We start from the raw sequence: 72,089 nt of genomic DNA, 5'->3' as shown, positions 1-72,089 counted from the left end.
GGGTTATACATTTCAAAAAATAACAGCCCTGAATTATGTCACACAGGGATACAGGACTGGCTAAACCTTTGGAGTTAGCAGTATGGCAGATTAGCTTTCTAGCTTTTCACCTCTACAGAAGTAACTTCAGATTCTGGTGCCAGTTTAGCTCAGAAATTAACTGAGTTTGCAATTTTCCTGCTAATACCTAGTGGATAGCCTCAAAGAACTGGTGCCTGGTTCTGGATGATTACCAGAGCTAGTTTAATAGAAACTTATCACTAGCATAGCAGGGGTAGTGCAGTATTAGTGAGGTGCATTACATGGCAAAATAAATTCATAGTATCTATGGCTAAAGTCAGTACTTCTAGTCACTGAGTCTTGAAAATAGTGTGCTAACGACTCACCTTAGCATGTCCATTTTTCAAGAAGTCATGCCCAGTAAAGAATTAGCATGCAGATGGCATTTCCTTCTCCTCCAGCAGATCAAATTTGAATCACGCTTTGGGAAAAGCATAAGAAAATTTACTGTCTTGGTGTACTTCTTCTGTAGATAAACAGTAGCAGTTTTAGAACAGAAAATGTATAAAATTATCATTTGAAGAAATAATTTAAAGTCTGTGAGTGACATTTCTTTCTATGTAGATACAGACAGACACACATACCTTATTTTCTAGATTTAGTCCAGACATAATAGATGATAGATGTTAATCTCCATGTAAGCACGGAAGCCCTTCCTGAATAAAAACTAACTAAACCATATGTTCATGGAACACTTTTGTGTGTATGAAGGTCGTGGGCTTAGGTTAGTAAATATGAATTCACAAAGTATTCATTTTATCAACTACAGATACATATTCTAAGTTCAGATACCTGTATGATAAAATAAAAAAAAAAACAAACAGCTTCTCTTTTCTATTTATAGAGCAAAATGGAGCTTTTATATAACAACTGTATGAAAGGCATCAAAAGTTTTCATTTGTTAAATTTGTTATGTTTTACATCCCCTTGGAAATGTCTTCTAAGTGACAAAGGTTGATTCTTTTCTTGAATGTTATTTAAAATATTAGCATTTTTATAAAAGCTCATTTGAATCTGCAGTATTTCTTTATGAAATGTAATATAATCAAATTGCTTATCCAGATCCACACTGCATTACTCTTTTTATAATGGTGTGATAGCTGCATTCATTAGAGTTATACTGGTATAAAAGCTAGATGAAAACAGTGAGGAATCAGGACCCTATTCTCTTTATTAACAGATCAGTTCATGCTGGAAACAAAGCCTGAATGTTTTCTACTTTGCATATTTTAAATTATCTGTACCAAAAAAGGGAATAATGTCTATTGCCAAGACCTATACACACTATTCATTATGTCTGGAAAGAGAGGACAGGCTTAGTTCATTAAAAAGTTGTTAAATTTTTTATTAGACTCTGGCTAGTTAATCCATAAAAATGAACAAACCACTTTTTCCTCAAAGTTTAATAGCTTGCTTTCATCACGCTGTGAAATACGTAAGAATGTACACAAGAGAGAGCTCAAGTTTTGAAAAGTTTTATCTTTTCATACAGTTGCTTGACATATGAAACATGTAAATATATAGTAGTCTTGTTTAAGACATGGGGGTGTTTTTAATTAATATCTTGCATTATGTTTAGTGTCTTTTATACGTTATTTTGATCTATGATTTGTTCTGAGTGCCCTCTACTGAAAAGTAAGATGAAGTGATTAATTATTTAGTACCCAAAGATAAAATGCCTAAAAAACACATTAGACAGTTGTACATTATTAAAAGATATATGTATTGGTATATGAAAGGTTTTAGAGCAAATTTACTATTTCAAAGATAAGTGCATTATGCGTATATGTACATATATATATCAAAAAAATGGTCTGTTTGTTCCTTCTGCTTCCAATTTTCTCAAAAAAATTTGTTAATGATCTAGAATTATATAACAGCAGAAATCTAGTGCATTTGTTGAGTAACAGACATCTCTTGAGAGCTTGCTCCAAAACCCCTGGAAGTCAATAAGAATCTTCTCATTAGTTCAAGTGGCTTTGGATTGGTCCTAAGTAGGTTTTGTATAATATTAATCAGTTACACAGACAACTTCAGGACTGTTCTGCTACTGTAGGACAATAACAAATTAGAGAAAGCACAAGCAGCAGGTTGTTGAAATTTGGACACTGAGAAAACAGTTATAGATGCATATATGTATGTTATATGTATATATATATAAATATGCATATAGCTCTCTCTACAACAGTTAAAATGAGATGTTCATCTTGAATGCTAATTGAATTCTTACTGTTCAACAAGCTTCCCATCAACTATGAACTATCGTGGTTCTACTCAATTGAGATTAAACAAGTTTCACACTTTAAAGTGCTGTATTATTGTATTTTTAAAGTGTTGAATGCATCATTGTGTACAGTATTTTAATCAGTATTTTAAAAAAATTGCTCAAAACCTGTAGGCATACACACTGTTTTATTGGTATAGTATAGATGTGCATTCCCAGTTCTGTGTTTCAAAGGAACCAAGTCATCTCTGATATGGTCTAACATTGCTCCCAGCCAAAGGACATACAGATTTTTGGTTGAGATGATTGATAAAACCAGTGAATTATGATGCTTCCTCAGCATACTGTTTACTAACTGTGGGTAAGAGTGAAAGCTATCTGATACTGCCAACCAAAATGAATGAGCTAGAGATCCCCTGCCAATAGAATGTAACCCCAAACTCTCTCCATCATACTGTAATAAATATGACATCACCAGCTCTTGAAACAAAACTAAGTGCCTCTGCACTTCATTGGCCAACTTCGCTAATTCTCTCTCTACTCAATACACTGTTCACTAATATATTGGTGTCAATCTCAGCCTCCTATTCTAGCCTGCTTTTCTACTTTAGTTCCTGTCTTATAATTACCTTTTAAGTAAAGTTTGCTGCTTATTTTGGTGTTTTGGTTTTTTAACTAGTCAGAGCAGGCATAACTTTATGCATCCATTTATCTTTTATTTTCCCAGTTTACCTATCTTTTCTTTGATTCTATCTTTTCAAATGTTTTTCCTTAGTTCCCCTGAAAAACCTCTTCTGGTTAGTAATTATCACCACTCAGGTAGCTGACTGACTACAACTCATATTCATGTCAGTCTTTCTTCTATTTTACACCTTATTTTCATTAGATATATTCACCAAATGTCATATGAATATTGTGTACTGAAAGTTTTTCTAATTGTTTTATAATAGATTCCTTAGATGTCATTCTCCATTACATCTGCATGCTGATTTTTCCATGAAAACCACTTTCAGTTCATGAGTTTCACCATCACTTCCATGAAAAATACCAATATAAAATGATTATTTCACTAACTCCTGGTCTTACTGTCCTCTCCAATGAGCTCAGATTACCTTACTATTTAGAAATTATATAATGTTATCTTATTTATGATGTGGAAAGATTGCTACAAAGATAATTACTATTTAGGTTTGTTCCTCATACGTAACGTGTATAACATATATACAAGTGCATTTGCAAGTGTGCAGACACACACATTTATTTTATTCTTTTATTAAGGCTGTTCCAGTCCAGCCTATTCCAGTTCATTCTCTGAACAGATTTACCACTTCTTAGAGGGTACATCTATACTCATTATAAGTAATTCCACATAACCGCAGAGCAATACCGGCTGGATCCATGGATATGCTTTGTGGGTCAGATTCTCATCTTCAGTCCAAACTCTGCTGTCATTCAGGCAGCTCCGCAGACTAAGGAATTTCTGGTTCTTCCTAATTGTTCTAACACACTGCCATGCAACACCTAGAATATGTGGGTTCAGGGAAAAGACAACTCCCAAAGCAGGTAATTCCCTTTAGTGAGCAAGGGCTGTAATAGCAAAGCCATTATATAAACTGTGGGCTCTCTATGCATCTCGGAGCTGCCAATTTTAACATGCGCTGCCCACATAGGCCTATGCATATGCAGGAAATCTATTACTTTTTGACTGTTAGGCTCATGAGACCTGCATGAATCAACTGTTTGCACAGACAGCTACTCATTGCCAGGGAGCTTTGGAAAGTATGTGGTCTCAACCATGTTTTGTAAGAGACCAAACCCTGCTCCTGTACAATAGCTCTATTAGAGCATGCTTTCTCTTACATTAGATCATTCAAGCAACTTAGAGAGTGTCTGTTTCCTGGTAAGGATGAGCAGTATGCAAATACCATATCAGTACTTAATCTAGTTGCTATAACAATCTTATGACCCACAATGGAGCCTCTGCATATTCATTTGAGTCCCAGTCACACCCTCCAGAACTGAGGCATGGTTGCTCCAGAGGAAGGGAAGTTAGGCAGGGAAAACATAAATTGTTTTATGTTCAGTGGAAGTGTTCTGGCTTCCCAGAAGACGAGTAGCTGAAGGAGGAGGTTGTGCAAGGGAACTTCAGGACTATCTTGGCCTGTGGCTTCCATCATGGATGATGTTCATCAGGGAACAAATCCAAGCACACCCATGAGATCGGACTGTGTGAGAGAGGAACTGGAAGGCTAGTGAAAGGGGAATTGCTTTCCCCAGAACCTCTTGGTTCTATAGTTTCACGGCATACTGCAACATCTTGATGCTCTCTATGGGTGCCATTATCTTAGAAGACTGAAATTCTAAATCACAGCATTGGACTTACTGTCCTGCACCGGGATTCACATGACTGTCTGAGCTGGTCATCCCTTCACAGTCAATGGAGAAGAATAGGTATGCTAAGGGACAAATTTACCTCATCTTAAGGTAAACATGTAAGAGGGCTCAGACAAATCACAATACAGTACCTCCTTCTGTCCATAAGCTATATATGGATGACAGCTGAGATACATGCATCTACACTGTAGATATCTAAATGTAGGTAAGATGAATCCTACCCATAAATTCTTCTACAGTCTTCTTTTATAGGCCTAGGTCTTAAACACTCATGAGCTGTGATTTCTAGCTGATCTTTAGCTGGTGGACTGGCACAATGGAGTCACAATCTGTTAATGTATTTTAAAAAAGCTTTCAGGCTGCTCTGAAATAGAGCAAAACCTCATGAAAACCTGTGTATAGGAACAGCCTCACAACCAGACCTACAAGTAGATTCTTTGCAGGCTTCTTTCCATTAAATCAGATTATGACTAGATATGGAGAAGAGTTTGGCCATATTTTTATCTTTACTGGGGGAATAAATAAATGTCTGCAGTGCCAGACTCAGAATTCATGTAAAAGCTTTTAAGTTTATGAAAAAGCTTGCTTTTATTTCTTTTCTCCTTTGCTTTAAAACCTACATTTTTAAAGTTCATCTTCTCAGAGTTTTTTCCCTAAGGGCATCATTCACTGTTAAGAAAATAACGCTAAACACTCAATGTTCACAGTTATTTGGCAGTGATTCTACCCTAAAACTGTGGCTTGATTTCTGAATTTTAGAGTGAATGGGAGGATGTTGTAATTAGAGTACTCCAGAGGTTTGTTCTCCGTCAGTTAATATATGACTGATTCAAATCATCATTATAATATTTTATCATGATTTTTACTGCCTTTGAGTGTGTGCATTGTAAACCATTTAGCAAAAGCTCATGTTTTTAAGAGAAAAAGTACTTGTGACAACTAATTATGAAAAAATGTAGGAGTGACATTTTGCAGGTATAGATTTTCATAAGGGACTTTGAAATTGTAAAGCATCCTCTACAACTCTGTCATGTTCTTTCTCAGACAGTTATTTTGTGAATGAAATACATATTATGACACCTTCCTGTAAGGACACAGAGACCAGATATCAAGAGAAGCTGCCTGTGAAAGGTAGTGAACCACATGTTTTAGAGACTCACGTGTACTAGCAAGAATGTTTGGCTCTGCTCCCACCCCTTTAACTTTGTGCCTCACCAGAATTTATTTATTTAAATGCTGTTCATATATATACACAGTGATTCAATGACAAGTTAGAAATCCTGATATGAAATCTTGCTAAGAATATTCAGGATACAGCCACATTTGAAACATGTTGGTTTACAAGCTTGAGTTGTTACTATGGGCATACTGTCCTATATCCTGATCCATTCTGACATCTGTGTATACATCACAGGACTCCTATCCATGTGGTGGGCCAATGTGACAGCATATTCAAACAAGCTGAAAAAAATCTATTTTTCCATAAGCATAAAAAAAAAAGAATTCTAGTACACTTAAAATAAAATAGCCCTGATATAGCCTTCACAATTATTAATAGCTGTGACTTCTAGGCGGGTTCTGCTGCTATCAGTTTCCTCAGTGTTCACACACTAGATCAAGAAATTTGTAAATATTTTACTTTGTGATATGATAATTAATTCAAGATGGGTAACCAGAGTTTGGGGTGGGGTGGAGGGAATCAACATTCCTGGCATTTATTTATGCCATTTGCAAAACCACAACTATTGTATAAGGAGGAGTCCACCAGCAAATCTGACTTTCCTCAGGCCAAGTGAAAGGGAAAAGACAAGCCTTCAAAGAGGTGCAGCATGCTTCTTCCAATGTACCAGACTTGCCCATTTTGTCAGTCAGTGCTGGAGGAAAAACTGATGCCATGGCCCTATGTGCTCCCTTCCCATCCCTTCTGGGAAACCATGCACACTGCCAGCCCCCATCCCTAACAATTTTTTCGGTCAGTAGCAACTGCACCCTGCTTGCTAATGAAAGACCCCATAAACAGGTCTCTGCACTGTGCTAACACATTGTCTTAGAGCATTGTTTCTGGCTTACTCCCCTGACTGTAAACTAAAGTGAGAGCAGTGACTAAGGGCTAGGAAGAAATCACTGAAATGACTGATTACACAAAATTGAAGTTGTTTCAATTAGAATTACTAGAGATTAGTTCCTTTCTCTCCCTGAAAAAAATTAAATTACAAATTATTAGAGAATAGAAAACATCCTTCTAAGCCTAACAGTATTTATTTACCATGACCTAGGTGGGAAACAGGCTGTCTCAGAATCAGCACATGATACATCACTTTATGATTGGGCACTTTACTATGGTCCCATGGTCTAGCCAAAGTTGGTCTAGCATCAGTTGTTAAAGTACAAAAGACTTGAGCACAGCAGGGAGAACCTGATTAATTTTCAATTACCTAAGGGGACCACTTTGGTTCAGGATGGCCAAGGAGTACTGCATTCCTGCTGCCACCATCAGACCTTCAAAGAACATATCTCACTGCGCAAATAGCAAATGTGGCTTGTAGGACATGTCAGACACCCTGTTAGGGCAGCTCTCTTTTTTCCCCAGCAGAACAAGGGCAGGTGGCAAGGAGAGGGGGAAGATAGCAGGGTGAGACTGATCCACAGATGTGTATTGAATGGCATCTTCTCATTGTAAAAATTAGTTTTCTGAGTTCATTTTCCAGCATCTGCTGTGAACAAGAAGAGTGAATCATGAGCCACTGGTTAAGAGCTGAGAATTAAGCTCAGTCCTGACACAAATGGACATAATTTCTGTTGTGAGTAAATGGCATTGTACCCACTTAAGTCAAAGCTGGATTTGGCCAGTAATATATACCAAGCTCCAAACTAGTTTTGACGGAGATAATTAAGAAATAATGACAGTGGAATAGTACAATGTCACAGGATAAAGGTCTCCTCCACTCAACAAATGCTGAAATGAGGCTCATTTATCATGAATGAATGTCAAGGCAGAGCTGGTGTCTTTTAAAAGCATGAAGCTTTACTCTTTTGACAATGCTGAGTAGTAATTATTTGTTTCTATTATGTGGAACTAAATGATTGATATAGATGTAATAATTTTGTTCAGTGGCTATTGATAGCTTAGATGAACAGGTGTTCATGTCATAAATAGTTGACCTATTTTATTCTAATTAGCTTAGACAGGAGATGTCTTAATGTATTGCAGCAAAAGAGTGTAGTCCTTCAAAACAAATGTTTTTGCTATATTTGCACTACCACAAATTATTTCAGTGAGTTTTGTACTGCTCCATTAGGACCTTATAATACATTCACCAAAGAGTGTTGCTGTGAGAGGGGGATACAACATAATGGGCCACAAAATCCTTAATTTATCAGTTTTTTTAATGAAATAAATCAGAAACAAAATTTGGAGCTGTTATAGGAGGCACTGTACCATGAAATGATCAAGTACAGAGGAACAAAACCAGAAAAAAAATTATAATCACCAAACTACTTGTGTCTGGGTTCAGGTTGATAATAACTTTTGGAAATCAATAAGGAGCATGCATGCTCATAGCCATCTCACTAGAAGGCACACAGAGACATAAATTCATTAGATGCAGATGAATAGCCCAAATTAATCAGCAAAATCTGGCTGCATTGAACTATTCTAGTAGCAAAACATACCTTATTTCACCAAGGTTTATGGTTGGCTTGTATTACCAGAGACAGAGTATTATGAGGAAGCTGACTTCGAGGAAAAACATTGAAAAGTCTGCTGACAAAGAAAAAATCATTATTCTATTATTCTGGGCTCTTCAAACCCACCTACTTCACAAATCTGGAGATTATTTGAGCATGACTTCTTATCCACAGCTGAAGAAACCTCTCAAATGCCAGTCACAACCTCATTCCTCAATAAGTGAAACTAAGAGAAAGAAGGGAACGTAATAGGAAGAAAAAAGGCAACAGAGATCGTTAACATGCTACCATTCAATAGAATATCTCTTTTTAAGGCACCATGTCACACACACATGCTCGAACACATTTCCTCTCTGTGGCCTTGCCTTTCTTCTGTTTCAAAAAGTAGGTGAAAAACGATAAAAATGAGAGGCTGTGTGATGCAGGTGGTACAGCCAGCTGTCACAGAGCAGAGACAAGGAAGCCCTTCAACTGAGAAATGGCAGATAAAAAAGGCTTATTAGCCTCAAAAATACTTTATCTGGTAAAAAAAAAAATATCAGAGGAGGAAACTGTCTCCGGACCGCTCTTCTCACCTCTTCCAACATGTAATTAGCCATCACACAACAGCAGTCACTGCCACCTTGCTCCACTGTCTGTCACCAGTCTGGAGCCACCTCCTCACAGGGCACTATGTCTTCAACCACCGCCTCACCCCATTTAGGACTGAAGATTAGCCAGATGAGGTTTTCTAAGCACCGTTTACTTCCATCTCATAATAATTATGACCTTTTATGTATCAACTGTCAGGGCCCTGAGGGCACTGCTAGGCCAGACCACCCCTGCCCGTGCTCTGGAGCTCCCCCTCATCCCACCTACAGCCCAGGACTCCATTTCAGCCCCTGGGGCCATCAGTCCCTGTCCCAGCGACACCACAGCAGGGCCAGTCTCCAGCTCCCCACAGCTCTGCCCTGCCCAGCCATGGGCCCCACCAAGCTGGCCCCACGTCCTGGCCCAGCCTCAGCCCATCCCTGTCCCCAGGGAGGTGCCATATGCCCAGGGCTGGGGCTGCCCCCAGTGCCGCCTGGCTGCCCTGCTCCTGGCTAGGAGGTAGGACAGGCCCTGGCTGCCAGGCTCCCGGCTCCGTGGCCCTCAGCAAGCTGCCGGCCCTTCCCACACCCTGGCAGCAAGATACTTGTTCATTATGTGGTCATTAATCAATGAATGTTCACAGCTCCTTTGCACATAACTGGTTAGGTATGCCTAAGGTTAAGGCAGGCCTTAAAATCTTCATAGGGGCAAATGGCGTGCCAGGCCACACAGCCATTCCCCCAGATGGCCAGGATGAGCTCTTGGGACCTGCTGGCTTCCCCATCGATTGCTTCGCTATTCCTTCTGCTTGAATAGCCACACAAAAGACTATACTTTGCAGAAAAAAAAAAAAAAAAAAAGTATTTTATTTAATTACCAGCTAGTAGCTGAAAAGCAAACAACAATTCACAGTGGATTCAGGACTCTGAGACACCAAAAACTTCCCCATCCCGTGTATCACTTACAAAGCATGATTTGAAATGAAATAGGATAGTAATCACTTTGCCCTCTGTCCCTAACCAATTATTCTCAAAGAATTATAACATACTAAATCTCCATAAATTATTCCATGCCATACATCTTTCAAGAAACATTTCCACAAAAGTGCAAACATTATTTTCTGCTGACTCTCAAAAGTTGCTGCAGCTGTCTGTTCAGGTCCTGTAGGACTCTCTTTGCTCAGACTTATAGACTTAAGTATCAACTACACCAAATTAAGAGGAAAAAAATAAAGTAATCATTGCTCAGCATTTCTGAAAATTGAGGAAGCATCTGTTTGGACCAAATGGGGGGGGGGGGGTCTCTTTGTGGTTATGGTTTTTATTCATAGTGAATTAGAAGTTGGAAAAAGCAACCCAGATGAGGGCTAAATTGTACCAGGCACTATGAAAGTATTGAAGTGAGAAGAGGAAATTGAGAAGAATGGTAGAAAAAAAGGAAATTTAAACTCTTTTGCATTACTTCTAAAACTAAGATAGGGTTCCTGTTCATAAGTGTTCAAACCTTACATAGACAAGACAAATAAAGGATACCAAAAAGAGTTACTGACCTCATGTTATAGTTTGTAACTCAGAGAAATTAAGAGTCTCCCTCAAAGTCCCAGGGACAGCCTGAAGACTGTTGGAAAATGAGAACTCACACTGTGGCCCTTCGCTGCTGTAGCCATGAGGCCTCAGTCCTCTTCCAAAGAGGCTGTTCTGAATATTCAAAAAGCTGGAAGCTTTCTCCCAACCTATTCAATGTTTGTTCTGATGACAAAATGATGCCAGGCAGTTACCTTTTCATGTCACAAGAAGGAAGGGCGTGATTTCATGTGTTGGATTCCTGTGCTAGCCTTTTACCTCATGAGTGGAGGCCCAATTCTGACCAAAATGACCTCATCTTCATTCAATTAGGATGCAAAGAATAGCAGCATTCCCATATCCAGTTGATACAATGTTTCAGTCTGTTATTATGAGCACCTTTACATAGCTCATGGCACCCTTCCTCTCTAATTTGCAGTTTAGGAACATTCCATGTTGACTGTCTCCTGGATTGCTGTATAACTGTAAGAATGCCTGTCAGACAGCTCTCTCTCTCTCTTTTTTTTTTTAACATTGGGAGTGAAAGGCACTTACTCAAAATTAGAGGGTTAAAAATATGCAGCTAGGGTAAAGCAATATTTAATGTTTCAGGCTTTATTTTGCTGTTTAAAAGGGATTTAAAAGTTAAGGAGATGCTATCAGGAAAAAAATTGAATTTGTAATTTTGTTACAAAAACTGTATTTGTAACCTGTGTTTTCACTTTCTTCTTCTACTTATAGCTTCTTAAAAGCTGAATGCTGAAATGTTTCTTTTCCCCCAGCTCTGTTGCTTTTTTGGTACCTTCATTTAATTCTAAATCAAGAGACCAAGGCCAGACTCTCAGCTGAGGTGAAAAGATACAGAAATACTTGAAGGTTCCAGCTAAGACCTGGGTGCCATCTTGTTAAAAATACAGAGCAAGTCCTTATGCAAAAAAGCGAGCAGGCATGATGTACAAGAAGCACAGGGGGGAGCTGTTGAAGACTGCATGTCAAGAGCAAATCATGGCTCTCCCTGAGTGTATCTACAAAGCCTTCCTTTGACCCTGCCCAGCAGTACCCTCAGAGCCAGCCTCTGCTTGCAAGCATGGCTACAAATGCAGTCAGAGACTACTTTCTGTTGCAGATGTCTTTGGCATTGTACACTGCCACTCTAGCTGAATTTCAGACAGAAATTCACTTCGGAAAGTGGTCAAAAGCTATGAAGTGTGGAGTATACCATTACTATGGTTATTCTTACACCTGCTTATCATCACCTGCAGCAGAGAGAGTACTTTTGACTTGATACTAGACCAGCCCATTCTTCCTTTGCAAATTACTAGGCCTTCACTCATTTACACCAGATAATTTCTGGCCTTACACTTAGTAGTGCAGCTTAAGTCTGACAGACATCTGAACCTTATCTGCCTTTAGGCTACCCATTTTGACTAAACTTCAAAAATCCTAACACAGTGTTTGTTAAAGATTCATCTTACAAAACTGTGTATTTAGCCCATGTTTTTCCTGTCCAAAGTGTAGTACCCTAACCACTGGTTGAATATTGCATAGACAATATGAGGATGTGAATACATGCAATTAATGTGAAAAAAGGAAATTTTCTCCCTTAGTCAATGTCAATCAATGGAAATCAGTCAAGCCAGTATGAACTCGCTAATGACAAATAGCCAGCATACCAAGAGTGGATAAGGTCTGGTGTGATCCCAGCAGCTGGAACCTATGAGGCATGAGTCCACTGTGTCCTAACAAATCACATGTGGTGAGACAGCCTAAGAGCACTTCCAAAGGGGAAATGGTCTTTGTGGATACAAGGGCACACAATGCAATTGCATATTCATTTAAAAACTCCCAGGCTATTGAAAAACCAAGCAGTGGGAGCTGAAGCTAGCAAACAAGCTTTTATATCCTTTCATATGCAGAAAAAGTAGTTTTCCACTGAAAGAACACATTGGTGAAAAATGCCATGAATCCTAATCTGAATTCACATTTTGGACTAAACTCCTCAATACAAAAGTGAAGAACTTCCATCATCAGTAACTTGACCCCAACAACAAAAGATGTCTGGATCTGGTTTAGGACAAGATTGTCAGCATATCTCACCAGCAGAAACATCCACCTCCTAGTGAAACTAGTTTATGTTCATGCTACTTACTGAAGAAGTGGATTTAGATGGTGATGCATTTGATAAAGATACAGTGATACTACTTACTGTGGCTGGTATTTTCTGTATACCCAAAAGCATTTTTTAAAGTACTTAGGACAGCTAAGAGAGATGTCTCCAGACATCTACCTGAAAATCTCAGTCCTCAGATGTTTTTTTGAAACTACTAATGTAGAATATACCCATTTGTGCTTTTCTGTAACTATGTACTTATGAATACTATCAACAGTAATAGTAATAAGGTGGTATGATGTTCACTGAAATGAAGTTCTTGTGTGCAAAGGCGAACAATATAAGAATGTACCAAAGTCTCACTACATAAGTGTCGTGGTTTAACCCCACCAGCAACTAAGCACCATGCAGCCACTTGCTCACTCCCCCCCACCCAGTGGGAGGGGGGAGACAATCGTGAAAAAGAAAAAAGTAAAACTCGTGGGTTGAGATAAAGACAGTTTAATAGGACAGAAAGGAAGAAAATAATAATGATAATAATAACAATAATAAAATTACAATAGTAATAATAAAAGGATTGGAATACACAAAAAAAGTGATGCACAATGCCATTGCTCACCACTCACCGGCCAGTTCCCAAGCAGCGATCCGCCCCCGTGGCCAACTGCCCCCAGTTTGTATACTGGGCATGATGTCACATGGTAGGGAATACCCTGTTGGCCAGTTTGGGTCAGCTGCCCTGGCTGTGTCCCCTCCCAACTTCTTATGCCCCTCCAGCCTTCTTGCTGGCAGGGCATGAGAAGCTGAAAAATCCTTGATTTAGTATAAACACTACTTAGCAACAACTGAAAACATCAGTGTGTTATCAACATTCTTCTCATACTAAATCCAAAACATAACACTATACCAGCTATTAGAAAGAAAATTAACTCTATCCCAGCTGAAATCAGGACAATAAGTAAACAAGCAGGGTGGCAAATTGATCTATGTGTGAAAGTTTGACTCTATTATAATCAATGGCAAAACTGCCAGCAACTTCAGAGACAGAAAATTTCACTCATGGACTGTGTGATACAGCCATGGGCACAAGGACAGTCTGTAGAAAGGTTCAGAAATAGAAGAGCTTAGGTTTCAGCCTTTAAATGCAGTCCTTTGCCTCATTAAAACCAACTTCTGCTTAAGACCCTTCCTTCACCAGTCTGTATATGTATCTCCTGTTAGCTTCTGCTAGAGTTCTGAATATGTCTCAAAGATAAACAGACTGCTTAATTATTAGTTGGTGGTGCATGATGGAATTTTGGGAACAGGAGTGTAAATGTCACATGAACAGTAAATAAGTTCATAATTTGAAGTCTGGAAGTAGGCATCAGTTGCCTTCGCTGTAATGAAAATATGTACATACCTTTTTATTGCTAGCAGGCCTATTTTCATGAGATAATTATACAGATTTAGGTCCCTATGAGGGTTAAATGAGTCTTCAAATAGTACTACACAGTCCTGTGCCCTGACTAGTTACAGTCTAAACATTCTAGGATTTGTCAGAACACTTTGCAGAAATAACACAGAGTTTTGACAATGCTTATCTCAGGAAACGCACTGAACGGGGAATGATTTCTTTAGTAGCATCTGGTATTTCTGAAAAACCTGCTATATCTGTGAAAAAGCATTAAGGATCAGAATTTCTCTTGATGTTACAGTTTGTATACAACAGAGGCTATTACTTCCCTATGATTTTGAAAAATACATGTGTATGAATTCATATGTATAAATGCGTGAACCTTCAAAATGCCAAGTGGCTGATTTTTAGAAGTATCATCTTGTGCTTTTTACAAGTATCCATACTATGTAAAGTACAGGATTTCAGAATTAAAACTGGAATACACATTTCTGTAATATTTCATAATTTACAGTTATTGATTGGTGGTTATAAAGTTTTCCAATGTTAAACTTTGCAGTTTGTTAGAGAGAGTTATTAATTTTCAGGTACAGATAAAAAAATTGAAACCTGGAGGAAAAAAAGCACAGCAGCCTACAAGTTAACTCCTCATGCTTATGAAACAGAGACACCCTAGCAGCAGACTACAGGCAGTGCTGTTACGCAAACTGCTAGCAGACTTCCTTTCAACTGTGCCTAAGCAGAATTAAGTATGGAAAGACATACATATGCCATCGAAGAAGAAGCATTTTTCTTCACAAATATAAAAATGTATCAGAATTGCAGTAAGTATATTAACAAATTAACAGCTTAAGTCTTGTCCGGCTATGCAGCCACTAACTGAAATAACCACCAGCAGTATAAGCTGTACTGATTTTTAGAAGTATGTTCAAGCACATGCAGTACCTGGAACTTTTTTACCTATAAAAAAACCCAACTTTACAGAACTTGTTGAGGAAACAGTGCGGACAATCGTAAGGTTACTCTAACTGCTTTACAAGTTAAACAAATAGCCGAAGTCAACTATTCCGTAACTCTGCTGCTGAAAAGTGTAGTGGAGATGGTGACTCGGTTAATGAAGTTATCTGACGTTGCTCGGTAGACCGTACTGAAGATGACACTGCCCAGGTCACCTAAGAAATAGCGTTCCGGGGAAAACGACCGGAGCGGTGGGGAACAAACTCCGCTTCGTCCTTCCGGCGCGATGAGCGACCGAGGAGCTCCGCACGAAGCGCACCGCTGCCGGCGCTGCTCCGCGGGGCTCGGGGCTCCTGCCCTGGGGAGAGGGGCAGGACTCCGCCCGCCGGCACCACCGCAACCCCCGCTCCGCTCCGCTCCTCGTCCCCGCGCAGCCCCGGACCGAGGCCGCCGCTCGCCCCGCCGCGCCGCGCTCCCACCGGGGCCGTCACCCCGGGAGTCGTCCCGGGCGCCGCCGCCCCTCGCCCGGCCGTGGGGCGGGGGGAGCAAAAGTTTCCCCGGGGGACGCGAGCAGCCCCCCCCGCCACCTGCGCCCCCCCGCGCTGGGCTGCCATTGGCCGAGCCGCCTACCGAAGCCCGCTAGGCACAAAAGGCGTTGCTAAGTGGATGCTTATTTTTTTTCCCCCCTCTTTTTTATTTTTTTCCCTCCCCCCCCTTTTTTTTTGTCTCTCCCTCTCCCCCCCCGCCCCCCCTTCACTACTTCTTCGGTTCACTCGCGCCGCGCCCGCCGCTCCGCTCCCGCCGCCGCCGCCGCTCCGCTCCCCGCGGGAGGCTGCGCGGGTCGGGCGCGGAGCCGTCCCGCGCCGGCCATGGCCTAGCGGGCGGCCGGGGGCAGAAGATGAGTTTCCCCGCGGAGGACGGCGTGGGCAGCCTCTGCCACAAGGCGCTGCAGATCATCTCGGAGCTCTGCCTGGGCGGGCAGGTGGAGCGGGAGAAGTGCGCCGGCATCTTCCCCCTGGAGACCGCCCGCCAGGGCATCGGCGGCACAGGTACCGATACCGGCCCCGCCGTCCCCCGGTCCCCGGCCCCGGCCGCCGTCCCGCCGCCCGCCGGGCCCGTCCTGCCGCCGCCGCCGCGGGGCGGGCAGCGCCGGCGTGGGCGGCCGGAGAGCGCAACTTTTTCCTTTGCCTTCCCTGCGTGCGGAGGGGGCGGGGGGGGGGGGGGGGGGGCAGCCACACAGCCCGCTTTAAAATCGTCTCCCTCTCGCAGCCCGCGGAGCGCTCCCGGGAAGCAGCGAGGCAAGAGCCGGGACCGCCGAGCCGCCGCCTGGGGTGGGGGCCAGCGCCCCGAGGGCGACGGGGGGAGCCTGGGGCAGCGGGCGGGGAAGCAGGCGCGGGGACGGGGGAGCACCGAAAGGCGCCGAAGGGAGACAAATCGCCGCCCGACGTGCGAGCCCCGCCGCGTCGGATGTCCTTGTCACGGGTGGGCAGCATTCCCCCGCGACGGGCTGGCCAGGCGCGGTTTGCGCCCGCCCGCCCTCTCTCCTCTCCCCAGCCGTCCTGCCGTCTCTGGCGCCGAGCAGACGGCTGGCGGCGGCAACAGGTTGCGCGGAGGTGCGGCGGGGGGGGGGCGCGGCGAGGCGGCCGGGCGGCTCCGCGCGGGGCGGTGGGGCCGGCGGAGGGGAGGGGGGGCAGCCGCCCCGGCTCCGGGCGCAAGCCGGGCTGGGGGCACAGCCCGGGCTGGGGGCAGAGCTCAGAGCCAAGGCGCCGCTCGGAGTAAACCTGCGGTGAAACTTGACAGAGCGCCCGGCGCTTTCTGAGCGGGGTTTGAGATGTTTTACATCCCCGCCGTTAATCGCGGGGGGCGGCAGGAGAGCTTTCTGACAGCCGGTGCGAACGTGTAGAGTCAGGGCAGCCCTCCGGTCCGGTCCGGGACTCGTGCAGGAAAATTAGGGGGGTGGGTGGGGTGGAATTCGGGTTAATTCAGATATTCCGAAACCAGAAAAATTGTCGGGGTCGAAACCAAGATTTTGACTCCTAACGGTGGTATCTTTGGTGACTGATTTCTGGATTGTCAGGATCTTTCGGAACCGGCTCTGCACTTCTGCGTTATTCTGTACAGTACCCTCCGGACCCCTTGCTTTCCATGATACTTGTTTTTAGGACGGGGCTTGAAAATTAGTCCCAAGTTCCGTGCTTCATTTCTGCCAGAAGGGATTGATAACCTATTCTGTCTGTCCATAAATGCAAATGGACAGCTTGCATTATGGCCAACAAATACCAAGCGTACAGTGCAAATTAAATAAATTAACACCAAGTCATGAAAAGCAGCAGGTCCTCAGCATGTGCCCCAGCTGCGCTGGTGCTACCGCCGCAGCTGTTACTTTTTTTTTTTTTTCTTTTCTTTTCTTCTAATGCCCACAGATTTTACTGCGAATTCCGGGTTATTTGTAGCATCTCAGAACAAAAGACTGTTGTCTGAAAGAGGAGCGGTTCTTCTTTCAGACCGCGGTAACCTGCACGGTTCACCCACGGCTTTGCGAGTTTCCAGCCGGTGAAAGCGGGCGGGGGGGGTGGGCGACCCGGCCCGGCCCGGCCAGGTGGGGCAGCAGGGCATGGGGGGCGCGGGGGTTGTAACGTGCTTCCACCGGCACGGATTGTGGGATTGTTGTGCTTTGTAAATGCCAGCTGCCGAGTATGTTCGGATCGCGCATAGTGTTAATTGTTGTGGTCCGAATGGTAGAAGGTTGCATGAAAATAAAATGACCCTAAGGAGCCTGGAAAACTGGGCTCTGAAAAGCTTAGTTTCTCTATATGATTTTCAGAAAGTACTGCACGGGGAGTCAGTATTAGGTGTCATATAAAAACAAAGTTGAGATATAAACAGGTGAGATGGGAAGGAAACAAAAATGTCCCACAAGGCTGTTTAGAAAATGTGCATCTTCAACACTGCCTTGATACTGCATTGTGTACAGTAACAAAAGCTTCGTTTTAGGCATTTCTTCAAAGTCAATGATCTTCCTGGTTTTTCACTTGTAAACCCTAACTACCTTGCAATTGTTGGATTAGAAAAAAACTGACAACAGACCAGGGGCTTGAACCACTGGGTCCCACATCTCAGCTGAGTTCCTAAATCTCACTTTTTCCTCCTTAAAAGGAAACCATTATTAGATGATGGGTGCCAACTTTATTGGCACACACATTTTATTAAACATTGTCTCATTAGTAACACTGCTAAAGAGCATATACTGTTACTTTCTGTCTCCAGTGGAGGAACAGACACACAGTCATTGTTGATAATTGACAATATTTTAATATGTAAACACTTGGATAGACAAGATAAATATCACTCACATCAATTTTATGAACTGAAGTCTGTAAATACAGTTTAGGCTGAGGGAAATGCAGTCATTGAAAGGTGAACCATGCCATATCTCTTCTGCTCTTCAAATGCACGTAGAGTTCCTTATCTCTATGGATAAAGTTAATGTTGCCCACGGTGTTGAACATCCATAGTTCCTGATCATTAAAGGTAGAAACCATAAGTGTTCTCCATTGTCACTCTGAGAAAGAAGCCATAAATGTTTGTGTTTTCCTGAAATATCTGTGTCTCATACACAGGGTGGTAGCATTTGGTGTGAATCCATATCATGTAGCCATATCCTTCTGTGGCTGATTAAGTTCTGCCCAGTTCTGGTGTCATGCAGCTGCAGCTGTATGGTACAGAGGAGGAATGGCTATTTAGCCCTATCAGTTTTGCTGTATGTCCCGACTGATGATGCCGGAAGCACTTTCCCAGCGTATGCCCACGCTGGGTGACATGCATCATGGAACCAGTTCAGTTATGTGCTCCCTGGGGCTCCAGCTGTAGCAGTGTGTTGGGAATTAGCTCCTGCAACAAGCACTAAAGTGTGTGGAGTAGAAACTACTGTAGTAAGAGTAAGAAGATACTTGGGGTGTGAGAAGGAGTTCTGGAAGATGTGGAGAAGATAAAAGACTGTGAGAGGGTTATTACAGAATAATGGTTTATTATTGTATGTTGTTATGTTACAGAATCACAGCTAAACTTTCAATCAAAACCCAAAAAGCAAATAGTCCAGGAGATGGTATAAAGAGGAGAGAAAAGAAAAAATAATAATAGCTGGCTATACAGGGATAGTATAGTTGCTCTTTAAATGGTGGGTTCATTCAGTTTTCCTCATCTCAAAAAGAAGATACCTAAAAGTGTCACAAAGGTAGCATAGGCAATAATCACTAATGAGATTTCATTTGAGGAAATAAGTCTAAAAAGGTGAGGAGACCCATATTTGGAAAGGAAAGAATAGTGCAAGAAACATTTCAGAAAGTAAAACAGTAGATGGTAGAAAGGAAAGCAGAGCATTTCTATTTAATACAAGAATAAAAATATGCTCTAGAAGTCGAAAACATTAAAAAAGGCAACTAGAACTGCTGTGATACGGTTATGTTGGTGGGTGTGATGATTGCATTCTGTTCAGCTAGACCATGAAAAGCAGCCAAGCTTCTCGGAGCAATCAGCTAGTTAAGACAAAAGGTGCACCACCCAATCACAGGCTCAAAGCAAAATATGAGACAATATTGACCTTGTGACCCAAGAAGTTTCACTGACAACCAGAAAGGCTGGGTACTGATTTTTTTGTTAGTGTAAATGTCTAGGTATGAGAAAGAAGCATAACAAGGATAACAGAATCAAACACAAAGAAGAGGGAGCCAGAGACACAGGCAGAACAAAAAATTGAGAGTATGGCTTTGGGAAGGCAGAGTACAACAAGCAGAACGGAGAGCTATTCAGGTTTGCTGCTAACTGAAAAATCAACCTCCATGTGTTTGATTCTTCTTATTCTCAGAGAAATAAGAGTTTAGACATTCTTTGTGGACAAACAGGATTATATCAAAGAAGTGACTGATTATTCAATAGTTTTTTCCTCTCAGTGACACCATCACCTTAGGACCCTCAATTACTGCTCACTTCTTGGGTCAAGAAGGGGTAATCATATTTAGTGTAATGGATAATTAATCTATGGAACTCACAGCAGAGAATCTTAGTGAGATAAATAATTCTGTAAATTTCTAAGAGCTTTAGACAATTAGTGAAGATAGACATCTGCTGTTACATTTTCTGCCCTGGTAATTACAAGGACTATTAATTCTCTCATCTCAGGGGAATGTTCAAGTGAAAAGATTAGGAAGCTGTTTATATTTATGGTACCTTTATATAGTTATATGACTATGTGAGCTTTCTTCTGAAGGGTATAACATTTTGGCAAAATGCTGAATTAGTTGTGCAACTGTTTTCTTTTTATTTTACACCTCCTTTATTTCCAGTAGATTTAGGCAAGATGATTAAGATGTTTGTCAACTAATAGGAAGAGTTCAGGTGGAAAATAAATGGGAGATGGATGTGCAGGATTGCACCTAACAAAATTTATCTCTAATCCAAACAGCTTATTTTCTAAAGTGTCCAAAATTCATATATGCAGCTTGGTTATACCTGTATTTTGACTCAGGTTATCTGATTAATAAAGGACTCTAATTCATTTTTACCAGTTAAGCATCCCTCCTCATTTTCAAAGGAACCAAGCACATCAAAGTCCCAGTTGGGAGCGTTTCTGAAGGTTAAGCCAATTGCATAGAGTGTAATGAGAGGAGCTTTGGCATCCTGCTCTAGGGACACATGTTTAAAATTCATTGCATGTCCTCTGCAAATGGTGGGCACTTTCTGCTCTCTTTGCCTTTTTTTAGGCCTGCTGGTCCTGCAGAACTTCACTATCTTTTTATCAGTTCTCATGGGGAATCGATGTTTATTATAGAGCTGGGAACCCAGTTGCTTCCCTGCCAGGAGGGCATATTTTAGCCATCTAGAGTGGGTAAAGAGTTCTAGAGAGCCATGTTCGCTCTTGCTCTTTTACTTGTCTGACAATGAATTTATGGTGACCATGCAAAGAGCATCAGCTTCTACAGGATCATCTGTTATTCATCTAAATATTCTACTCACAAGTATTTTATTAACATAAAAGTTTAACCTACCAAGTTTCTAACCCTACCCCTGATTGACAGTTTACTGTAGAAGTATAGAGGGAGGAAGAAAACACTGGAGCATCCTGCACATAGCCATTCTGTAATACAGCCTCGCTCTTCCCTGAAGACTAATGTCTTGGGTCCTCCTGCTGTACCTGGCATGAGTCTCCCGTCGGCTGTCAGCTGCTTCCCTGACAGCTCTCAACCTGCTGATGGCAGCTGGTGGTTTACATTTAGTCCTGGTTCCTTTAAACATGCATGTGTGCATGAACCATTGCACACACACACGGAGTATAAGCTGTAGGTATACTTACACTGCCTGGATACATTTAGGGGGTAGAAAGAACAGATTTATCCAATAGCGTCCTTGCAAGCTCTTTTCAACTGTGCCAAAGCGAGCATGAAGGGGACCAGACATGGCTTGAATGAATGTGAAGACTACTGCAATCAGCGTAGGACTGTCATACAGGAAAGGAACATTTTTCTTCATGAGAAAGTAACTGTTGCGTGAAACAATTGAGCATTCTGTTACAGAGAAATGTGATAAAATTAAATAATAAACATTTGGACAGTTAACAGGCCAATCGAATTATTTACGATACAGCTCATCACCTGGGCAGACTAAAGTTATTATCAGAGAGAAATATGGTTTGGGGGGAAAAAAGTGCAGGTTTACTGAAAAATATGCTTAACAAAATCAGTGTTAACAAGCTGTGAAAACCAGAAATGCATCTCATTCAGCAGCGTAAAGGCAGAACAGAGGGGTAAACATACCACAGAGACCAGATTTATTTACAGGAAATGTGAAGGCAGTCACAACAATGCAGAAGTGCTCAACATGCAGACAGCAGCGATACACAGTAAAAACAAGAGTTTTATGAAAGAATCCTCCTCCATACGCGTTTTGCAAAGAAATACAGATGAGAAGTACAGAAACATTTAGAACAGCTGGAGGACAAATCTGTAATGATGAAGATAAAGAGACACAGTGTTTTGCTGGGTCTCGTCATATGTGTGAGATGTTCGTTATGTAATGCTGGGTAAGAATAAACATAACCATGACAATTCAAAAATGACACTTGAGCTGCATGAACCTTGTTACAGCTATGGTATGCTTATGATTAATGGCAGTCTAGTGGGCTTATGATGTGTTTTCATTTCATTTTCTTGTCTGAAAGAGGATAATGAGAGTTTTTGGCAGATGCTCACAGAGACATCCTCAGAAGTATGAGAGCAGCATGGGACCAAGCCCAAAGCTGGTTTTTTGTTTAATGGAAGGCAAGCGGGCAGACATAGGTTGAGCAGAGATGGGAATTACCTCCTATTAAGATTAAGTGAGAGTTAACGAGTAGAAAAGTAGGTAGCCCAGAAAAAGCCTTGGAAGTGGAGACAAATAATTTACATTTGGTGTGTTACAGAGGAGAGGCCAATGTTCAGTGCAACATCTTTTGCTTCCTACACTGCAGGCAAAACACGATGACCTAGTCAGGCAGAAGTGAAAGCCATCTTCTCTAGTTACATAAAGCACATAAATCATGTACTGAGGCTCATGAATATACAGCTGTTTTGGCAAATTCCTTCTGATTTTTGGAAAACAGAAGGTAATGTGGTCTAGAAGAAGGCTAATCAGCTTTTGGGAAATACCTTGTATCTGCTGTATGTCACATAATCTGAAGTCCTGTACACAGAGTTTGAAATGGCAAAAGAGGGTGTTCCATTTGTGGTTGGACAGATATAGATTATCAGACGCATTAATATATAACTTAGATAAAATGATTTTGACAAGAGATTAATAATTTTATGTGCTGTAATCATGTAGTAAATCACAGTGATACCTGACTTCATTGGATTCCCTTACTGTCAAGAAACATGCTACCACAGAGCCCAGTTAGCATTAAGAAGTGATACACCAGCCAGTAGATGGTGATGGCTGTTTTGAACAAATTCAGACATCAGACTGAATTAACAGCCTAGGAGGGAACACATTCACAATAGAGCTAGACTCAAAAGATTTGAGGAAGACCTTCAAAGTATGTTTCTCCATGAGAACAGGAGAGGAGATCATATTAAGTGATACACATACTTTAAGTGAAAGGCTATTTTTGCTGTTTGAAATTTAAGTAAGTTGGGTGTTCTGACAGGTTCAGGTTATGAGAGAAAATACAAGACTCTACGTCTGCCACTTTCTGAGGCACGCTAAAGCATTATATCCCCATCTGCAGGGATTTGGATGAAACAGAGGTAATTGTGGAAGATCTGCTAATGCCAAGTAAAAATGAACACCAGCAACTTTTTATGTTCTTCAAATTTCCCCAGGGAAAACTGAACGGCAGAAATGATGGGATGGACCAACTGGTTCATATACATGGAGATAAGGGAGATTTATTGGACCCAGACCTTTTATAATTGCTTATTATAAAAAAAGCTATTATAAAAGCTATTAGACTGCTTCCTTCCAAATCCTAGAAAATCAGGGACAATAATTTATCTGATTGAGCTGACTCCTGATTTTCCAGACACAAGAGTTCCCCTTAGAGTGGTCACTATGGAAAGGGTGAAGTTCCTTACAGTTGATGAACAAGAGAACAAATTAAAAGTTAAGGAAAAATATGTTTGAAAAAAGTTACAGAAACATTGTACTTCAAATATTTAAGAGAACCAAGATATAGACCAAGAGGTGGGTTAAAAGAGAATATAACCCCCTTTTTTCCCAGGTGTTCCTTTCCCCCTATTCCTTTGCTGGCAAGAATACGTTCTCTTTAGTATGGTCCACATCAGACACGTGCCTGCCCCTTATAAACATGGGCAGCTATGTCACAGCATTATCTGGTCTCTCTCTCCATTCAAGATCATGGGTTTGTGGAGTATGTTCTTCCAAAGTTAAGCATCAAGGGGCACATACTGTCAGGGCACTTACTAAAATGTAAATGAACTTAATTTGGTTTGGAAATGGAAATCTGCCAATGTGCATGCTTGCAAATGGATTCATGGGCAGAACTTTTCTGAGCTAAGTTTCAAACAACAAATTGTTGCAAGCCTTAGTACAGAAACTACTGCTCAAAACATTCCCTAGCATCCAGAAAAAAGATGGGAATGTTTCTGAAGTACTTGCCTAATATGAAAGACTGGCTATCAAGGAACCTCTTATGGTGGAAATGTTTCTGAGGATATTTATAAAAAATGTAGAGAGATTTTGAGGTAAATAGAATTCACACATTTCCCAAGCAGACATGCCTTTCTCAAATGAGAAATATAAAATTGTCCAAAATTCCATATCTTGAAAGAGTAGTTTTAAATAGAAAGCCATCAGAAAACACGATACTTTCTTTCAGTTATGAAATTCTATCAAGACTATGAAGATGACATTAAGGACAGAGGTCAGTAAAGGAAGATCACCATGAGTGAAATGGTAACTCCATTGAAGTCGCTGGAAGATTTCCCACTAATCAGAAGGGAGTGTGTGAGAAAGAGGTTCTTCTTCGTATTGCTGATTTTACCCAGCATGAGAACAGGAATGGCAAAAGCATAATGCTACATGTCCAGATGAATATTCAGAAAGACGTCCAGTTCTGTGCAAATGTGTAGCATTGAAGACAAGCTGCAATTACCATTTCAGAAAAAGAGTAGTCGAACAACTGCTTGTAGTTCAAGATGGTTTTTCTCTTCCTTCATACCAGAGACTAGTGAGAACATCGTTTACAGTGTTGGCAATTAACGTTGTCCCAGCAGAGTGAATATATCTCCTTCTGCCTCTAAAAACTGAGGCAGTCTTTGAATTCGTCACCAGTTCTACGTCTTTAAATAATACTCATATATGTGAAGTGCAACCCTGGTCTGATGACACATCCATCCTTCAGAACCCATTTTCCTTCCCAACCAGGTTTCTTTGGCAGGGATGTGAAGAAACTCCTAGTCTGCAGAACTGTCTCTTAATGTTTTGTATTCTTAAACCAAACTTTCTATAAAAAGGTAATATAAGAGACATATCCAGTCTAACAGGCAAAGGGTCTGGGAAGCTCCCGTTACCTGCTTTTCTACAGATGATTTCAGTCTTCACGTAACAGCAAATCTCTCATAATTGCTCAACTGAGTGACTGTCAGAAGTGAGGAAATGAAGCAATATGCTTTTTATGTCAATTTATATGGCATACGGATTGCTTTTTAGCAATTATGGCAGTAAATGTAATTAAATACTTTTCTTTGTAATGAACTATTTTTTGGTCAAATTCCTGGCAATTAAAATATTTCATGTTTCTGTTTAAGTATTTGTTGTATTATGAAGTACAATATGTGAGGTTGTTTATTAGTAAAATAGCAAAAATGGAGACTATAATTTGTACAACTGTTTGTAGAATTAGCTGCTTTTCTCCATTCTTGAGACTTCAGATGTTCCATGTGATTATTTTAGAGCTATAAAACATACACTTTCTGTAAAGATTTTAGGAGTGACTTAGAATTTGAAATAGTTTAATGGAACAGAAAAAAAAGCTTAGAGAAAGTTGAAGTACAGGAGTAGGTGTTGAAAGGAGAAACCAAGTCATCTGAAGGCTTGAAAAATGTCTTGCAGTGAAAAACTTAAAACAGAATTGGCTAGAAATGCTTTGATGGAATGTTTTTCAACTGGTAGTATCTATTTATCAAATTGAAACTGCTGGAAGGAATCAATTTTCATATTTCTGGTTTTGAAATGTTTCCAGCGGTTTCAAAGTTGTTAAAACATCCTGTTTCAAGTTTTTAAAATGAAAAAAAAAAAACAATCTTCAGTTCTAAAAGCCTTCCTCTCAAAATGTAACCTAATTATGCCAGCCATCTCTAAAGTGAGCTGGAAATATTGCAAATGACCCAAAATTGAATTGCTTTTTGTTTTCTTTTTTTTTTATTTCTGATAGATCATCAACATTTTCAAGAGTTCTACTTTTTGTCAGCCTTTGAGAATGGAACAATATTTTGTCCAGCTTGATTGAAATTCAGCTGGTTCAATTTATCATAAAAGTTCCTTCAGTGGGGCATACCTCTGTATTAATATATTAAATTCAGTTATGACTATGTATTGGGTTTGCATGGCAAGGTTTTGGTAGCAGGGGAGCTACAGGGGTGGCTTCTGTAAGAAGCTGCTGGAAGCTTCCCCCATGTGCGACAGAGCCAATGCCAGCCGGCTCTATGACGGACCCACTGCTGGCCAAGGCCGAGCCCATCAGCGACAGTGGTAGCACGTCTGGGATAAAAGATTTAAGAAAGAGGGAAAAAAACCTGTGCAACTGCAGCTGAAGAGAGGAGTGAGAACATGCAAGAGGAACAACCCTGCAGACCCCCAGGTCAGTGAAGAAGGAGGGGGAGGAGATGCTCCAGGCACCGGAGCAGAGATTCCCCTGCAGCCCGTGGGGAAGACCATGGTGAGGCAGGCTGTCCCCCTGCAGCCCAGGGAGGTCCACGGTGGAGCAGATATCCACCTGCAGCCCGGGGAGGACCCCACACCGGAGCAGGTGGGTGCCCAAAAGAGGCTGTGACCCTGTGGGAAGCCCGCGCTGGATCAGGCTCCTGGCAGGACCTGTGGCCCTATGGAGAGAGGAGCCCACGCTGGAGCAGGTTTTCTGGCAGGACTTGTGACCCTGCAGGGGAACCACGCTGGAGTTCATGAAGAACTGTAGCCCGGGGGAAGGACTCACATCAAAGAAGTTCATGGAGGACTGTCTCCTGTGTGGGAGGGACCCCACGCTGGAGCAGGGGAAGAGTGTGAGGAGTCCTGCCCCTGAAGAGGATGAAGCGGCAGAGAGAATGTGTGATGAACTGACTGTAAACCCCATTCCGTCCCCGTGCACCGCTGGCTGGGAGGAGGTAGAGAAAATCGGGAGTAAAGCCCAGGAAGAAGGCGGGGGGGGGGAAGGTGTTTTAAGATTTGGGTTTTATTTCTCATTATCCTACTCTGATTTGATTGGTAATAAATTAAATTATTTTTTTCCCCATGTCAAGTCTGTTTTGCCTGTGTCAGTAATTGCTGAGTGATCCTTCCCTGTCTTTATCTCAACCCATGAGCCTTTTGTTATATTTTCTCTCCCCCTGTCCAGCTCAGGAGGGGGAGTGGTAGAGCAGCCTTGGTGGCTCCTGGTGTCCAGCCAGGGTCAACCCACCACAGCCCATTCTCTGGCACAGAGGCCAACTTGCATGTAAGAGCCTCTTTCCGTGCTATTCAAGTCTGTCATGTGCTGAAACAGAAGGACCACATCCAAACCACCTATAAAGAGTGATCATTGGACTACTCTAATTCCTTTTCCATGCCCAGGAACTGGCTGGGAGGGCATGAACTGGCCCAGTTAAAAACCATTCCAGGGACTGGTATAGGCAATTGAGTTTCAAGTCCTGTGTTTGTTTCCTGGCATGGTTTATTTTATTTGTATTTTGTATAGGCATGTCTTATGAAGCATATCATATCTTTTAATCTTTCGTACAAAGACGTGAAAGAAGCAATGACTGTAAATTAGAACTACAAAAGTACGAATCAGAAATACAAATTTGCAACAAAGTGATTAACCATTGAAACAAGCTGTAAACTTAGCATGTCTTGATGTCTTCTCTTGTTGTCAAGATAGGACAGTCTGCTGCAGAATGTGCACAAGCCGAGTAAAAATTACTGGGCTCAGGAAGGATATCAGGGTAAACAGTAGATTAAAACAAATAGCCTAATAATCCCTACTGGGAATAAATTATCTAGAAAGATCATATGCAAAAGTATCATTTGCATCTTGTGTTACATTATTATTAGATATAATTATGCATCCATTCATTTTATGAAGCATCTTAAGTCAGAATTTGCCATATTAATTTCTCATTAAGCTGACATGCATATTCCAAAGGCTACATTTTGACATTTAACTACAGGCAGAAAAGCAGGATGCCTTTCTCAGGACTGGCAGGAAATGGTCAAGGAGGCATACTTCTGTTCAAGGCAGGGCAGCCGCTTGTGCCAAACTCTTTAAATCAAGAAACACATCCTCTGCCAATTCCCCCATGACACTGGCCAGGATGTATATGAAGTATGGTTGAGCAGAACTGTATCTTTCAGACCTCCAGACTACAAACATTTTCCATTTCCTTTTGCTATTCTCATGCATTTTCGTGCTCAATGGGCCTTAAGTTCAGTGTTTGTTACTGGAAAATGTATCTGGATATTATATATTAATAAAGAAAACGTTCCCAAGTTTTCTACCGGAATCTTCATCTCTCAAAGGGACCTGTGAGGTACATACTGTTCCATGGAGCTAATACATACCTAGAGGACTATTTTTCTTCCTGTGATCCTGTAGAAAAAATATGCTCAAACTCTCGTTGCACTTTTCCACTGATTCAGTTTAGTAGCCTATAGCTTGGAGCTATGGATACAAAATATTAGCTGTTAAACTGTCAAAACTTATTGTAACAAGCAGCAGCAGCTATTACTTGAGGGACATTTAAGTAGGGTTTATTGAATACTTTTAAAGCATACAAAAGGCTCTTTTCAAAAGGAAAGGGATTTTTTTAGTTGTATTTTATAATATTACATGATACTGGAAAAATCAAACTGAAACATGTCACGTAGAATAAAACTCCTAATTAGGGCTCAACCGGCATTTCTGGTGATCCACCATCTCCTAAAATATAAGTCTGTTCACAGAATTTCATTGGTATGAAATCTGTTCTCCTATCTTTGGCCGTGCTATTGGATATGCTAACTATTTGTGGCAGAAAAAGTCAAATACGGGGCAGCAGGGGTAGCTAAGTGTACAGTATGGTCTCTGTATAACTCAGGGCACCGTATAGTGTATTCTGAAGCCAGCTGCATTTTCAGAGCAGAATTTCAGATACAGATGTATATGTGCTGTCTCAGCCTAACACAGTCTTGGTCCAGAGTTTAAGATTTAACCTTGGAAGTTTCTTATTTATGACAGATTATATCCTGTCTCTATGCCACTTAAACATTAGGTTTTAACATGTTTCTGAAGCAGTTAGCACACAGAGTCAAAAGTTGGGCAAGCCTTGAAGAAATTTGTGTATCAGCCTGGTGGTTTAGAACTGGTCCATCTTCATGCGCACTTACAGAAAATGTTGACTGTGGTTTAACTTTTTCAGCAAGATGTGTTCCTGAGCAGACACCTTTTGACAGCAACAGCCATGAGTATTTGGGACCATTTGGGTAGTCCCTTACTTCCTGAGAAGTCTGACTGAGTGCGTGGCTAGTGGTACAGATACTGGCCCCTGGCCTGAACAACAATTAATGGAGTATTTGTGAAATAGATATCAGAGAATGATAGCATTTTAAAGGTACAGGCTTGGGTATAAAAAACAAACAAACAAAAAAAACCCCAAACCCAAACCATTAAATAGGACTTTAAAGCTCTACACAAGATAATGATCAAAATGTTTCTATCTCCTTACCTGTGCCATTTTTAATTTTTTTTTCTCTCAATGTTTGTCTGTCATGGTGATCTTTGTTTCTAATTCCTTGCAGACATCTCAGTCAGTCTGTTAGCAGTAGTCGTCAGCTTCTGCGGGCTCGCCTTGCTGGTAGTCTCACTTTTTGTCTTTTGGAAGTTGTGTTGGCCCTGCTGGAGAAGCAAACCTCTCACTTCCAATGCCAGTAATGTCCCTCAGAGCAACTCCAGTGCTCCTACAGAGGTATTTGAGACCAGTGAGAAAAAGGAAGTTAAAGAAAATGGGAAACCTACAACAAAGGTACTTGAAGCTGCATTGAAAATTAGCCACACTTCACCTGATATACCAGCAGAGGTCCAGAACGCACTGAAAGAACATCTGATCAGACATGCACGCATGCAGAGGCAGATCACCGAGCCCACATCGTCATCAAGGTAAGTCAGGGGCACTCGCGTTCGTGGCACATTTTCTGGAAACAGGTAGAGCCAGAACGCTCTGCTGAAAATTTCCACGATCCTGGATTATTCACTGACTTCTTAGCAGTTATGGGTGAAACAGCAGTCACGGGAAGGCAAAACCTCAGTGTCCTTTGAACAGAATACTCTGAAACATACGGTGTACCTTCAGTTACATCATTATTTTAACATATGAAGATCAAATCAACATCTTCTACTACCTTGTAAATACATACGTTGCTACTTTAAGCATTTTCACTTTAGGTTTTGTGGATAGGAAAATCCATTTCAGTACTGCAAGTCTAGCTTTTAGCAGAGATATGTTTTATAGATACAGCAGTTGCTTTTGCAGATGAAAGTTTCCCTTTCCACTAAATAAATGACAGGTTCATTGTTGATGGCACATTTCTTTAAGACTTGGTTTGCCACTTATAAAGGAATTAAAATCCCAGTCTAAGAATGTAGATTCTTACGGACTGATCTTAAAGCAGTACAGATTCTATAGATCTTTAGTACAGAGTAGTAAAAATATCTAAAGTATAGATCTTTAACTAAATAACAAGCATGTAGTATTCTGGAAGTGATTTCTTTTGTATTAAAATGCATGACACAAACTTTTCTTTTGTCTTACTTACTGCTTTATATTGAAAATTAGTGAAGACATGTGCAGCGACCTATAGTTTCAAACAGGATTTTCTTCAAATACTGTCAGCAAATTTAATGCATGGAAAACAAAGAGTGCACTGCAAAGTTCACTTTCTACATAAAGAAAAGGGAATGTTTTATAAACAACGAATGGGAAAATGAAGGCTAAAGGTGGCACCTGAAGTATTGCATAATGCCGTAAGTTAGAATGCAAATCCTGTATAGGAAGTAGCTTTCCCTCAATAAACCATTTGCTAAATGAACACATGCTACCAAAGGAAAAAAAAAAAGGCTCACATTCACAATAATCATCGGAGGCACAAGACTGGAGAAGACACACACTTCACATTTAGTGCGCACATACTTTGCTGGCCTTCTGTGAGTCCCTAAGACAGCATTTTGCCAGCTCAGTGCGCTCATTGCGGTGGCGAGTGCTGAAGTGCTTTTTCCCAGCTATCCCAACAGCATGGAAGAGCCAGCAGGCAACCACAGGAGGCTCCCAAAAATGAGAGCACTCCAGCCGGGGAAGGTCTAACTGACTTTAGCAGCTGAACCATCTCCTGAATTATGAGACTGTACAGCTGGCTTTAAGCCACATTGCCCTGGCTATGCCTGGCTCTAGCTATTGTATCCATCTGCTAAGAGAGGGAGCACAGTATCCAAGCCACTCTGAGGAATGTTTCCAAATTACTGGGATGACTACTTTAAAATTGTAACTGTTATACTAAATACAGAGGGACCAAAATTGGTACAGCTTAGCAGCATGACAATGATATTACACAATTGCTATTACCTAATAGGTTATTAATTGGAAGAGTTTTATCCATCATGTACCAAGAGGTACATCTGTAGGCAATCAGACTGTCTGACTTCCTAACAGACAAGAAATAGCTGGCTGGCAAATGGACTTGAGTAGTCCCTGTGGTATTATAGGGGAAGAAAGAAGTTCCAGGGACATGATCCAGAGCTACTTCAGGCTGTGAAAATATTCCCACAGACCTCTAGAGTGATTTGGACTGGGGTCTAAATGCATATAAAATATCTGTGAAGCCAAGGACAGATTTACAAAATTAAAACCTGCCATCAATCCTACTCTTTCTGCTTATGTTGGTAACTTTGTAAGGGAGCTTTTTCTTTTTATCGTCTCTAGATTATCAGGGTTAAATCTTTCCTAAGAGGGATGGTTCCTTTGCTTTGAGTAACCCTGATTGTCCCACCATAGCCAATTAATAGCAGGGTGTTTGGAGATATCACCTTCCTTTACAGTTGGCTGAAAAAGTCTGCACCCTTGCTACAAAGTTACCCAGAAATAGTCCTTTCTGTGTTTGTAAATGCATTTTTTCTGTACCTCTGCCTGCCTTAAGGGAGTCTTAACCTTCTGACAGCACATATTAATTATTGCTGCCAAGAATATCATGTATGAGATGAAGGCCGGACATTTAAACCAGCGTTCCGGGTTACTCCTCCATTGTGTTGCAGAATGTTGGATTGCAAAACGACTAAAACCTGACTCTGGTGTCCTTCATTGGGGACCTCTAAATAAAGGGGAGCCATTAGCAGACACAGAGGTAGCATAACTTTCTCTTGCACCATCTTCAGCACACCACTGCTTCATTGTACTCAGGAGTCCTGAACGATCCAAATGCACCATCTCCTAAATGTATTCTACTGACAAAGGATCTAAGAGAAATGTTTGCTGTCTGGATTGTCTCCTCTACACTGATCTCACCTGAGCTGGGGCTAATAAAAGGGTTGTAACCAGTTCTGTGATAGGTTCATGCAGCCATCAGCAATTAATAAAAGAAATGGAATCATATTAAGTCATTGTAATTGAAGCATAAGGGTTTTAAGAAGCTATTCAGAGCAATAATAAAATGTGCCTGATCACTTTTTATAAACTGTACATTTAACATGGAGACATGTTAGTGTAGGGAAATGATGCATTTCTGCTTAATTGGAACTATAACATTTTCATAGTTCCTGATACTATGAAAAGACCTGTTTGTTAAAAGAATAAAAAAAATCTCTTTAGTCCTTGATCCCAATTAGCCAGTAAACTATGATAGAAGTCCTGCATCAGTGGTGTTCATTTACAAACATTTTTGCTCTGTGTTATGAGAACCACTCTTCCCAGTACTTTGTGAAAGTATTCTGTAATATAGTTTATTGCTTCTAGAATATTCCTTTCTTCAAAAGTTCACCTCTATTTTCAAAGGACATGCTTTTTGCTCTTTAGCATTAGGTGGGAGAGGAGCTTGTCATTCAGCTCTGCAAAGAGTAAGTCGGTTCCCAGAAGCTACAAAGGCAAAAGTGAGGTGCCTGGGAATGTTAAGGTTAAAGAAAAACAGGCAGCTCTGTTGACTTCAGTGATTGCAAGGAGGAGACAGCAGCCCCTGTTCTGTCTAAATACCACAAGTGCTGGTGTCCTTTCCTGGATTTGGTCCAAAAGATTAGTCTAATGTCATCTGGGAAAGCTAGACCAGAGCCACCCCTTATACATCTCTAGTCATATAAATCATCATCCTATCCTTCTCTTTTGTCATACCTATGGCAGTCTTACTGAGTTAGAAATCAGCTTCATGCTATCATTATTCCTATGCCAGCACAATTTTATATTAGAGATTTACATACAGATTTGCTGTCACTCAAAATTTATTTGTTCTAAATTATGGAAGGCATGTCTATTATAGCAGTGCTATGTGTAAGAGCCAGTAGAGGTCCAAATACCTGGATTTGCACATGTTAGTAGCTTCACCGCATTTTCACAACCTGGTTGCCTGACATCCTTGTACTTCATTATCACAGTCATTAATCCCTTTGTTATTGCAGAACAAAGGAAGATAAATATGTTGCCATGACAACAACGAAGCATCTTAATAATTAACAGACCAATTAGCTATCTTGGTGAAATGCTGTGACTCAGAACAGATACTAGGCGCTATGTAATTAGGACTTCGCTTACTAGAGCAAAAGCGCTGCTGGTTCCCACAGGGAACAGTCATACAGCTGCACTGCTTTACTTAGTGACATCTCGCAAAAATGATTTCACTAGAGGATCTTACATGCATAAAGCTTGAAAATTTGAAAGAAAGTTGGTACCTTAGAAATAATAGATTTTTTTTATATGTCACTTTTACAAGTATTAATCCAGATCTTCATAAATGCAAGAGAAGTCGAGGAAAAGAGAATTTGTCCTGTATCCGTTTTCACTCAAACTGGAAATGCCGTACAGTCAGCGTCACTGTTTCCCCTGCATAGGCAGTTATCTCCACTGCTTTCCTATGGCAGGGTTTGAACATGATTGTCTGGGCATCTCAGTGCTACAGCTGCAGGTGTGAGGAGCACTCAGGAAGGCCTACCTGCACAGGTTTCATTAGCACAGATAGAAGTAGCAGTAACACAGGTCTTCCCGGACTTATCATTATGAGACAAAAATCCTAGAGAGCTAGTGCCTAAACTGCTGCATGCCCAAACGTTTGTTGCCACTACATTTTGGGTGGAGTTCAGTTCCTTCCCTGTGTTTAGCACACCTACAAGGCTGGACTTCTCAGAGGACAAAGGCACAAGGACAGCCCTGAAACTCCCTGAGAACAATATTGTACTTTTCTGACTCATTAGGGCCTTTCCACTCCTCACTCCATTCCAATGTGGAGTGTATACATTCCATGTATACTATGAATTCAGGGAGTTTTAACATTGAAAAGAAAATCTTGCAGCTTGTCTGTCTGTAAAAAAAAGAAAGGGTAGAACGTGTTACAAGAGGGTGTATTATTCATCTAAATTTGAGATCGAAACACCTGGATTTTTTGGAGCTACTTCAAATGTAGACTATGAAGTTCTCCCCCACCTATTCCTGTGTTACACTGGGGCTGCTCCCTGCACCTAGCAGTACTGAAACAGTCTAAAGGGGAAATGTTCTTGTCTATTATTTAATGGCTGCAGATTACCCTCTTGTATCTCTGCTCAGCTGAACTGCGGTAGTTTTGTGCTTCATGCCTTCTGCAACCACTTCACTTACAGCAAAAATACAAATATCTATGAAATGAGTCCTGGTTGCTTTCAAATGGACAATTTGCATTTCTGATTTAAAGAAAGAAACACACAGCTGTGACACCTCTTGTTTTCAGAACACAACACCACAGGGAAACCAAGCAATAAGGCAAGGCTGCAGTTGGCATTAATAAGCAATTGATTGCAAAAAGCAGAGGAAATTCTGACAATTAAATTGTTTTTTAATGGCAACTAAGTATGCTCACAGGAGGAGGTAGTGAGCTTTTCCAGTACAGATTGTTGGGGTAGTGAAGTACCAGGGAAATGTGAAAATGTCCAAAATTTAAACTGGACAGGGTGGTCATAAAGGCATCTGCTGATGATTAATTCTATGAAGCTTTTTGACCAGTGTTTTTATACTACTGTAAGGCTGTATGGCATGCCAGGGCTTTGATTTCACTCTTAGTAGGAAAGGCACAAATTTCCATTGATGTCCATGAGTCAAGATAAGCCCATAAATACATAGGCTTATGCAACAGTGTATTCAGAATTACAAGGATTTAAACATACTGTTTCTTGCTAGGAGTACAGGAATCGGCTTTCTAATACACTCCACAGCAGAGTGTGAGAACAGAAGGAAAAAAACCTATCACAGAAAAATGTTGACCAAAACTTTGAAATGTATTGCAGCCAGAACAAAATGTTCCCAGTATGATTGGAGGAGCCAGCCTGTACCTCAGTGTAGCAAATACCAAGCAGTTGTATATAAAATGTTGTAGGATGGCAAAGCACTATGCTGGAAACCTCCAGACATAGGTCTGCATGGCCTTTTCAGGCACCTTTCACAGTGATCATTGTGAAGCTTGGTAAATATTTAATTGGAAAAACCACCAAGGAATGCCTTCTGCAAGTTATTTTTTTTCAGCCTGACTATACTGTACTCAGGCCCTAGCACAGTGGGATCAAGCAATGTTGGAACTGTCTTCTTGTTCTGTGAAAGAACCTGAATTCAGTTTCAGGTCCATAGCCTGAAAACAAAGTTATAAATATATGTATTGCCAGGACACTGGGTGTCCCTCAGGCCAAGAGGTTCATTCTGAATGATCGTTTCCTCTCAAGGATGTTTTAACACTTGCAAAACATTTGTGGGGGCTTATTTTAAAATTATTTTAAAGAGGGGAACCCTTCCTAATTTGGTCATCTTGTATTTTCTACTTAGTAATAGCCAGGTCTTTTCCCGGAGATAACCATGGCTCGTTTTGTGTGTGTGTGTGTGTGTATGTGTGCAGGCACAATTCTTTCAGGAGGCACTTGCCAAGGCAGATGCAGGTGTCCAGTGTTGATTTTAACATGGGAACAGATCCGATTTTGCAAAGGGGAGAGACAACAACCAGCATTGGGAGAATAAAACCAGAACTCTACAAACAGAAGTCTGTGGATTCTGATGGGCAACAAGAAGATGTGAAAACATGTGGAAAACTTAACTTCACTCTCCGGTATGATTATGAGAATGAACTTCTGGCTGTCACAATTGTCAAAGCCTTAGATCTGCCTGCTAAAGACTTCACAGGAACATCCGACCCCTACGTTAAGATTTATCTGCTTCCAGACAGGAAAAAGAAGTTTCAGACACGAGTTCACAGAAAGACATTAAATCCTGTCTTTGATGAAACCTTTCAGTTTCCTGTAGCCTATGATCAACTCAGCAACAGGAAATTGCATTTCAGTGTTTACGATTTTGACAGATTTTCTAGACATGACATGATTGGGGAAGTTATTCTTGATAACCTTTTTGAAGTCTCAGATCTCTCCAGGGAAGCCAATGTATGGAAAGACATCCACTGTGCCACCACAGTAAGTAATGTGTTCCAAAACCATTAACGTGATATTTTCATTTCTCTTTTGTAGTTCGTGGCAGAGCATCCTGTTTATCAGCAGAGTCTGGAAGAAAAAAAAAAAAAAAGTTGACAATATTTTCCTTTGAGCATAGAGAATAAGATGCCTAGGAAGCTATAAAATTTAATTACTAAAAAATCTTCTGGGAACATACCATCACCCTTATGGTGCACTGTGCAAAAGTAAATTAGGTTTATTAATTAAATAGTACATCACAAAAGTCACTGCTTAACAAGAACAATTAACATTTTCCTGTAAGCAAAATACCCTGTCCTTCAAAATGACCATCTATTGAGGAACAGGGCCCATCCTGCTCTTGTTAGCAGATTTTCATAAGTTGGGAATCTTGTGAAGGAAGAGAGAGAGGCTAAAAATGCTTGAAGTCTGAAATGTTCATTGCTGGCTGCCCTGTGCTTAGGGTCCCCAATAGATGTATCTGTGTTGCTGCTGGTTACTAGCAAAATTCAAGAGGCACAAGCAAGTACAGTTAGGAAATAGAAATTATTTGTTTATTGTTACAAGCAAGAAAAGGAGGCTTCTGCATGGATGACAGGATGGATGACAGGCTACCAGTGGGAAAACCACAAGTCTCCAAACATTGTCTTTATTAACCTTGAAATCCAAACTCAACTTCCCTGGCTGCAATTTGGAGGCGGGGGGGAATATGAAATGTTTTGATCTGGAGTTTTGGTTTTGGTGTTTTTTTAACTATTATGCTATTTATATAGAAGTTTTTCCATCTCTTGTTCTGTGGAGATATCCAAAACAGTCTGAGTCATCCCTGGGTTTGAGTATGGACTGGTCTTCCACATCAGGGATGAGCAGAGGACAGAGCAGCAGCAGACTTCAGTGACAGAAGCTTCATACCATCCCTTCAATAGAGCCAGAGACTTCCCATGCCTCTTTTCCCAAATGTTTTCATGCTGTTCATACCTGCTAGATAAGGAAGTCTAGGACTGCATGACTAGGAGGACAAAGGACTGGTATTTCCTCATCAGTTTGAGCATAAGCAATGTGTTTCCTAAGGAAGGAGAAATATTAGGGAGCAGAGCATAGTGGAGACAGTTTTCAAATTTGAATTCACAAAAACAGCTATTTATTTTGACTGCCGGGTCTACCAAACTAGTCTGAACAGACTCCGGCACACCTCCAGAAAACCGCATCTGTGTATGCTTAGTGTGATCAAGCTCAGATTTCAGGTAAATTTAAGAATTGTGTTCTCAAGCTTAAAATTAGATCTGTGTTTAAGGTCTTGGAATAATAGCCCAGTAACAATTTTTTTTAATTTATTCTAGCTTTGATATTATCTGTAATACTTCAGTAATGATTTAAATGCTCACTGGTCCTTTGCAACAGGTGTGTGTGTGAGATTTTTAGCTGCTAACTAGAATGGTTTCAGCAAATTAGAATCCCTGGACTGTTCATCACTGGTCTTGAGCAGATTGAAATGCCATACCAAATTATGCAGTTGGGAGAGATACTGATATACATCTGGATGAAAATGGTTGCTAATCTTGGCGCTGAATTCTAATACAAGTCTCTTCCTCATGAAGTGTTAGTACATGCAGTTATAGTGCTTCATTCACTCTGCTGGTGTTTTACTATGTATGAAGTTTAAGAGAAAGCATGAAGGTTTTGGATTTCAGCCTTTCAGCCAGTATAGTTTACAGTATTCTGTGTGTGTGAATAAGTTGTCTCCACTTTAACCATTAACAATAAACATAAAATTGAGGTATCTTCTAGTATTGGGTGGCTGCATCAGCTTTCACAAGCCTTACACTATTCTCAGAAAATTATCTAAGAAACTGATAGAATTGATTTTTCCTGGCAAAATGAAACCCTCCTATACGATGTCCTGTTAGTATATGTGCAGTGTGCTGCCTTGTGTTTCACTTCAGCTGTTTCATGTAGATTAAAATTGGTTAGTAGTAAAGGTTTCTAGTTCTGCCATTTCAGAAACTGTAAGATGATGGAGACAATCCTGCACAGGAATAAACAGTGCATAAGATGTTAATCTATGGGGAATCATAGTCTTAAGCACCAGTTCTGAAGTTTACCAAAGTCACTAACTAGCAATTAAATAACTAATGCTTGCCAGAGTCAACTGGACTTGGATTAAGCGTTGAAAAAAAAGATCCAGCTGGTTCTACAGTTAGTGAAAAGTAACTGTACTTCAGGCAAGCATGCTTTGGTGTTCATAAAGAATCTTTAAAAAACAAACTGGCTGTCTCAGTGGGAAGGTCCTTACTTACACACTAGAGCATAGGAACCAAGATGCCATTCTGCAAATATATTTCTCTCATGCTTTTTCCTTCTTCACCTCTGCTCTGTTTTGTTGCATGTTCTGTGAAGTTTTTCAGTCTTTTGTTCAGACATGCTTCCTACACCCAGTGATTTGCTCATGGTGTTGCTAAATGATAGATGGTAGAAAATGGTAGAAGTGATAGATCAAAGGATTGGTCCAAAACTTAAAAAACACAGCAGAAGTAGCCTCTCTTCAGCTTTGAGCCTTTTACATCTCTTCCATAGTCAAAAATTTTCTATTCAGAAGGTAGAGTGAGGGTAAAAATCATTCCTATTACCTGCTTGGAAAGAACCCATTTTTATGACACAAGGCTCTGCAGTCTCAGACTTGAACACCTACTAGACAGTTTTACCAAAGAAATGCGCTGCAACATTTTACAAGTGAAGGAAGTTACCACAGGACATCAGGAGATTCTCTGCTATGCAAAGACTCTGTCAGTAGTTAACATCATTTTTAAAAAGATTTGCTGGCACATCCATAAATAGTTTTTATTTGGTACAGGAAATACAGTCTGGGGAAAAGCAGACTGGATGGTTGCACTGAGTCCTTTTGGCCATAAAACCAATGACTCTGTGGGAACCTACAGTTTGAATACTTTTTTTTGCTCATAATAGTAATTTGAAACTATTTTATAGAAGTGTGGGATTGGCACACACACACGCTCATTTTTATTCTTACGGTTTTCAGCCATTGATATTTATTATCTTTTGTAGTTTGTATTTTGTTTCTTTAATTTTTCATTCATATCATTGTTTCTCTGTTATATGTTGTGTTGAAAACCTACAGCTATCGTGTAATATGTAGCATGTACCTGTTGTAAGTGCTAAAGCATTTTCATTTCTTAATGTTAAATTATCAAGGTAAATTTGGTGTAAAATTGGTTGTGGAAAAAAGTATCCTCGATATCTGATAGTATTAATATCCCTAAATTTTGCTTATACATGGGTGATTGAATTTTCAATAAATAATCCATCCTTTACTTCTGTTCGGTTGATTAATTAAAAAAAAGAAAAACTCAAGAGGCAGCTTTGGACCACCTGTGAAGGTTGTTCAGTATATTGGAATACTGTAATTCTTAATACACTTCAGGAGATTAATTCATAACATGAGAGAAACAAGTAATATCAAATGCATTGTTTAGTCAACATATCTAGCTTCTGGTTTTGTGAACTGCTTGTGAGTTTTGCATACATTTCTGAGGTTTTGTTGCTATCAAAATATACTGCATACTTTAAAAAAAGGAAACTCATTTATTGGAAATGCTAACAAGCACTTGAGTGCAAATATTCAGTGTTGTAAAATTGATTTGGCAAAAAGACCACCTCTTGTGATCTAACACTTTCTGGATGTAAAAGTTTAGTAACTTCCTATTACCCTTTTTAAAATGATTGATTGCTTTGGAAATCTCCATAGTTTGCTGTTTCATAAGTGCATAAAAACTGGCACACTAGAACTTACTCTGAGTAAGGCAACAGTGGTGTAGAGCTGACAAAGATAAGTCTTAATGATAGTCAAACTTTGAGGCCACATTATAAGGATTGTCTTATTTTCTAGTGTTCAAAGAGCAGCACTATCAGGAAATATTTTATCACCAGCAGTGCAGTGGACTATGCCCTACAGTTAGCCATCCTCATCAGAATGGACTTAGACTGTTAGTGTTTCTGGAAATGTACATAAACGCTTAAACACAATGTTAAATAGGTGTGAAAGAGTAAAGGTTTGTCAGTATAGAAACTTTTATCATCTCTATAATGGGAACAGCCCCTTTAAAGCCAAGAATAGCTGGCACTTGTCATTTCTACTCAGGGCCAGTGATATAAAGGATTCATGTGATCACCTGCTTCTGAGTAGATGAGAGAATACTCTGTGTCAGTCTTTACAGGAAACATGTTGAGGTTTTTCATTTAGGTTTGGGACTGCTGTAGGTCTGGGTGATAACTAGAAAAGATGATGAACAAAGGGTGGGTTTCTATCCAATTACTGAAAGTGAGGAAGGTTTCTATTATTATTGAATATTTCTTTTTGTTTGAAATGAAAAATTACTGAAATATTCTGCTTTGCTAGAGGCAAACTACTACTTTCAGTACACCTTAAAAGTAAGAAATATTAGATGAACAAAGAATATGGTTTCCTCAAGGGAAGTTAATATCTCTGTGTCCAGGTGGTACCCTGGTAGCTACGCTAAGGTGCACAGCTTGACTGACCTGCTGTGCCCTAAGTGCCCTCTGAGTTTCTCACTGCAAACAGTCTCTTTGCAGTCAAGGCATTGCTGCTTTGGAAGAGCATCTTTATACGGGAAGCCCCATACATTTTGGTTCGTTCACGTGACGGCAGATGCCATGGTTAGTTCACAGAAGTACCTCTGTTCTCAGCTGTTCTGAAGCAGGAATGGGCTTCCTCGCTGCCTGGCAAGATGAAAGTACCCCCCTGGTGCACAAGGCAGATGGTTATGTACAGTGGGAGTGACAAAAGAAGCACCCAGGAGGCTTCCCGGGGTGCTGTTGAGAGCATTCAACCTGCTGGACCCAGCGTGCTATCTCAGGGAGTCCTCTCTATGCAATCAAGGCTGCAATTGGCAGCAGCGCTTACCCAGAGCAATCAGGATGTCGGGTGAAAACAAGTGTGAGGCTTCCACAAGCGAAAGACACAGTCATTACAGAGCACCAGGCCCCACTGCTTCCATACTGTCTTCCAGAGAGGCAAGAACAAACACAAACCTCATTGATTCATTTCCCAGGACAACAGCTCAATCAATAAGTGGTGCTGAGAGGAAGAAAAAGAGCTGGATTTGACATGCAAAGAATGACAGGAGAGGAAAATAAATATTAGCTGTGGGGACAAGGTTTCCAAAGGAAAATCCCCTTGAGAGCTGGTAGAATTAGCTCTCCAGTTTGAGCTTCATGTAGCTTTTGACAATTTCTGTGATAGCATAAATACCATCAAATTCTAAATGCATAGATGAGAAAACAGACAGACTAGTAGATTTCTGCACTGCTGTCTCCTATCATTCTTTTAACTCTTGATCTATACTTCAAAACCAGAAATGTCTTAATACAGTCTTAGCTAACTGTCTGAGGTGACAGGTTTCCCTCTTCTTTTCTTTCCATCCAACTCCCAACATTTACCATTATGTTTTATTTTATCCCTGATTCTTGAAGCTTGAGGTCAGTAGTTTTTATTGGAAAGCAGGAATACACATAATATGCTTCTAAACAGAACAAGAAAAAGAGAGAGAGAGAAATCTGCCCTTTGGGGGAATTACCTTCCTGCAGTATTCAAGTAATCCAAAGGTCAGCCAATGCATTTTTCTTTAAACTTGCATACTATACAGAAAAGCAATTTTCAGGGTGACTAAAGGAAACAACTAAAAGTCTAGGAATGTAAATGCCTGAATAACTTCTTTGATATCTAGGAAATTATTATTAGTTAATACAGATGCTTACTCAAAATACAGCAGGCAAATGAAGAGAAAAAAATTTGCAAATGTCTTGTTTAGGAAACAAGTACAAAATAAATATCTGCCAAGCTTAGTATTTTTGCTATGCTACTCTCACATGCAATCTTTAAAACTTCATTTAAATTACAATTAATAGGAAAGTAGTTCTGGATATTAAAATTGATATTAAGAATAAAAATTATTACTGTGGATTATGATAATCTGAATGATAATGAAAGTAACAAGAAAGTTTTGAGGGGATTTCATTTCTAATGCAGTATTAATTATGCAAATACTTGCATTTTTAACCATGAAAAATAATGACTCACTAGTAACAATAAAAGTGTATAAATTTTTTAGTTCCAGTAACATTTACGTAGCTCATTGTAAGAATCCATAGCGAGTTGCTCTTTTAAGACTTTGTTTGAATTGCAAAACTTGAAAAACAAGTGGAAAAGAAGAAGAAACAAGCATCAGTAAAAAAATGGCCTAGAGTTCATCTGTGATCAAAAAAAGATGCAAAGATGACACTTTATTTCATATATCAGCTCCCTCTAAGCTTTTCACTCCGGCTGGCATAGGAAACCAGTTAAGATCTTGGATTATAGGAGGGAAACTATGAAAGTTCTTACGCTGTCAGTATAGTCAGTAAATAATTTCTCCTATTCATTTCAGGATTATGGGTGGTAATATGTGAGAAGAAACTACCCTGAACATGGAAGGTTCTCTAACTTCCTCACTGAATTTGTGGAGGTTCCTAGCTAAAAGTTGTCTCTTCTATTGAATTTAATGGAAACAACTGAGAAAAGTAATTGGAGTAAGGGACAGCAAAGCTTTCTCCAGCAGCAACAGTTCTAAAAACTCAATCAGGGTAATTGATGCTCCCCTGCAAGGGCTTCAGACTTCTCCTCGCATCCCTCCCCTGTTTATCCATATTGTGAGTAGGGAGCACAGCCTCTGTAGAATGCTGCTACTTCTACTGCCCCTTCTTCTAGAGGGGGAGGCAACTCTCCTCCTCTGCTCCCCTCTGGTGAGACCCCACCTGCAGTACTGCGTCCAGCTCTGGGGCCCCCAACATAAGAAGGACATGGACCTGTTGGAGCGAGTCCAGAGGAGGGCCACCAAGATGATCTGAGGGCTGGAGCACCTCTTATATGAGGACAGGCCGAGAGAGTTGGCGTTGTTCAGCCTGGAGAAGAGAAGACTCCAGGGACACCTTAGAGCAGCCTTCCAGTACCTAAAGGGGACCTACAAGGAAGACGGAGAGGGACTTTTTACAAGGGCATGTAGTGACAGGACAAGGGGTAATGGCTTTAACCAAAAGAGGGTAAATTTAGATTAGGTGTAAGGAAGAAGTTCTTCACTGTGAGGGTGGTGAGGCACTGGAACAGTTTGCCCAGAGAGGCTGTGGATGCCCCATCCCTGGAAGTGTTCAAGGCCAGGCTGGATGGGGCTTTGAGCAACCTGGTCTAGTGGAAGGTGTCCCTGCCCATGGCAGGGGGGTTGGAGCTGGGTGATCTTCCAGCCCAAACCATTCCATGATTCTATGATAATTCTATAATTCTACAGGCATAAGTGTGAAAATGAGAGCACTGGTGTCCATTGGGTCTGATAACAAAAAAAAAAATAGAATACGGACCTTTTTTCATCTGACTTTGCCAACCCCTGGACTGATTTCCCAAGAGCCCATAAAGCAGGGAATGTGGACAGATCCTTGGTAACCTAATGGAAAAAATTGCTAGCACATCCACTCAGGTGTGGCAGCTTGTGTGGGGTGAGAATTTCGCTATTTGAAGAATCTGTATTCTGTAGCTAAAAAAATCCATGTTCATCTGAATAGCTGACATATGCATTTGAGATTGGCGTTTTCTTTGTTTTATTTTGTTCTAGCATTGCCGTATCAGCAAATGGATTGGATAGTGTGGTAAACTGGAAGCCATAAAAATAACTGAAGCTGGTATAGCGCTTACCACTAGTCCAGTTCCTTCGTTCTGTATGATGGCTTGTGTACGCAAAAGAGAAATAAATGAAGAAGAGATATTCAGTACCAACAAATTCTTCCTTTTGAATTAGTGCAGCTGTGCTTGATGCTGTTTTTTCTGTATCCGTTATTGGTAGTCAGTGGGGGGGAATCATTATAAGCACCTGTAAAGCTAGCTGTTAATTGAAATCAAAGTTTAATTTAAGAAGAAAAAAGAAAAACTCAAAATAGGCATAGGAAAGAGATAAAATTTCATGGGAGTTACTTAATATGATACATGTAAGAGAATCTGAAGCATAGTTAAAAATATGCATGAATGGCAACCACTAAGTCCGGGCTTGTGTCTTGTGAGCCGTGTTTTGTTTGAGGTGGACTGTACTGCAGACGTGATTGTTGAGGGCAGTCTGTGCCTTGGCTTCCTCAGATTTGCTTGTACTGAAGGGTTCCTGTCAGATGACTTGTGTGAACTTAATTATCTAGTGTATTATAAAGTGGGAAAAATACAAATTTTCTAGAGCACTGGGATCCTGAAGTAATTTAAATCCTATTTTTAAATCTCAGTTAAAATCAATAATACTTAGGATCCAGGGCATTTTAAAATGTCATTTGTGATAATCAATGTGGTAGACAAAGACTTCCATGAGAATTTTAAATGCTGAGCCTTACTTTGTTCATTATCTAGGTCTGAACCGGTGTTTTCAGCTCCAAATTCATGAACCTCTGGTGCTCAAGCTAACAAAAAAGTGTGTGTGGGGGGAAATGGTGATATCCCAATACCCAGTCTCTGATACTATCATATATATATATATATGCATAATTTTAATCTTAATCTTTCAAAAGAACATTTAAAAGTTAGTTAGTCTTGGGCTTCACCCTGTGTGGTTGATTTCCAAAGAATATTTATTTTAGTGATGCATTTTAATATCTTAATCCCCAGTTGCCCTATGACTTGTAGAGGTCCTAACAAAATATAGTTCAGTCAAATATGAAGACCACCAATCTTGGCAGATACTCAGAGTAGAAACTGATTAAAAGTACTAGGACTTTCTATTCCTTACTAACCAAAAAGACACTGTCTACAAAACTGTCAACAAACATCAGATGCCACAAGTAGTACCAAATTAAATTAAAAAGATAAAATCATCAGATTTGTTTAAAGGATTCTGAAGGAACTTGTGCTTTAACTCAGTCTGAGGACCATGGGAACTCCTAGTCTTTGGTGGCACTCTGTGACAGCCAGTTCTCTTCACCAGGAAGAGAGTTAAATGGTGTCTACGGACTAGTAAAGGGTAACTACTAATTTTATTTCTAGCCCTTTGATCTTACAATGAGTGACTCATAAATGTCTTTGATATGGACAAGAGTGTTTATTTGAAATATACCTATTCTAGTCTACTGTAGAATTTATCTATTGAAATAGTGCATAGAGCAACATGAGTATTGTTCAACAATAAGAAAATCAGACATTTCAGGGCAGCAGAAGCCACATTTTTTCCAGGTATAGGTCACAGGTGTCAGAAAATGCCTGCATAAACAGTGGAGTGGTAGAAAGCCTTTTCCCAATCCTAGAACCATCCCTTACCACTTCAAACTGAGTAGTCAGTACACAGGTTACAGAGCTCCGGTAACTTCAATACATCTGCCCTTTGGACAGTCTGCTGTGCAGAGTGTAAAGATTCCCTTTATTTGTTGTCCAAGTATTTATTTTTGCATTAAGGCATCTTGCTTATTCATTGAATGGTCAAAAACACTGGGTTTGATTGCAGGGGATTTTCCAAGCTCTTTTTCAATGTAACTTCAGTACGCAGTGTTCAGAAAGGAAAGAAAAAGGACTGAGCATAAGCCTCAAATGGTTGCCATTTTGTTAAACACTGATGCTTTTCTCTGCTCTTCAAAAAAGTGCGGTAGAGTAACCACCATATGGAGTTTTGCAAGTATTTTGAGCAACACTTCTTTTAAAGTATTTAAGTCATGGTAAATAGTCCTGTCTGTATTCTTGTTTATCATTTGGGCTCAACCAAACCTTTGAGTGTCTATCCAATTTATCTTCAAAAAGAAGTAATAGAATATTCAAGTTCATACTCCATCTTGCCAAAATTATTTTTTCCCTATTCACCTACACAAGTCCTCTCTCTGAAGAAGGAAGAATTAGTCCTTTTTATGAGCTGCCCACTGTGTTTTATGATCAAACCCATCTTCAACACCTCTATCAACATAGACCTTAAACTTTGAAGCACCAGATGTGGGGGAACTATACTTCCTTTTCAAACAAAAGAGTGAGATCTCTTTGACGTATGGATACGAGGAACAACAATCAGACTCTGAATTCAGAAAGTAATGCTAGTAACAGAAGCTGTGCTTAAACCGGATTTCAGATATGACGAAAACTGTAAAATATAGAGAGAGCACTTGCCACTTTAACAAATGAGTGAAAGAATTACACTTCATTTGTTCAAGTTTTATTTATATTTTCTGAAACAGAAAAGTGAGTTTGTTAATGTACTCTGTGGCCCAAAATTCTGCGCTCTGTGTGGCAAAGTAAGGGGTTGGACTAAGGAGATGTCAAATAGCTGTATTTATCCTATGTGGACTGAATGAGCTAAATCATTTTGAAATCCTGAGAAATCTGAAATCCTGACAAGCATGAAATTTGCCCACAGTGTATGTTCAAGTTTATGCTTATCAATCTATTAATTCTCAGAACAGAATCCCAGCAAAATGACTGAACATGTGAATTGACCAACGTACACAAAAGTCAATATTTTATTAACAGTGCAACAGAGAATTCAAGGCTATTTTAAAACTGCATTCTTCAATATAAAGTCTGCAATGCAGGGAAAAAAAAAAAAAACAACAAAAACCTTGAAGCATGTGATTAAGTCCATCTTTACTCAAGAAAGATCTGAAGTACCTACTTCAATTTAGACAGAGTATTAACCCAAAGGAAGTCAATAAAACTGTTCATATACACAGCTGAAAAAATGTGAACAAGAAGCCCCAGTCTGTCTCATAACTATAAGTAATGTATTTGTCATCTACACAGCAATCATTATTTTAGTATGTATCATTTAAGAATACATCATGCTTGCCTTCTGATGCTAGAACAGCTGTACCATAAATCCAGCAGTTCTCAAACAAATTTTGTACTCTCAGGGTAGCTGTAGGTTTGACAGATAAAATATTAAAGCTGAGATATTAAAAATAAGCTTTTTAGTAGTAGTCAAAAAAAGTCCTTTGAGATCACATGAGCATGCTTGAGAGTGGCTGCCTTACAGAAGTGACTTCCTTACACGCTCCTTACAAGCTCATATTTAAAAATCCTGAGTTGTTCTTAATATGCAATTTTCTTTGGGCTTTTTGGGGGGGTCTATTTAAAATCTTAGAAAAACAGGAACAATTTAGAACATAACTAACATCTCAACAACTAAACTTTTGTGGTATTTGGATAATTATATAATTGTGAGAAAAGAAAAAAATAAGAACTGAAGGAACCTCTCTTCCTTAGATTACATTTCTCAAGTGTTGTACCATCTGAACTGTATAGCAACATCATATTGCATGAATTCACAGCACATTGTCTCAACATAGAAACCATCTCTTTATGAGGATTATTAAGGTTCATATGGACCTTATCCATCTTTCTGAGTATATTATCCTCCAAAAAGCTGCTGTTAAGCCAGGGAAGTTGTAGGTGCTACTCCTTTACTTTGCTTTTCTTCTAGAACAGAACAACCCCTCAAAGCACAGTAAGAGCAATAAAGCTAGCAACTTTTACAAGTGCATTCATCTTTTCAAAGCACTTAGATAGGATAAACCTTTCCTATGCATACCTTTGTGCAGAAATAAATCTCCTACATGAATTCCAGTGGCTAATAGGCAGGTAAATGTGTGTGATTTAAATATCCTACCAGATTTCTTTCTGTTGGGGATGAGGGAGTCTGAGTTTTTTCAAGAGCAGAACTTGACATTCTACATTCAGCAGACTGTGTGAATTCATTTGTGTGGATTCAAGACAAGCATATCAGGAATCCAGAAAGTTTTGGCTCTGCTTTTGTTTTAATTTCTCAGTTTAGTAATTCTAGATCCTGTCACTAAAATATTATCCTGTTGGTATTCTTTCCATATTTTATAGAAATAAGAAATGTAGAAATAATTTCAGAAAATTGTTTGTGACCTCTTCAAAAGCACCTGAGGCTGCAAAAGAAGTCTCTCCATGTTAAAAAAGGAATTCTAAATTTTGCATGATCTGAACGGAACTGTTTGCAGGATGATCAGATTTCTAATCATTGCTTTTCTTTTTCAGGAAAGCATAGATTTGGGTGAGATCATGTTTTCCCTTTGTTATTTGCCTACTGCTGGGAGAATGACATTAACAGTCATCAAATGTAGGAATCTCAAAGCAATGGATATAACTGGCGCATCAGGTGAATCTACCTCTCTTTTAAATAACAAGGCAGAGTCTATTCAGGAAGGGGACAAATAAGAACTCCTTGGGTTTTGTGTGTTTAACATGGTTGTGAAATGGAAGTAGCAGGAGAATGGGTACAGGCCCTGTTCAGATCTACTGGCTATCTTTGGTCTGGCAGTCAACATGTCTGCTCAGAATGCCTACACCTTTCCTTTGCATTGACAGTGCATTGAAAGCAGTGTTTGCCAGGGTCATTAAAATCTTTCTAATTTTTTGTCTTCTCAATATGACATTCCTACAAGAAAATATTGCTTTTATGCTACACATTTGAATGACTTTGAGTCCAAATGCACACACCTGATTATCTGTTACTCAGATCCATATGTCAAAGTGTCACTGATGTGTGAGGGTCGAAGACTGAAAAAGCGGAAAACGACCACGAAGAAGAACACGCTCAATCCCGTTTATAACGAGGCCATCATCTTTGATATCCCTCCAGAGAATGTGGACCAGGTCAGCCTCTCCATTGCAGTGATGGATTACGATCGGTAAGCACAGTTTGCTTTCTGACCATTAATCTTCAGCGAGAGGTTACCTGATCATTGCAAACGACTGCTTTCCACCTCCTTGAACTTTCAAGTAGGTTCAGTGTCACAAAAGATAAAGCCTTTTGGTCTTTTCCTGAAGAGGTTTAAAGCTTCCACACCTTTTAGAGCTCAGGCCATTTTATCTGTGTTATCAATAACTGTGATGAGGAAGAAACATGGCTCCATCTTCTTACGGGCCACTAGCCTTGGCATACATTTCTGTCCCCATCTGGTGGCTGGACTATGTAAAAGCTTTATAAATCAGGTATGTCTCCCAGTTTAAAAAAGACCCTCACACCTCTAATTTCTATTTAAATGGCAGGTATTTGAAATCAAAGGAAATTTGGATGATTACAAAAGAATTAGATGTTAATTACCTCATTGAATTAAGTCATCATTAATTCTTAGGTTGACTCAATAAAGAAGCTTTGTAACCTTTGAGTTTAGCCCTCACTGATAACATATCTGAGCCTCAATTATCTGTGTCCTCGCCTAGAATTGACAGAAAGAGAATCCTGCTTAGAGTGTCTCAAGGACTGCAGGTTAAACTAGACACTGACAGAAACATGGCTGAGCCAAGTCTGCTTCATTCAAGTGCTATTAGTAATGAGCTCCTGAGATTGCAGGGCAAATAAACAGTGAAAGTCCAATTTAGAAAAAACGAATCTTCAAATTGTTTTTCCTTGCCATCAGATTTCTGATCATCCTCCAACTTCTGTCAGGAAGACTTTCTCAGTCAGATGTGAAAGGGGCACTGTGATGCCATTAGGGGCAGAAGAGCACAGCAACTTGCATACTTCCAGTCGTCTTTAGTTGCTCCTTTCAAAGCATTTGCTAAGAGGAAGTTAGGAAACATTATCCTAAGGTACATATAGGCAACGTAGAGAAAATTACTTTCTGGAGTCCCTCAACAAGTCTATGACACTTCCAGGAGTATGAAGTATTAAGGTATAGCCTATTACAGCTATGCCTCTTGCCTTTCACATTTTTGACTGAAGTTCCAATGACCACAGCAGTTAGAGCTGGGAAATATAGTGTGCAATGATGTCTGAAGGATTTGCAGCAGGAAATGTATTCCCTACCATTTTCCTTCACCTTCCTCTCCCACAAAATTTAAGCATGCTTTTGTTCTACATCATTAGGTGAATTATGGTCCTTTTCTGTCCTTATGTCTTTTGAGTTGTAACATTTTAATGGCAAGGGTTAAGTTTTCATTGCTATTTTATAACTGCTAGAAGCACTCTGGTAGTGGCTGGAGGTTTTTGATGCTACCATTACAGAACTTAATATTACTATACTACCACTAAAACTAATATCTGTAATAAATAATGTGAAAACTTTGGGCACGTATTCTGTGCTGCACTAAACCAGTAAACAGAATTATACATCAGATGTTATTAAAACTATTTTTATTAAAAAAAATTCTGCCTCTCTGCAATTCTCAGAGTAGGGCACAATGAGGTCATTGGGGTATGTCGGACAGGAATTGATGCTGAAGGGCTTGGAAGAGATCATTGGAATGAAATGTTGGCTTACCCTCGTAAACCAATAACTCACTGGCATCCACTAGTAGAGGTAAGAAGTAGCGAAATTTTCTCCTTCTCAGTATATTGAATTTTTTTGTCTCTCTCACACTTAGGTGCTTCTGAGAATCATGAAAATCAGTGCAGCATCTATGGAGCAGCTATAAGATCCTTAACACAACCTAAATCTAGTTGCATGGGTTTATTGATTACTTAAATGTGCCATTTCAAAAGTGTCCATGATGTGCTGACAGCACTGTAAGATTAAATTAAGACATTTAAAATTTCCAGAGGTTATGATAAGGAGCTTACATCCACTTAGAAGAGACCATTTGCAAGTATTTCTAAAGCAATCATTTCCTATTCAAAAACCTTTAACATGAACAGTTATGTTGCAAAAAACATTAATCTGAAACTGGCCTGCTAATTAGGCTAAATTGAGGCAACATACCAGCAGGTACCTTCAGAGTTACTCAAACAGACACTTTTTGGAAGTTTATTCAAATGCATGGGGGATTATACGTACAAGTGCCTGGGCTTGGTCTCTCTTCAACCTGCTGTGGCCACCTTACCGGTTTTCTGCGTGCAAAATGCTCACAGCTTTGGATTCAGAAAGATGCGTATCGAAGCTTCGAGAAGCAGCAGGCCCTGTTCTGGGACACAGAGGACACACTGTTTAGCCCTTCCCAAAAGCAATCTCTGTAGAAAAATGAGTTGCGGTCTGAGGTATCACGGTCCATTAGGTTTCCCCATGGTGTAGCACACGGCTGCACAGCATGTCCAGTGAGAGGTAGAAAAAGCCCAAGGCTTCAGTAAAATGCCTACAGAAGAGTGTGAGGGCAAGGAAACTGAGTCAATGCAGCAGAGAAGCCTCTTTTTAGAGGTTCATGTCTCTCTCTGAATTATGTAAGTTTGGAGACAGAGGTACCATCCCTGATTGGTGAAATAAACCCACTCCTGTGAAATGTCAGAAGCATTTTTAGGAGGTCATTTTAGGAATTGTCTTTCCGTTATTAGTTCTGCCAGAGACTTTGATCCAGAAAGGGTCTAGATGTGATTTGTGTTCTTCTTTGAGGGAGTCTTTCATCCTCTGAAATGAGTGTGATGCACAGCCAGATATAATGACATTTGTAAAACTAACACTTTTCTTGCAGTTACCTGGCCGAGCAACCAGTTTTGATAGCCAGGGATCTTGTTCATCACCAAAACCACCGCTTACGCCCTAGGGAACAAGAGTGGATTCATCGTGTTCAGTGTCCAAAGCTCCCTTGTAGCTCACATCTACATAAACAGAAGGTTTGGCTTCCGCAGATGAACTGTATCCATATTTTTTTATTAAAATACATTTTTCCTATTCTAAGTCTTATATTACAGTTTATAATAATTTCTTAATGTATGAATGAAGTTGACTTGAGCCAAATATAACCTTTCCTCATGCGAATTCATTCACCTGTTTTCTCACTGGCCTATGTCCAGTGTCATATCCAAGCAGTGTTTTGATATGACCTATATCTTTGCATAGGCAAAGAAATCAGAAAAAAAATCCCTTAAGCAATTCAAAACCACTGCAGCTTGTAACACCTAATTCTTTTGAGGGAGAACAAATGGTCATATATAGCTTATGTAGTAAATTTCTTCTAAATTGCACTAAATCCTGTATGACTTCTCAAGATAACACTTCAAACTGAATGTTGCATGAAAAAACAACTGTTGTCATGTTTCGAGTGTTTGGAAAATCAGTTCATTCCTTGGGCAGGGAGGAAGGGCTGATCAAAAGCCCACTGAAGCCGATGAGAAAGACCCTACCGGCTTCACTGGGTTTTAGTTCAGCCTTTATGGAACAGGTCTTACAACTGGATCTATGCAGTTATAATCTTCCAGCAATCAAGATGCCTGCTGCCCCTGCAAGAACTCGTTAGCCTGTCCAGCAAAACAACCAGGCAGTGCGCCTGGGCAGGTGGCTGTACTCAGCGGCCGGTTTGCTTCAGCTGCCCACCGGCTGATGAAGAGCTAGCTCGGATGTCTCTGCGTGGCACTGACCAGCGCATGTACGGGTATCGTTGTGGAAAGCTAATGTGTCTGCAATGAGTTGTGTGGAAGTTGATGCAGCTCCACAGAGATGTAGGTGTCTTCTGATGAGGTGCATCCAGCCCCTTTGGAGCAGCCCATTTGCTGCTGGCATCATGCAGTCTTTACTTGGTCTTTACGGAGGACAAACTGTAGATAAGAGAATGCTCTGAAATAAAGGGATTGATTTAACGCATTTTAGCTCTTCAAAAAATTGGCCAAAACTGCAGTTACACACAACATTTTTCTGATTCTTGATTTAATGTGACGGTATTAGATTTCTCTGAAGTTATTTTGAGTAAGTGCATAGCTCAAGTGGAATAGTTTCTGGTCCCTGGCTGGATGTCGCTAGAATTATATGCTGAATATGAATTTGAGATATGTTTTGTGTCAATATATGGAGAGAGAAATTGAAATGTAGCAATTTTATAAACTCGTAAACTCATTTATTAGAATACACAGTGACAGCAAATGCAAAAAGTATTGGCTGAAGTGAGCTGCTTTAAAAACTGGAAGAGACCTACATATTATTTTGTGGATTTAGCTCTTTTTAACACTGCAGTTTACCTCAATCAGATAGTTAGTTTCTTCTTTTCTTTTTTCTGTTTGTTTTTTTTTTCTTTCTGCAAAGACCATGGCAAAGACTGCATGATTGGGACTGAGATTTTGAAAGCTGAACTGCAACTAGAAAAAAGTTGAGGTGACGCCTCTGTTTGTATCTTTGTCATGTATAAAGAAAACTGAGAAGATGATAGTATTTTCCAAAACAGAAGAAAAGTGTCATACACGAGAAAAATGTCAATGGAAGATTGGTTTACAATAAGGGAAGAATTTGTGAGAATTAATCAGTTATGAAGGGAAAAGGCAGGTTAGACAGCCTTCTGAAGAACCGTTTTAGCTTGGTTAGTTTGGGCTGGTGACACAGAATACGTTTATGAAGATCCAGTCCCTCCATTCCACGAACTAATCTCTAAGACAGTGAAATATGCCTTGAAGTGTCTTAACTGCTCCAGGAAAGTTAGGAATGCTGGTCTTAACGTTGCGGGCGTTTCTAAGGCAAAAAAGGAGGCAGGTTTTATACCTTGCCTTCTGTGCCTACAAACATAGCAAGCAAGCAAACAAATAAATAAATCTTTCAGACATTCTTTACAAATTAAAAAAAAAAAAAAAAAGGCTCCAGCCCAAGTTTTCGAATGTCTGTTCCAGATTGCTGTTCATGGCATCTAGACAGACATAGTTTTTTTCCAGGGAGGGCTGGTAATGCTGTACACTGATCCTCCCTGCTCAAGATTGTATTTTCATCACCATAAATACAGAGCAGCCTTGCAGAATTTCATTCCTCTGTTTGCTCTGGGTGAGTAATTTTTTAAACAGGAGAACAATCTCTCCTCTGTGAGTTTTTTTTCCTCCCATCATTGTTCTCACCACGAGATTCTGTGGCCTAGATCATTTTCATCATGATTTTGCAAGGTTGATATAGAAACAGAGATAGATATATGTACGTGGAGATTGAAAAACTATTTTGTGTATACATTTATCTTAATGTAAATTATATCAGCGGTGGCCTTTGTGGCCTAGAAAATACTTTTTGTAATGTGGTACTGTAACAGTTAACTAAGTATTCTTTGCACTTTTTTGCACCTAATATCCAAAAAGCTAACAATTTCACAATCAAATGTAGCATAAGTGTTCAGCAATGAGCGACATCTTTTTAAATATTTCATTGTTCTCTATGAGTATCCTGTATGTTTCATCATAAGTAATAAGGTATTTCAAGATTCATTTTCTCATATTTAAATTGTTGTCAAACACCAAAGGAATAATAGCTCAGTTTGTGCCCTCTTGTTGTGTTATTTTTGTTATTGTTAATAACATAGTGAATGACTTCTGTGTCTAAACTTGATTTATGGGTGCTCTGCATCTAGGAGAAATCAGTCTGCAAAATTATTAGGACATCTAACTTCGAAAATGATCCCCTAATTAATTATTTTTAGTCCCTTATCAGTAATTAATAGAATTTATGCAAAAGATTATATTTTTTAGGTTTTTTCTACTGCTTTCTTAGCTCTCTCACAAGACTGGGTATTTATTTAGTATAACCAACCCATTGGCTTTAGAGCCTGGTTCACAAGTTACTCTCTGAGCATACTCACAGAAGCACCGAGTAAAAGCTTAGCACAGTTTTAGTCAATGATATGTTGCTTTAGATATCTCTTTATTAAGAAATTTAAAATATTTTAATTTGGAGAAGTTATCAACTCCATGCTCCCATCCTGAATATTTTTTTGTTGTTTATCCATATTTCTGCCATATCACAAACATTAGCCTAATTTGAGCAAAATCGAATCTGGCAAATGGTTGGTGTAAAATATATTGTAGTAATTTTACAACAGTTTGAAAAACTCACATTCCTAAAAGCCTGAGTTATTTTTATTGAAATGATTTACTGGAAATAGTAACAGTACTTAATAAGAATTGTATTTTGCACTGCAGAGCTTTTTTATACATTCACAACAGTAAACCACAGAACTGTACAGAAAAAGTACATGATGGATTAAGTGGTTCCAGGGGAGCTGTTAAATTTTTGTATTTATTTTCAATAATGCACTGTAAAGCGAAAAAGCCCACATACAAATGTATCTAATGAGCCATTCCAGTCTTTTGGGTAAATATTGTTTTCAAGCAATTGTTTCCCTTCCCCACATTAAATAAGTTTTCAGGGACCATTAGATTTGCTCTAAGCAACCATAAAATTGTTATTAGGTCTATGCAAAATGTTAAGTAGGACCCTGAACCACAGGTAGATTTAGGATTCTAGTGGCACTGCAGACAATAGCATAGGTGAGCATATGCTCAATAAGATTTAAGGCACGTATTGTACTCCATGATCTCAATGTCAGATCACTGTATTGTATAATTTTGCTGATAGCACCCTTCCCCTCGCTCTCCCAGCAAGTAGCCGTCTCTTTCCCCAGCACCTTTGTCTGTATTAGGCTTCGGTTCAAGCAGTAGAGACGTGACCCTTACTCTTGTCTGCAGTGCTGAAAGCCGACTCCTGGCCTTAAGAAAGTAGTAATATGAAACCTGTGGGGTCTTGACCAAAGGGTGTAGCATAGTTACATTGCTCATTTTCATTCTACAGAGAGCTGTCAGAGAAGTAACTTCCCTTCTCCACAGTCCCTTATGATCATCAGACATTTAGAAATCAGTAATCCTGTTGGGTTTTTTGCTTCTAGCAAGCACTAAAAGAGCAATATACATATCTCAGGGATATGTATATTGGTCAGGGACAGAGAAAGCGGCCAGAACCAGTAAGATAAAAGAAAACTTAGTATATCAGGACAAAAGTTCCCCTGCAGAATTTCTTCTTGTTTTGACTTCTTATGTTTAAGTAACGAAACTATACATATTTCTTAAAGAATCACAACCCCATTCAATATTCTTGAAGCAAATTTTGAGCAAACATGAAATGTTTTCACTGGGTTGTTTTTTTCCAAGGGAAAAAGCAATTACTTTCCAATCTCTTTCTATGGATGCATTTTTTGAGCAATATTAAGAAAACTTTAAGTTTCCAAAAAAGGGAATCCTTTTGATCCATCCATTTCTCCTATTTCTCAGTTTTTTTAATTGGCTTCCGTGTAATCCTTTTGAAAGTTTTTAACATGATGATGCACAACAAATACATGGTAGTGTAGTTCCAAGATTATTTTGCTATATCTTTTTAATCAATTAACTGCTTGTATCTTATAAACTTTTATATGTACTAACTTTTTATTACACTCCATTAATTTAACAAGCTTTATACATCTGAAATAATTTGACTGTATTTTTAAAGTGTGTAAACATTTAAAAGAAGGGTGAATAACTATTTTAGAACTCAGTAACAGAGTTCTTCTCCTGCTGAAAATGCCAACTTTTCAGAGATCCATAAATGTGCCTGTAAAATTTGAAAACCAACTTATTAGAGCATGCAAAAACCTAGATTTGCACATACTAGTATTTGCACTTGCAAAATGTGTAATCATTATTATTTAGCACTTCTATTACAACAGAACATCCGCGCCTAATCAGAAATATGTTTCAGTTTGTGATAAATACTGGACAAATCTGTACTGACTGACAGTTCTTTGACCTGAAAAGTTCATATGACTTTATTTCTACAAATGAACATGCTTGAAAATTCTGTAGGTGTTAAAATATGACTTATATGTTAATTAGACAGTGAAGCGACTTCTGGACAAAGCTCATATAATATGTTAGACCATCCAAAATATGGATAAAATATAGTATATATGACAGGAATATTAATGCATGTTTTGATGGAAAGTTTTCTCTCATTCACACCACAGCTGAGACTCAGTTTAACCCTTTGCTCAAGATTCACTTTCACTTAGCCTCTGAGGCTTGCCAGTCTAAACTGAGGTCTCTGGTGTCAGAAAATAGCTAAATCACAGCACAGAGCAGACTGCAGAGCTAAGAAAGACAAAGGAAAATGTGGCAGTAGACACACAGCTATTCAGTGCAACTGCAAACACTCTGAAATGAAAAGCCTCCTTTCAAAACTGATAATCATTACAATATTCATATCACTTGTCCTTTCTTTCTGTACTGTAAAGCAGGAAGAAAAGGGGGTGTTCCTGAAGAAGAGTCAGCATTAGGCATAGGAGTTAATTGAGGTGCTGATCACAGCCATTTGCCATTTCCAAGGCAAACAATACCTTAACTTCAAAAAGTGTCTTTTGTGTACTCGTCCAAATGAATAAATATCTCCTGCCCAATTCCCCTTTTCCTCAGCCCCAGCTGGAAACTGGCAGGTTTTTAACAGCATGCAGGAAACCAAGAGCTGGAACTCTAAGGGAAGGTGAAACTGCAGGTGGGATTTAAATATCACGGAGGAATCTGGCCAGGAAAATGGAACTAACACCTTCAATCTTGTGCTCAGTGCTAGGGGATGCTTGATGATAGCAAGTGCTCAGGGCTGTGATTTTATGTTTTCTCTGATAGTACCTCTACAATGTTGCTGTTGCTGGGAAACCTCTTCTTTACTGGCTCAGAAAGGAGAATGCCTCTGGAAGGGCACAAAGCGTGTTAAATTTGCAGAACAGGAAAAATCAATTAAAGCTTTGCACTGTACTGTCATGAGGACTATTCACTTTGTTGATACGAAGGACAAGCACTGGTGCCTTACTGATCCAAGGGAGGACATTTTGTACAGTACTCTGTATTGCTAAGCCCATGTTGGTGAACTGTGTTAGCACTAGTGAAGACATTGTCAAAATATAACTAATAAATATAAATACAGGTTTTACAGGTTATCAGAGTACCAAAGCTTTCTCCAGTGGGAAAGACACACTGACTCCCTGACACATAAGTCACAACAGTGTGCTCTGGAAGTTAGATCTGCAGGAAGTCACATAGCTGCAGTGATGAAAGTGAAGCTGCTCTGTAATAATTTATGAATACAATATGTTGACTTGGTTATTGGTCTTGAATTAGGTGAGTTCAATAAGTAGGCTGTAGGGAAAAAAAGAACAGGCAGAAAACATTTGATAAGGGACTGCCTTTTAGAAGAAAGTGAGATTTACAAAACGTTAATGTCCATCCTGGTGGCCTGGGAGATTCTACCGATGCTACAGCCAATCTGAAAAATGCATCTCATCTAAAATGGTGAAAGCCCAAGCAGGCATAGGAAAAAAAGCATAGGAAAGTTCAAGAGTTCTTTTTCAGAACAGACAAGAGTTATATCTGAGCAGGCTGGGATGCAAGGTGTTGCTACAGTTTACAGAGAAATTAGGCTGGGTTACTCTCCCATTAATGGATGGGAAAGCTTAAGGCAGATATGCATATAGACTGTTATTTTCAAATCCATTTATCTGAAATATTTAAGTTTACATATTTAAGCTTAAGTATTTAAATAACATTCTGTTTTTAATAAAGTGGAGTATTCACAGACTACCTGAAAGAAAAGCAAATCCATTCAGACTGGGTTACCACAATTACTACAGACAGACACAGACAGTATGCCAGAGCATAATTACAGGAGAATTGTGAAATCCTGCCTCTCCCCTGGCTAGGTGAAGTCAGGAAGCCTGACATGAAAAGAGAACTGAAGACAGACCAAGGCAAGGATGAGGCTACAGCTATTTCACGACAACTTCAGAGATCCCGATCCCAGAGGATTCTCAGTGCAAAGAGCACTGGTAGTTGCTCATGGCACATCCTCCCCCTCCAGTGTTTCTCCTGCAACATAACTGAGGCAAAAAAGGCATATTGCCAGCATGTGCTCAGACGCATTCCTCTCTAGATGATGTAATAGCCTCCTATTTATTCGCACCTGGCATAAGTTTGAAAATCTCCAATAGGTGAAAAATAATTTTTATATAATGTCACCTCTTCACATTTTTAAAGCTTCTGACAATCAGTACTTGAATTACCAGTAGGAAACACCTCTGAAAATGCTGCTGTGATACACAAGGTACTGGTTTTGTTTTCAAGTCAAGCCTGAAGTAATGTCACACAATGGTGGACGAGTCATTGTGCTGTTGCAGGTGCTAATTCTCGAATGACTCACAAAACTGAAGTCATAATTATGGTGTATTTCTCAGTTAATATCCCACAGGTCTTTGTGTGTGAACACGGTCCTGGAACTGATGTTTCAGACAAATCCCATCCCCTCCTGTTCTTCCCATTCATTGAGGTTCAGCTGAATAATGAATTGTTATTCCTTTGTCCAAAATTGTCACATAGTACTGGGTGTACTGTGATTGTTTCACCCTGGGAGTGGCTGCCTCTTACTGAAAATCAGAGTGATCAATAGAGAACCATTACTTCCCTCACCACGGTTTTCTGAGGCTTAATTGCATAATAATAGTTATGAGGGAAATGACTGCATAGTTGAACAAAACATAGAATTGCCAGCTGTAATTATTTTTGGCAAATGGGTATGTGTGGATGGGTGTGTCTTTCTTCTTTATGTAAATGGAGATTTGGCTACCACAGAAAATGAAAAAGGAGATTACGTAGACTCTCCAAAGAGCACTTTACACTCTTATATTTATTTCTTTCAAGCTTTATGTAGTATAAGTGTTTAAGAACAAAGAACTTGATTCATTTATTTAAAGCTACAACCTTTTCAGTTCTTAGTCCACCAAGGTAACTTTGGGCCAGAGAATCAAAATCACTAATGAAAAAGTATAGCTTTATCTTAGCCAGCAGCTGAATCTGCACAGCTAGACCTTTTCTGTATTACTCTGAAAGGAAGCCTGGCACTATTGCACTTTAGCTACTTGCCAGTAGCAGACAGACAATTGTAGGTCATAGCCAGGTTTCAGAGCAGCTCTACGATTAACCTCTAAAATCTTGGGTCTGATTCTGCATGCCCTCCACAAACAGGACAGCCTGTGAAGTCAAAGAGCAGTCCTACCTAAAGAGGGCTTGATAATAAGAAATCTGTTCTGAGAAAAGAGATTTCAAATTATTCCAAGGCATCTTTTAGAGATTTTTGCCTTGTTTTCTGTACTGTTGTTAAAAATTAAATTTTTCTTAAGACAAAACTTTATAATTTAATCTCTAGCAGGGCAAAAAGTGGTACTAAAGTACCAATCTACTCATGCACTGAAAATAATATTAATGCAAAAAAAAAATTTAAAAAAGTCTTTTAGCAAAAATATCTGTGGCATCAAAATATAAAGATGCTGACAAAAAGACATTTTTCTTTTTCTGTGATTTTTTTTTCTTTTTTTAAATAGAATTAGAATACTTCACCTCCCTTTTTTGGGCTATCTCAAGAAAAACACAAAATGGTAAATGTATCTAATGTAGCTTTGATATTTAGTGAAATAATATAGCACAAAAAAAAAGTGATTCAGTTCAGCCTTTTAAGGTGTAGTTTTAACAATACACATTTATATATTTTGCATTACTACAAAAGCTTACCAAAATCTATTCACTACCTTATTTCCAATATACAAGATTTATAACACGCTTTCAAAAGGATCTTTCTTTTAGGTCTATTACTTGCTACTTTATATGGCAATTGTTCTTGTGTTAATTAAAATGAAAATATTTTTTTAATATCATGGCAATAGACCATTAAATATATCCAGCAAAATTACTCTGTAGGCCTTTTTAATATGTCATTTCATTTCAAAGCACAGCATTACATACTTGACCAGCCCACCACTGAAATCGAGCAGGAGCACTGCTATTGATTTCAGTTGGCTTTGCACCATGTTGCATGTGATGATGTATCGTAGCATCTTATGAAATGAGCCCAGTAAGGAGTCTCAAGGCAAGCAGAATGAATTCTCTTACATCCATCATGGATGTTTGTGGCTTGCTGACAATTCGGACTATATTAAAAGTCTTCAGTGTATCTCTAGGGTATGAACTATAATTGCAAATGCTGATTTTACTAATATCAGTAAGAAAGAAATACGAGCCTCAGCTGCCTGATTTGGTAAATAAAAATGTCTGGTCTCTGTAGTCAGGCATGGAAGTCAGAGGTATTTTTGCTGGATTTTTCCTTTTTAATAGTGGCCTACAGTTTTCCACATGATTCCATCTTGCTATTGAAGCTCAGAGGGTGTGTGTATAGAGTAAACCTTTAATATGTAACATTTAGATAGTCCTGTTGCACATAAGATATAAAGCACTTCTTTTCACTCTATATTTCTATGGAAAAATATTGAACAAAATTTACTTTTGTTAAATAAATAGAAAACTATTTCTCAAGAAAAGGAAAAAGTATAGATATATATTTCATATTGTTTCTTGTTTCTTTTTCTTCCAAGTGTGAGTCTAAATTCTTTCTATTCTTCTCTGTTTAGGTGAGTAGTCTCAGTAGGATACATTGGACTTAAATGCGCATGTCTAAGGATGGGATATAGCTAGTTCTCTACCCTACAAGTAGGCACTCTTGGTGTCCTGATTTGGAGACGCACTTCTGACTTATGCTTTCTCCCCTTTCTGGTGGAGATCATGAGGGCCTTTGTTCAGCAAACCATGTGAAATTTTTTTAAAATGTGACCTGCTAATCGAGTCCCTGTGAAGTCACGATGGCTTGGGCACACACCCTGAGCAGAGCAGCCGCTCAGGTGCTTTGCTGGCTAGGAATGATGTAGGGAGTCTCACGGCTAGTCTATGCTAAAAGCACATCTCAGCACCCTCCACGCTAGCGTAGCCACGCTAGCCCGGATGAGAGCGGGCAAAGCCAAATTGCATTTCTTCATTGTCCTGCTCTTGCCCAGTCCTCACCACCTTAGGCAGCAGGACAGCAGCGCTGGCTCCTCTGCGTGCCAGCCAGACGCTCCTCTAGCCACTGCAAGGGGAGTCCCCAAAACTTCTCCTTTCTTCTCATGAGCTTGTAGTCCGCACTGTGTTCAAGCTGACTGGCTTCAGTGCGCTTCTCATGAGAACTGAAGCGGGGGGAGTAGAAGATAGAAATTAGCCACATCTTTTCTTCAGCACGGAACATTATGTTTTTCTAGTATATGCTTGTTTGTGGGGAAGGCATTCTCCAGAGTGTATGCTTCAAAAGGTAGGAAGTTATATTGGAGTTCCTGGCCACAGGAAACATTGACAGCTGAAAAAAAAAAAACCAAAACCACTCAATATTTAATCACTTACTATTTTGAAATATTAAAAGAAAGCACCCAATACAATGCCTGTCAGAATAAGCATCTTTGCTGTGACAATGTGGGGTTCTGGATTAGGCCCTAACTGGCCCAAACTCTAACAGAACTCCCTACCTTTAAAATAATCTTTATGATTAGATCAGAAATGTTGCCAAGTCTATGTAGCTTACAAAGAACTGCAGAGTTCTTCTAAGATTTTGTCTCTTCTTGCTATGTGGTGTTGGCTGACCAAGATCTAATATTAAATACCTGACTGTTTTAGTACCCTTTATTCAGTGTTCATGATGTGACTTTTTAAATGAAGTCTGTGATTTGATACCTAGCCATTGTTCAAGTCAATATCCTTGGCTTCTGCGTTATAGAGACAAGAAAACAAAACTTTTTGAACTTGTGTTACTGGCTTTTTGTATGCGCTAAATGGCCATTTGTGAAACTTGATAGCATAAAATTGTACTACTGATAGTAAATGGGGTTTTTTTGCACTAGCCTTTGAGAGCTGTAACACATTTCAGTATTTTTACAATGTATTCTCTAGAAAGTGTGAATCTATTTGTCAGTTCTGAAAAAAATATGTAACAATGAAACCTCAAAAGATGTTATGAAGTGTACAGTTTGTGATAATTTTATATTAAAAAAGACAAGAAAAAGAACTCATTTGAAATAATTTTATTCTAATTGTTTCATATGTATTTTGAACAAGAAATAAAGTGATTAAAATTATTCATTTTTTTGTCTTTCTTACAAAAGCAAACTGTTCAAAAGTAAATAGAGATCAGTGGGTTATAATTGCAGAGATCGTCTTTTCCTATTTATGCTCTCCCTTTTCCATGCCCACATTCCTTGTGCACCTATAGTGTATTCCCATTGACTTGATGCCTTAAGATCAAGCCGAAAACAGAAAAATCAGTTCATTTTCATTTCCATGGGTGGGAAGAGCAGCCTTCTGAACCTTTTGGCCCCAGGTTGAGCACCCCTGCCTATATCCAAGTATCGTTACAAAATGATTTCTTCTCATGAATCTGTTGTTTTCAAATTCTACACCATGAAGATGTGTAGGACATTTTTGCCACTAGCTTTGCAGGGTTGAAGAAAGAATATCTTTGAATGAAGACAATTAAATCAAGCAGCTCCATTATTAACTAGTACTTTATGTAATGCTTTTCACATTATCTTCCATTTCCTGCTATTTTTTCCGATATTGTTTACTGTAATCTTCAAAATCATTAGACCATATTTTAAACAATGGGTTAATTATTCAATTTCAGATTATTAAAGTATTTAAAATTATTGAAGTATTTCACTTCAGAGACGTATGCCTACTTTCCAACTTTCTTGCTCCTAGTTGCCTAATCATTTAGATCAAACAGATAAGAACTTTACCACCATGAAAAGGAAAAAAAGCCAGATTTGGATAGGGCTTAATTTATGTTTAAATTGAATTGGTGCTAATGACAACACCTTATGAAGCAATGATGATCCAGTGTAGACAGGGTCAAGCATGTCAAATACTTTGTTGGCACTTAGCAGGACAGTACTGTTTAAAGAGGAAACCTAAGCTGCAAGTATTCCGTTTCAGCTGGATGTGATCTTTTTTCATTCTACCAGCTGCTTAATTCCATCTGATAAAAAATTTGAAAAAACACCACTGTAGTATATCTGCATCACTGGAGAATATTGTCTGGAGAAAAATAGTATCCAAGTTCAACATATATGCAATTGCCCCTTGGCAGGCTTTTGTAATTCTCCTGAAGTGAAATTAGATATATAGTATTGAGGTTCCAATCCTGTTTCTGATCTCTGCTGGCTGAACATTAATCTATCCAAAGTCAAATTTCTGCTAAGATATTAAAGGCAATTCTGTTCTCCACTTCAATTTGGGACTTGGTTTACATCTGTGATTGAAAGATTCAGTTTTCTTTGAAAAACTGCTTGTCTTTATCTAGCAAGGGTAATGTCATTCCAGTTTGCCTTTGCCTTTAATCCTCATATTTCCTCTTTAATATATAAAATACTCATTTTCATTAGAGGGATGGGTTCTGATGATTATGAGTAGTATAGTTTATTTTGGAAAATTAGTTGTAATTCACATAGAAGCAATGCCAACTTCTCTAAGATTTCATTGCGGTCTGTGTAATATAACTTCCTCTTAAAGTCCTAATCCTTCCACTTCAATCATTCCTGAATGTTTGTGCATTCCTTACAATAATCGAATTTACTGGCCCACAGAGGAGTTGGAGAACATGCAACTTAAAATGGTGCAAAAGCCAGGAGGGAAACCAGGAGCAATTTGTCAGGAAAAGAGGAGAAGAAAGGAGGGCAAACAAAGCTCTGAGAGATTTAGCCTTTCTCTTAGTTCTGCTCCACTCAAGAAGCAAGCAATGGCCGTTCTCCAGGGCAGTGTGGTGGCTTCTTCTCAGCTCCCCAGTGCAGACTGTGTGGGGAGGGGGGTCAGACTGGTGGTACAGGTGTCTGCCCCTTCCGCAGTGCCACGTGCCCAGCCTGGCCCCAGTGTGGGGCTCGGGCTGTGCTGCACAGTGGGACGCTTTGCCCCTACCCCTCTCCTGCAAGTGAAAGGGCTCGTGATGCACCATGATACAACTTTCCAGACTTCCATGTGTTTTCAGACAACCTTGTGGTTTGGGGGAGACTTTTGGTGGCTGTCGCCTCCCTTTCCAGCTTGCCTCAGAAATACACTGCAACAGTTACATCCTATTGACTTCAGGAGAGGAGAATGGCTCCTGTAAAAAGTCACACTCTTCTACCCTTTAGCCCAGTGAAAAATAAACACGATATAATTTCACAGATTATTAAATATTCTTACATGCAGAGAAGAGCACTCTGTCTCGGCCAATGCACACTATTACCACAACATTTAAAAGTGATGCAGAGAAAATCTGGGATCAGAACTGAATCCACATCTCCTATCTTCTAGGCCACAAAACTACCATTCCTTTAGATGAACGTGAACTTTGCATGGAATATATAAGAGTCTCCCAAAGGAAAAGCTGTTATGCATATGGAGGCAGAAAACGAATTAAAAATATATAGATATATATAGTGCCCTCTTATCCTGCTAAGACACATTGGTTCAGATAAGGAAACAGAAATATTATTTTCTCATAATATTGCCTACTATGTCATTCTGAAAGTTGAATAAAAGCCCTCCTGCTGCTACTGTTGTAGATAACAGAATCTGTTGTTTAACTCAAATGACAGACGCATGTATTTTTAGAACAAAAGGTTCTGCATGAACTCCATTCTCTGCGCTGCTTGTATGCAGCTCAGTTGATCACAATGGTGGTTACAGTCATACAAAACAGTTTATTTTAAAAGCTTTAAGTCTATGGCAGTAGAAAGACAGAAATCTTTACCACTTGTCATGTTCTGAAGGTGGTATTTTAGGAGCAGTGCATGTGCTCTGATTTGCACATGCAATGATTTTGCTTAACGTGCCCACCATGCTTAACTTGCTCAATTACTCTCCCCTTCAGAATTTTAAAATGCAGCAATCACAGCTTAAGCTCTTCTGCTGAAGTGGTGAGCATACTCTCTCCCGCTCAGGTGCTTTTTTGCCTTCTCCAGCATATATTTTTTATGTCCTTAGGCTTCACACTACACCTTTTCAAAAAACAGCAGTTCTCTTTGTGTCAGTGTTATACATTCCATGGAGTAGTGCATTTCCAGTTAAGATGACCAGCCACAGTTTCCCATTTCAATTTCTGTCAGTTTTCAAAATAAATTCTCTTTGCTCTAATGCTGCTTCTCAAGGAAAATGGTGAAGAAAATTGCTTTGCTCCAAAGAGTAAGTGAGATTGACAAGAGTTTCTTGCCTGTCCCAACTGTAACAGAATTTCAAACATAGAGCCTTTGAGGATCAAAATTTTCTTTGGAGTGACTGAAGAAGACTTCCTGTAAGGTTGGCTCTTATGAAGCACTCACTGCAAGTCAAGAATCAAGTCAAGATCTGAGATTTTACATGTTAAATACCATATGTGATGTTATATAAAACCAAATTATTTGTAAAGTCTTTGCAATAGTGGGATTGGGTAGACATGTTTTATGCAAAGCTGATTGTGTTTTACTCATTGAATATTAATTTTGTCAATAGTACAAAAAAAATCCTGAAGATACTGAAATATGATAATGGTTTTGTACTTAAATATAGATGAAACTAACAGAAGTATGGCTCATTTAGATTTTATTTAACTTAGAATTTACATTTGGGAATTCTTGACATTTGAGCTCTTCATTTCTGAGCTCTGTGTCCATTAAGTCCACAAAAAAAACTGCCTAATAAACTTCTTTGCCCTTTAGCCTTGCTCTTTAAGATACGTTTGTTAAAGCCAGCTTGTTAAAACCGAGTCATAACTATCAGTTTTGGACATCCCTGAATTAAAAATCATGAAATAGTTTTTGTTAAGGAAACATCCTGCTACAATCCCTCTGATACCAAGTCAGTCTGAAACGAGCTAGCTAACCGTCTCAGACAGTCATCCACCACCTTCCTCATCATTAACAAATTACACCCAGACAGAAAAGTACCCATGCCCAGGTCCTTAAGGCCAGAGCCCTGACCAACAGAGCAGCCAACCTCCCAAACCTGGAAGGTATCCAGAGGGACAGCATCAAGCAATTTCTCACTGATTTTCCTTTGTGGATTGTGCTTCTGACTTAAATGTGCTGAGATTTAGACAGATAATGTCAGGCCTTCTAACTGGTGAGGTGGGCATGGGAAACACCTGGCTGGAGAGCATCACCTCCACGCAGATCACTAGCATGGGGAATTGGCAGCTTAGTTTTTTTTGTGTGTACAATCAGAAGGAGAATTGTTTCACAGGAGGAAATTGTAGCAAAACTTTGGTTTGGATTTGTGGCTGCTGGCTAAAAAGTGGATGTAGATGTTCTAGGAAATATATGTCTGTTCTTTATTCCTAAAACATTATTCCTAAACTGTTGATCAGTTCTTTATTCCTAAAACCTGATAAAATCAATGCACTAAGTTTAAAGGTTGAAAATTGAACCCGGCACACAAGCATACAACAGTGGCAAGCATCAGAAAAAATATTCCCTCCTCTTCTTCCTAAGCTCCATGAAATCACTTATGTATTCAAAATGACCACTCACTGCAATAACACGGGGTTCGTTCTCATTGTCTCACAAACATTTTCACTGGCAGCAGAAACTGGTTCACATGCTCTAGCTGCGGCACAACTGCTCCTTAATGAGATCAGCATAACCATAAATTCAACCACCATTCAGGATGTTTCAGAGAAGCAGCCTTTGGGGTGTGACAGAAGGAAGAATTCCAAGATAGATAAGAAGAAGAAAACAAAATGTATTGTCAAACTACACAATGTTTGGTTGCTCTCAGCTGACTCCCATTAGTTCCCTTGGCCTGATTTTAAAGTGACTTCACATAAATATTTCTAGCAGAAAAACAAATGTCAGTCAGGCGGATAGAACCATTTATCTGAATAGCAGTAGAGCCTGGTTTCTAATTCTTTCAAATGAGAGAAGGAAAGCTGTCTGACGCTACCCATCCATAGTGCCACATGGGGTCTTAGCTAGCTGATTGTGATAACCTGCCTACAGTGTGGTAATACAAGCTAATTTTGGTATCCATTTTATTGCATAAAGAACTCACAAGCTCATATAAACTCTGATTGTCTTCCAAGTGCAGTGAATTATGTGTAATTTTGACTGACACTGTTGTCTGGTAATATTTATCTGAGTGCTTGCCTTCTAGTAATAATTGCATTTAAATATTTACATTGAGTTCTAATTGAATTTGGATATTTAAGTTATATTATGCAGACAAATACAGGCTGCATACTCATGTAAAATGATATCAAGCATAGCTTTCAGAAATCTAATTGAAAATCTGTAAGTAATGTTTTAAAAGTGCATGCTGCATGAATGACTGTGTAAGCATATTATGAAATTAAATTCTTTTAAAGTGTTTATTTTTTTCTCCTGCCTCAGGAATAGTACATGTGGCTAGGAAGCTCACATCTAGATTCTTTCCTGTTTACCAATGAATATGAATTTCTTTGTTGTTTCAGCTAGAGACCCTACTACAGCAAGCTGTGGGATTGTACTGGAAGGATCTATGGTATTGTTCCCTTTCAGGCACGTCACCCAAAAGCCTTCTGCATTCAATCAGGTCCTTTCCTTCACCCTTCATGGTTGATATTTAGGTGACTGGACGGAGGCTCACTTCTCTCCCCAGGGGCAGAACTTAAAAATCCAGGATCAGCGTGGGGAAGTAAGGGTAATCTGTGACATTTCACTGTCTTCATGGCTTCTCTTTTTGCTTCAGGAAGGAAAGCACATGTGGTGACTCTCCTCAATCCAGGTCATTTCCATTTGAAATGATACTTCAAAAAAGCCAAAGCTTAGCCCTTTTCCTGTCTTCTCTACCTCCCTACCTGCATGAGCAGGAAGAACATGAGGTGGTGGGGTGGCTCTTTATGTTAGGGAATGTTTTGACTGTTCAGAGCTACATGATTCTGATGACAAGGTGGAGTGCTTATGGGTGAGGATGAGAGGGAAAGCCAATAAGACAGATATTGTGCTGGGAGTCTGTTATAGACCGCCTGACCAGGTTGAAGAGACGGATGAATCGTTCTACAAGTGGCTGGCAGTAGTCTCAGAATCGTGTGCCCTTGTCCTTGTGGGGGACTTTAACTTTCCAGACATCTGCTGGAAATACAACACAGCAGTGAGTAAACAATCTAGGAGGTTCCTGGAGTGTGTGGAAGATAACTTCTTGACACAGCTAGTGGGTGAGCCAACCAGGGGAGGAGCCTTGCTAGACCTGTTGTTTACGAACAGGGAAGGACTGGTGGGAGGTGTGATGGTTGGAGGCCGTCTTGGGCTTAGTGACCATGAAATGGTAGAATTTTCAATTCTTGGTGAGGCAAAGAAGGTGGTCAGCAAAACCACCACTATGGACTTCCGGAGGGCTAACTTTGGCCTCTTCAAGGCACTGGTTGAGAGAGTCCCTTGGGAGATGGTCCTGAAGGGCAAAGGGGTCCAGGAGGGATGGACGTTCTTTAAAAAGGAAATCTTAATGGCTCAGGACCAGGCTATTCCCATGTGCCGCAAGTCAAACCGCCGAGGAAAACGACCGGCCTGGCTGAATGGGGAGCTTTTGCTAGGACTTAAGAAAAAAAGGAGAGTTTATCATCTCTGGAGGAAAGGGCGGGCAACTTGGGAGGAGTACAGGGATCTTGTTAGATCATACAGAGAGAAAATTAGAAAGGCGAAAGCTCAGCTAGAACTAAATCTGGCCACTATCATAAGGGACAACAAAAAATGTTTTTACAAATATGTTAACAGTAAAAAGAATCCCAAGGAGAATATCTATCCTTTAATGGATACAGAAGGGAACGTAGCAACCAGTGATGAGGAAAAGGCCGAGGTACTTAATGCCTTCTTTGCCTCAGTCTTTAATAGTGAGTCCAATCATCCTCAGGGTACTCCACCTCATGAGCTGGAAGGTAAGGATGAAGAGCATAACATACCCCCCTTAATCCAGGAGGAATTAGTTAGGGAGCTGTTACGCCATCTGGACACTCACAAATCTATGGGACCTGATGGGATCCATCCAAGAGTACTGAGGGAACTGGCTGAGGTCCTTGCCAAGCCACTCTCCATCATCTATCAGCGTTCCTGGTCAACAGGGGAGGTCCCAGAGGACTGGAGGCTTGCCAATGTGACTCCCATTTATAAGAAGGGTCAGAGGGAGGATCTGGGGAACTACAGGCCTGTCAGCCTGACCTCGGTACCGGGAAAGATTATGGAACGGTTTGTCTTGAGAGCACTCACACGGCAGCTCCAGGATAAGAGGGGGATCAGGCCCAGTCAGCATGGGTTTACGAAAGGCAGGTCCTGCTTGACCAACCTGATCTCCTTCTATGACCAGGTGACCCGCCTAGTGGATGAGGGAAAGGCTGTAGGTGTTATTTTCCTAGACTTCAGCAAGGCCTTTGACACTGTCTCTCATGGCATACTCCTTGAGAAGCTGGCGTCTCGTGGCCTGGATAAGTGCACTATTCACTGGGTGAAAAACTGGCTGGATGGCCGAGCCCAGAGGGTCGTGGTGAATGGGGTGAAATCCAGTTGGCGGCGGGTCACGAGTGGTGTTCCCCAAGGCTCGGTGTTGGGCCCTGTTCTGTTTAATATCTTTATTGATGATTTGGATGAGGGGATTGAGTGCACCCTCAGCAAGTTTGCAGACGACACCAAGTTGGGAGGCAGGGTCGATCTGCTTGAGGGTAGGGAGGCTCTACAAAGAGATCTGGACAGGCTGGATCGATGGGCTGAGGCCAATTGTATGAAGTTTAACACGGCCAAGTGCCGGGTCCTGCACTTCGGTCACGGCAACCCCATGCAGCTCTACAGGCTTGGGGAAGAGTGGCTGGAAAGCTGCCCGGCAGAGAAAGACCTGGGGGTGCTGGTTGACAGCCGGCTGAATATGAGCCAGCAGTGTGCCCAGGTGGCCAAGAAGGCCAATCGCATCCTAGCCTGTATCAGGAACAGTGCGGCCAGCAGGAGCAGGGAGGTGATTGTTCCCCTGTACTCAGCACTGGTGAGGCCGCACCTCGGGTCCTGTGTTCAGTTTTGGGCCCCTCACTGCAGGAAAGACATTGAGCTGCTAGACCGTGTCCAGAGAAGGGCAACCAAGTTGGTGAGGGGCCTGGAGCACAAGTCTTATGAGGAGCGGCTGAGGGATCTGGGGTTGTTCAGTCTAGAAAAGAGGAGGCTGAGGGGAGACCTTATCGCTCTCTACAACTACCTGAAAGGGGGTTGTAGTGAGGAGGGTGTTGGTCTCTTCTGTCAGGTGTCTGGAGATAGGACAAGAGGAAATGGCCTCAAGTTGAGGCAAGGGAGATTTAGGTTAGATGTTAGGAAAAATTTTTTTACTGAGAGGGTTGTCAAACATTGGAATGGGCTGCCCAGGGAAGTGGTTGATTCACCATCCCTGGAGGTATTCAAAAAGCGAGTGGACAGGGTACTCCAGGGCATGGTTTAGGGGGCATGGTTAATGGTTGGACTTGATGATCTTGAAGGTCTTTTCCAACCGAAATGATTCTATGATTCTATGATTCTATGATTCTATGAAACCCCCACTTTCCTCCGAATGACTGCAGCCCTGACATACAGCACTTGTACAAGGTAGTGTGGGATGCTGGTCTATCTTCCTCTACTGTGTAAGCAAGACCATGTCCTCTCCTCAAAGCAACTGGCTACACCCAACTCCTCTGTTCCACGCAAAAGCAGAGTCCCACCAGCACATCCCAGAAGCACGTTGTCTCCCACCAACATAATTTTCAGTTGCAAGGGTGACTATCTGCCTTGCCCATCAGTATCTACTCTTGTTAAATGACACTTCCAACCTAACAAGAATGACAAGCAGTCAGCAAAAAAGGGGAAGCGGAAGGGAAAGGGAAGGAAATGGAACACACTAAATTCTAGTGAAAGTCATGTAGGTTTGATTCTGTAAGTGTACCACAGCTGGTGTTGCTTGGATTTTTTCATATAACTTCTTGTGCTCAACACTGCAGACTGGCAGATTTCTAAATAATTGTTTTGTCCAAAGAAGTTGAATTAAAAAATGGAGCTATCTTTAAAACTGATTGTGCAAGGTGAGATGCTGAAGAGTAAGAATACATTGTTTCATATCTTCAAAAGCTTTCAGAGTTACAGCTGATTGTCTGGTGAGTGATGACTCTTGCCTAGTGCTGGCTTCAGTCCT

General features: G+C 40.1%; 1 protein-coding gene across 2 annotated transcripts; it reads left to right on the top strand.

The window, feature by feature from the left end:
* The first annotated feature begins 15,765 nt into the window (after positions 1-15,765).
* On the top strand, positions 15,766-53,801 carry SYT10 (synaptotagmin 10). Of its 2 annotated transcripts, XM_052790323.1 has the most exons (7): positions 15,766-16,009; positions 29,478-29,835; positions 35,781-36,345; positions 48,413-48,533; positions 48,894-49,065; positions 50,550-50,679; positions 51,782-51,988. In XM_052790323.1, the coding sequence occupies exons 1-7, from the start codon at positions 15,859-15,861 to the stop codon at positions 51,851-51,853; spliced, it is 1,569 nt and encodes a 522-aa protein (XP_052646283.1). In that variant the 5' UTR covers positions 15,766-15,858; the 3' UTR covers positions 51,854-51,988. The 2 variants fall into 2 exon arrangements, with proteins under 2 accessions (XP_052646283.1, XP_052646282.1); XM_052790322.1 differs by lacking the exon at positions 50,550-50,679 and having other exon boundaries at positions 51,782-53,801.
* Positions 53,802-72,089: the final 18,288 nt, after the last annotated feature.

Source organism: Harpia harpyja, chromosome 6 (assembly GCF_026419915.1).
Source record: "Harpia harpyja isolate bHarHar1 chromosome 6, bHarHar1 primary haplotype, whole genome shotgun sequence".
Lineage (NCBI taxonomy): Eukaryota > Metazoa > Chordata > Aves > Accipitriformes > Accipitridae > Harpia > Harpia harpyja.
The sequence above is the reverse complement of the archived record's forward strand: the minus strand, read 5'-3'. Positions and strand labels throughout refer to the sequence as shown.

Coding starts and splice junctions, on each gene's coding strand:
- SYT10 (XM_052790322.1), top strand. CDS start 15,859: ATGAGTTTCCCCGCGGAGGACGGCGTGGGCAGCCTCTGCCACAAGGCG. Junction 16,010..29,477: donor CCAGGGCATCGGCGGCACAG/GTACCGATACCG, acceptor AATTCCTTGCAG/ACATCTCAGTCAGTCTGTTA. Junction 29,836..35,780: donor GAGCCCACATCGTCATCAAG/GTAAGTCAGGGG, acceptor GTATGTGTGCAG/GCACAATTCTTTCAGGAGGC.